This window comes from Phascolarctos cinereus, unplaced genomic scaffold, assembly GCF_003287225.1.
Source record: "Phascolarctos cinereus isolate Bilbo 61053 unplaced genomic scaffold, phaCin_HiC Scaffold_726;HRSCAF=1367, whole genome shotgun sequence".
Taxonomy (NCBI): domain Eukaryota; kingdom Metazoa; phylum Chordata; class Mammalia; order Diprotodontia; family Phascolarctidae; genus Phascolarctos; species Phascolarctos cinereus.
The window spans coordinates 345,973,502-346,045,590 of NW_027556098.1; positions in this window are offsets into that span (position 1 = coordinate 345,973,502).

Here is a 72,089-nt window from a genome sequence, read left to right on the forward strand (position 1 = left end):
ATTCATTGATCTTCAAATATGAACCATTTTATTCCTACCTTGTGTTATTATCCATAAATGTTTTGTCTACCCTAGGCAATGCCCTCCTTTGGATAAAAGACTGTAGTGAAAGATATTATCTGATCATTTGTCTGTAACATAAGCTCCAATAGCTCCTCCTACCAATCATATACATAACTATTACTTTGCCTTTTAGAGAGACCATTGAAAACGGTGTTAACATTTCCTTTAGGTCAAGTATTTTTGTAAGTTGGACTTTGATACATGTTTTCTGATCCCCATAGATCTTTTAGTAAAGTATATATGTCAAAAATATGACCTGTGGGAAAGTGTCCTGAATGAAAAGAATATTGAATGTAGGGCTTTGTCATCCCAACACTGCTGCTAACTGCTTAGAGTAATTTTGGGCTAATCATTTAATCTCTCTGGCTCTCAGTTTCCTCATCTGTAAAATGAGCGGGCTGGAAAACATGCCCTTTAATGTCCCTTCCAGATCTAAATTAGGATATGATAAGAATAGGGACTGGGCAGCTAGGTGGCACAGTGGATCCAGCACTGGGCTAGGAACCAGGAAGACTCACCCTCCTGAGTTCAAATCTGCATGACCCCGGGCAAGTCACTTAACCCTATTTGTTTCAGTTCCTCATCTGTAAAATGAGCTGGAGAAAGGAATGGCAAACCACTTCAGTATCTTTGCCAAGAAAAACCCACATGGGGTCATGGAGAGTTGGACATGACTGAACAGCAACCACAACAAAGAAATAGGGACTAGATATGTGGTTTTATCAAGGTCTCTGATAAAGCTGAAAAATTTAGACAATTGTATGGAATAGATTGGTTGAGAACTGTTGTGTGGATATTTGTGTGTGTATATGAAGAACACTTTACTGTCTCCCTCTTTTACTATAAGAAGGATGTACTATATCTCAACGTGTAGATGAGAACTAATCTAATCCAAGGCCTAGCAAGGAGATGTGGTGGGGTAGCAGCATCAGATTTAGAGCTGGAAAGTGTCTGTTCAATTTACAACTCGGCCACTTATTTGGTTTGTAAACATAATCAAGTCATTTGACTCTCTGGTCCTCAGTTACCTCAACTGGAAAATGAGAGGATTGGACTAAAAGATCTCTAACTTATCCCCTTCATCTCTAGTATTCTGTGGTCAGTCAGTCAACTAGCATGTAAGTGCCTACTATGTGCAAGACACTGTGAGGCACTAGGGAATATAAGCAAGGCAAAACACAGTCCCTGCTCTTAAGAAGCTCGCAGTTATATGGGGCTAATAATGTGCAAAAGCTATGCACAAACAAGGTGTATGGTAATACATAACATATTATATTCTAATGTTATATAATATATGATGCTTTATATATTTTATAGAATTATAGAATAGAATATTATATATTACATATATTATGTATAATTGGAGGTGGTTTCAGAGGGAAGGCAATAAAATTAAGGAAGACTGGGAAAGGATTCTTGCAGAAAGTGGGACTTTGAGACTTGAAGGAAGTCAGGGAAGCCAGGAGGTATAGGAGGTAAATATGAGGAGGGAGTTTCAGATATGGAAAATAGCCAGTGACAACGATCTGAGTTGGGAGATTGGAGTGTCCTGTGCAAGGAATAACAAAGCACTCAGTATCATTGAATTGCAGGGTACATGGAGGGGAATAAAGTATAAGAAGCCTGAAAAGGCAGGAACGGGCAGATTATTAAGAGCTTTGAAAATCAAAGAGAGAATTTTACATTTGATCCTGGAGATAATAGGGTGCCACTGGAATTTATTGAATATAGGAATGATATGGCCAGATCTGCACTTTACTTGAGAAAGTTCAATGTGAAAGCTTAATGGAGAATAGACTGGAGTAAGGAGAGACTTGAGGCAAGAAGACCAAGAGGCAGGCTATTGCAATAGTCCATGCCTGAGTTGATGAGATCCTATACCAAGACGGTAGCAGTGTCTGAGGATAAAAGGGGAATGTATATGAGAAATTTTACAAAGATAGAAACATCAGTACTTGACCAATGATTGTATATGGAAGGGGTGGGGTGACAGTGAGGAGTCAATGATAACATCTAAATTCTGAGCCTGAGTGACTGGGACACTGGTGGTACCCTCAACAGCAATAGGAAAGTTAGGAAGAGGGGAGGGTTTGGGGGCAAAAATGAAGACTTTAGTTTTAGCATTTAAGTTTAAGATTATGCAATTTAAAAGGCAGTTGGAGATATAAGACTAGAGGTCAGTAGAGTAGGTAAGGTTGGAAAAATTGGTCAGAGAGCCATGTGCATAGAGAAGATAATTAAAACCATGGGAGCTGACAAGATCACCAAGTAAAATAGAATAGAGGAATAAGAAAAGATGATTTGCAATTGTTTTGTTTTAATTTGGCCTCATGTAAAAAATATTCTGATCTTTGACTATATTTCACATATTTCATACAAATGTGTTTCATCCAGTTATTGTTTAGGCATATCTGTACAATAATTTAGCCAGGCATATATATAAATTTATTATAAATTTTACTGATAAGAATATGAAGCACATAATTTATAAATAATAAAATATGCAGTGCTCCATTATAAATTCCGCGTATTCAATTGATTCTCACAGAATTTTTCTTACCAGTTTTGCCAAACTCTTGTATCTGTATCCAACCTATTGTTACAAATAAACCACATAAGAAGTTGTGATCCAAACTGTTAACTTTTTTCCTAATACATTCATTGTTATTCAATCTGATACATAATGTACTATAAAACTATTTCTCATCCTCATACAAATTATGTTGATTAAACTGAAACCTTTGTCAGCTTAATACTATTGGTAGCCATAGTGTTAACTATCTTTTCAACTTCTTGTATAGGGATTGGAACACTGTCTGATTCTGTTATTATGTACAAAATCCTCAAAATTGATCAAATCAATTTCAAGTTTTAGAATTTCACTTAAATGATAAAATTTTTCACCAGCTATCTATGGTGAAGTTAATTCTTCATAATGCCAAATTGATGGTCCTAATAAATCAAAATAATTAAAAATACTTTCATTAATGTTTCTGTCTGGTAAGATATAAGTTCACATGTTGGATTATATTTTCTAGTTATATATTCCTAGAATGAGCATGAAATATAATATTTTATTGAGTGAAATGTCTATAAAGATCTTTCCTAACCAAATCTTCAACTTGAGATTCATATTTCCCAATACCAGTATTTAAATTATTCATAGAATATGTGGTGCATTTGATTAATTTTTGTGCTTTCTAAAAATTAGCTGATCTTGACTGCAATGCAGTTTAAAGTAATGAAAATGTTTGAATCAATCAAGAATTTCAACCATGAAAGCAAGGTCTTACAAAAAATTAAAGATAGCTAACTTTGCTAAACCAAAATATATACCTACCTACACACACACACACACACACACACACACACACACACACACACACACACGACATGTGCACTGTATAGTAACAGCTCCTTATAAACTACATGCTGCCCGCCTCAGTCCTAGCCCTCAATAATTTTAATAATTTCAATTTCATGTTCTTTAGCTAGTTTCTACCTCAATTTGATTTCATTAAATTGGGGATAAATAAGATACATTTTAGCCAGAAATATTTTAAATGATTGTTATTTCATTTCAGATATTGAATCATCAAGTTATAATTGTGATGATTGTGATTTAATTTATTTGTGATTTAATTATAATTGTGATTTAAACAGTGCTAAATGATAATTTTAGGAAAATTTTCAACTCTATAGCTATCCCATACTTCTCAGCATTATATCAGCATCATCAAAATAAAATGCAATTAAGTTCATTTTCAAGTAATAATTATTAAAGCCACAAATCATTTAAAGTAGATGATAATGTATTAGGAATATACCCTGCTGTGCTTAACACCAATTCTTTTAAAGCAACCGAGAACTAAACTGGTGTGGGAGCTGATTGAACTATGCACTGGCTACATTTAACAACTGGCTAACAAAATTCCTGCAAATTTAACGATCAACTTTGCAAGGTTGTACAAACTGGTTCCAGCAAACCACAAAAGGAAAACAGCTGCTGCATAACCGAACTAGAGTAACATAGCATTGTCCTCATTATCCAGGGAAAGTTGCTTCGGTGTTTACTACATTCCTAGTAACTAGGGATACAATGAGATGACAGACAGTACCTAAAAAGCCATCAGGTAAAAGAGATGTGAGACTTATTCTGTTTGGCTGCAAAAAGCAGAACCCAGACCAATGGGCAATGGGAACAAAGAAGCACTTTTAGATTTGAAAAATTTCCTAACAGTGAGAGTTTTCCCAAAGTACAACAGGCTGACTCAGAAAGCAATAGAGACATGAAATGGAGGAGGAATAACCACCTGTCAGGCATACAAAGTCCCTTCAAGCTCAAAATCTATCATCCTCTGAGTACTTATTCACAAGTGATTACTTTTCAAATATAGGTTGGACTAGGTTTATAGATTTCAGGGGGGCTTTGAATTTAGATGGCAAATGAATGAATTCTTCTCTGTTATGATGATGTTTCAATGATTTAAAGACAGCTAGAATAGTTCCCATAAATCCCCTTTTATAATATTATCCCTATATGTCATCCTTCTTTGATAACACTTCATATGCTTTTCAGACCCTTTACTTGATGCTGTTGTCCTCTGGATACTCTCTAAATTTTCAATATCCCACTAAAGTATATCATCCAAAGAGGAGGAATGCAATACTCTAGCTAGAGTGATACTACATTATCTCCCCTAGACACCAAATTTCTTTTAGTAGAACCTAAGACTACATTATTTTATTTTTAGCAATCATATTATATTATTGGCTCATCTTAGTCCTATAGCAAACTAATAATTTGAATCTTGAGTTTCCTAATACCTATATGACCATACACAGAGTATTTAATTCTTCTAGATCTCTGTTTCTTCATCTGTCAAATGAGTGAATTGGACTAGACAAATTCTTAGACCTTTCCAGTTCCATAAATCTGGGTTATTTAATTCTTAATACTCTCCCTTTTGTTCACATCAACTGCCATTAAGCCACAGCTCCCATTTATTGCATTGCTATATTTTATTTTAAAATCAAATGTAAAAAAATGACAATTCTACCTAAATTGATCTATTTATTAAGTGCCACACCAGTCAAACTATCAAAATTTATTTTATAAAGCTAGAAAAATAATAACAAAATTCATCTGGAAGAACAAAACTCAAGAATATCAGGGAATCCATGAAAAAAAAATGTGAAGGAAGGTGGTCTAGCTGTACCAGATTTCAAGCTGTATTATAAAGTCGTAATTATCAAAACAATCTGGTACTGGCTAAGAAATAGAGTGGTAGATCAGTGGAATAGATTAAGTACAAATTACATTATGGTAAATGACCATAGTAATCTAATATATGACAAGCTCAAAGATATAAGCTTTTAGAACAAAACTCATTATTTGACAAAAACTGCTGGGAAAACTAGCAAACAGTATGGCAGAAACTAGGTATAAACCAATATGTCACTCTGTGTACCAAGATAAGGTCAAAATGGGTACATGATTTACACAAAAAGGATGATCCGATAAGCAAATTAAGAGAGCATGCAATAGTTTATCTGCCAGATTTTTGGATAAGGGAAGAGTTTGGGACCAAAGAAGATATAAAGAGCATTACAAAATGTAAAATAGATATTTGTCATTATATAAAATTAAAAAGATTTGCACAAATAAAACCAACACAACCAAAATTATAAGGAAAGCAGACAACTAGAGGAAATTTTTTGCAACAAGTATCTCTGATAAAGGCCTCATTTATCAAATATATAGAGAATATAAAAATACGAGTCATTCCCAATGGTCAAAAGATATGTTTTCAGGCAAAGAAATCAAAGCTATCTATAGGCATATTAAAAAAGCCCTAAATCACTATTGATCAGAGAAATGGAAATTAAAACACCTAGAAAAGTGATTATGACAAAAAAAAAGGAAAATGTTGGATGTTGGAGGACATGTGGGCAAACTGGAACACTAATGTACTGTTGGTGGAGTTGTGAACTGATCCAACCATTCTGAAGTGCAATATGGAACTATGCCCAAACAGCTATGAAATTGTACATACCCTTTGATCCAGCAATACTACTGCTACATCTGTATACCAAAGACATCTGAAAAAAAGGAAAAGGACCTATTTGTACAAAAAAATATTTATAGCAGATGTTTTTGTGGTGGCTAAGAATTGGAAATCAAAGGTCTGCCCATCAGTTGGGGAATGGTTAAACAAGCTGTGTTATAGGATTTTAATGAAAATTTTAATGAAACAGTATTATGTTAGAAGAAATGGCAAGCAGGGTGATTTCAGAAAAACCTAGAAAGACTTACATGAACTGATGCATAGTGAAGTGAACAGAACCAGGAAAATGTTGTACACAGTAACAGCAACATTATACATTGAAGAACTGTGAATGACTTTGCTATTTTTAACAATACAATGATCCAAGACAATCCCAAAGGACTAATGATGAAGCATACTGCCTCTAGAGAAAGAACTAACATTGATTGAATACAGACTGAAACATGCTATTTTCACTTTCATTTTTTTTTCTTTTATTTGAGTTTTCTTATACAAAATGACGGATAGGGAAATGTTTTACATAATTGCAAAAAAAAGTAGGAATTTATTTTTTCTGTCAAATTCTCTCTTTCAGATTATTCTTTTAAGCCAATCACTAAAAAATTTTTTGAACCTTGAATTTATAATTAGCTATTTTTTTTCCAGATTTGTCATCTATACATTTAATGTTGTTCCATCATGTTGACTCTTTGAGATCCCTTGAGTCATCATCACTTAACCTTGTCTGCCTCAGTTTCCTCATATGTAAAATGACTTAGAGAAGTAAGTGGCAAACCACTCCAGTTACACCAAAAAAACACCAAATAGGGTCACAGAGTTGAACATGACTGAAGTGACAGAACAACACAAGGTGCTTCATTTATCTCTTTAGCAAAGAAGTAGAAATAAAATGGATTCTCATCAATTGCAGAGTGGCTAAACAAATTGTAGTGCATGAAAAATTTTGGAGAGGCAAAGAAGACTGATACAAAATAGACTAAGCGGACCAAGAAAACAATAAATACAATGACATAAATGGAAATAAAAGCAATGCAACAGTTAGTAATTTTAATAATCTATTCTACTACCCCAAAGAAGAGAAAATGCACTTCCCTTCCTATTTTACAAAAGAAAGGGACTCTGGGTGTGGAACATAGTATATACTGTCAGATTCTTTTGATGTTTTCAATTTTGCTGAACTACATTTTCTCTTTTCTTTCTTTTTTTTATTTTTTGTTACAAAAGATGGCTTTCAGTGCTGGGAATGGGAGAGGTATATTTAGAAATGAAAATGATATAAAAACCAAAGATGTTAATAAAAACTTTTAAAGTTAAAAATAGGTATTTCTCTCCTATCATCTATCAACACTTACCCATTACCCTTTGACAGTAGGCCTGTCACTTCCTGGTTCATCTTCTTCCCCTCCAGATAGGTTTTACAAACCCTTTTTGCTTTCCTTAGCATTTTTTTTTCACAAGCCTCAGCTCATTCTGGTCTCTAGTATTCTAGACATTAGATGATTCATGATTCAGTGATCAAAACCATTATAAGCCAAATGGATCAGTAGTGGTTTCACTTCTAAGTCTGTAAGTTGGCACTAATTATAGAAATGAGTAGAATCTTGTCATTCTTTTCAGTCACTCTTGATCAAATAACACCAAACGAGCATGAATAGCCTTTGAATATCTAAAGTAATATCAAATAAAGAAGATTGGGTCTTTTTGTGAAGAGAAAGGTTACCAAAAGGATTCATTCAAAAGTGGGCATTGCAGTCAGTGGGCCATTTAATTTAGGGGGAGGGTGTGTGGAGAAAACTGCTTAAAGTGACTTTTAGAGGCAGGGTGATATATTGGATAGCAGCATGGCCCTGAAGTCAGGAAGTTCTTGGGGTCAGGAAATCTCCTTACATAACTTAGCAGGTTGACCCTAGGCAAGTCATTTAACTTTTCAGGACCCTGAGCAAATCCTAAGACTGTAAGTGACAAAGAAGTTGCCGATATTATTTGGTGCAGGAAGTTTCCATACTGGGCATTCCTTATACTGATGACTTCGTTCTTCTTGACCATCTACCAAGTAAAATACTTTTACAATTTTAATTATAATTGTTCCCATTTAAAAGTACTTCAAGTCTTACAAATTCTTTCTAAAATAAAAAAAACCGGTAAGGTAAGTAGTGTAGCATTATTACCCCTATTTTATATATGAGCAATTAGGGCTCAAGAAGGTTAAGTGAATTGCCCATGATCACATAGATAGTTAAGTATCAGAATTAGGACTCAAACCCAGTTCCCCAGTTCCAATTCCAGGGATATCTTCCTCACAATAACCCTGCAAAGTAGGTAGTAGAAATATTATAATCCCTGGTTTACTCATTAGGAAACAGTCTCAGAGGGGTTTAGTGGCTTGCACATAGCCACTCAGCTAAGAAAGAATCAGAACCAGGCTGAAACACCAGGTCACCTGGTTCAAAGCCCAGAAATTTTCCCTTTCTCATTTCAAGTTGGCTAATGCAGTTAAAGCTCAGTCCTTTCACCTGGCCTTTCCTCCACATCAGAGATTTCTTGGTTGAATTACATTTTTGAGTCCAAGAGCCTAAAAGAATATAATTTAAAGGTTAAGTTAAATCCATGTCTATGAAAGTAAGTCATAAAAATAATAGTTTGTCCCCAGAATTTTGAGACATGTATTTTGACTAGTACGAAGAGCACAATTAATTTCAGAAGCTCCATGGTTTGGGGAGGGGAGTACTTCCCAAAATAATGTTGCGGCATTGCTATCAGTCAGTGTTTGCTAGACCAGTGGAGAGTGTATCTTGGGAAATACGGGAATATATGGGTGGAAACATTAATGCTTTCATATCTCTGGAATGTAGGGCACTAACTAAATTCTACAAAATCTAAAGCATTTTCCTTTAGTAGTCACTCTACATGTCCCCAAGAAACATTTCCAGAAAAGTTTGGGTTTTTTGTTTGTTTTTTCAAAGAAGTTAGCAGAAAAACTGGCTATTTTAAGTCCATCAGATCAAATAAATCACACTTCTGGCCTGACCCCAAATGCTGAGCAGGGATCATTTGTTCCATTGGCTGTTGGAAAAGACTGGCTAGCTCAGTTGATTAGAGAATCCTGAGGCTAAAGTCATGTGTTCAGTTCCCTTGTGGTCCAGTTAGCTTTGCTCTATCCCATGGCCACAGGCTGCACCCTTAACTTTGGATAGGCATCTTGCAAATGTATCTGCTGGCCACACAAGAAACCATATAAGAGTGTGTGGAGAGCTCTAAGAAAGTCCATCAAAGTTACTGTAAAAACAATAACTGATGAGTGATAATTTTCTATTCTGAGCAACAATACCTAAAAGGCAGGTTTGATACTGAATTAACAAAATACAGAAACAGTATATTATCCAATATATTAGAAGCCTAGAGGGTCCAGTTAGTCAAGCCTTCCAGTTAGGTAAAAGTTAACCACTGACTCTGAACGTGGGCAAAGAATCTAAGTCATCCTTTTATCCTGCTTTTTGACAGATCTATGAACTAATCCTTTTAGGACAGTGAGCCACTCACGAAAATTAGGCCCAATGTTATCCCAGAGAAAGGGGGAAGGGACAACCAAAGAGCAATCAGGAATTCACTGGGCAGTCTGTGGCAGAGTTTTCAGTCTTTGCATTTTTCGAGAGATGGAGAGAGAAAGAGGCAATGATCAAACTCTGCATCTAACCACATCTGGCTGGCATAGAGAGTGCCAATTCGGAAATCACTCTCCCCCTCACTTCCCCTGTATTTGTCTGACTTGATGTTTTGTTTTGCTTTGGTTTTTTGCTCATACTGTTCTCTCTGCTTGAAAACCCCTCCCATCTGCAGTGATCTCCCCTACCATGTCTACCTAGAGACATCTTTTCCACCCTTCAAATTTCAATTCAAATGCTTACCTTCTCCATGAAGTCTTTGAACACTAATCACCCCCTTCCTTTTTGAACTTCTATGGCACTTTTTGTCTTTTTATGACAATTATCCCTTTCTAAAGTTTACTTATTTGCAAGAATTTTTTTTAGCTTCCTTCTAAATTATAAACTATTCATAGGTTGTAAACTCCTTGAGGGCAGGGACTATCTAATTCTTATCTTTTTGCTGTCAGTGATTAACATATAGTATAGTAATAAGGACTAGACCAGTAATTTCATTGGTCTAGGTGAAAAAAATTCCTCCACTAATGCAGTTATTCATTTTCTCTACAATTTACAGTTTTGAGGACTTGTCTAGTAGGATGTGGAGGATTTGATTTGCCCAGGGCCATATAGCCAGTATATAGATATCAATATCGGGGGCAGCTAAGTGGCGCAGTGGATAGAGCACCGGCCCTGGATTCAGGAGGACCTGAGTTCAAATCCGGCCAAACACTTGACACTTACTAGCTGGGCAAATCACTTAACCCCAATTGCCTAAAAATTAAAAAAAAATAGATACCAATATCTCAATCAATTAGTATATGTGTATATCTTTATATAGCCAAAGGTGGAACTGAAGCACAGGTCCTTCTAGTTTCAAAGCTGGCTTCCTATCCACTATGTCACACTACCTAACACATAATAGGTACTTAATAATTGCCTGCTTTTTAAAATTAGTTTCATGTATTTAGTTAAAAGAAACCTACTTCTTTCCCTCCTACACCACTGGAAAAGAAGAAAGAGGAGAAGGGGGAGGAGAAGAGGAAAAAGAAGAGGAAGCAGAAGGAAGAGAAGAAAAAGAAGGAAAAGAAGACCCTATAACAAATATGCATATTTGAGCCAAGCAAATTCTTTCATTGACCATGTTCAAAGAATATATGTCTCTTTCTGCACACTGAATTCATCATCTCCATGTTAGGAAATGGATAACATGCCTCATAATCAGTCCTCTAGAACTGTGCTTGTTAAACTAAATGGCTTGGAACAGGAATTTTCTTATTTGTGTTTGTAGATTCACCCGCAGTGACTGTCATGGTGCCCTAGCCATGGTAGGTGCCCAATAAATATTTGTTACAGAATTTATCTCCCAGTTACCTGGCAAGGATTTCCCAATCCACTGAGGCTCTGATAAAGCATAACATGTTATTCCTGGCCTCATCACTAAACACTGATTGAATACTTAAATATTCAGGTTATAGTTCTGGATGCAGGGCTGTCCCATGCGATTCATGCCAGTAAGTAATCCTTCCAAGTAACAGAGGATCAAACTCAGCCCCAGAGCATCTGGTTCTTTTCAGAATGGAAGAGTAAATGGTTGTCACTCAAGGCTCTTCTTTGATTATACTGTCTCAGATATAGGGCCTGGACATACCTTCCATATACAGGCACCCTTGGGAACACACAAATGTTACACGAGATGCTGCCTGACTTCGACTTCCTCAAAGAATTAGAAGCCAGAGTGTGCACACACACACACACACACACACACACACACACACACACACACACAAAATAGTACCATGAGAAGGATTACCAGACCACCAGAGGAAAACCCATACAAAATTCTCAGAGCCTTACCTAAATACCCACTCTCTCCCACCCATACACTCTATTGTGAATTTACCAAAAGATTAAACATCTTAACAATTAGGATTAGGAGGTAGGACTTTATTTGTTAGGTAATGTGGAGATTTTTCTAACTCATTGCAAGCCTAGTCTCTGAAGCTCACTTCCATTGTATACATCCAGCTGGATTCCTCTCTCCCAGTATTTGTGCTGAGATGGATCATGCCATGACTCTGGGAGCAATCACCTTCAATGATCCCTACCAAAACTACAGAATAAAGTCCAAATTCCTTCAGCTTAATATCCAAGGCAATCTATAAACTTTTCCCACCCAATCTTTCTATCCTTGAAAACTTCACTCCAGTGAAAATGAAATCAACCCAATAAACTTTTGTTACTCTAATTCTATAATGTGTTCTAGGCTACTTTCTATCAAAAACAGTTTTAAAAAGTCTCAGATCCAAACTTCTGCATAAAATCTTCCAAAATGACCCAGTACTTAGTAATGGTTCTCTCTTCTAAACTCTTGGAGCACTAATTGTTTTTACCTTTATTTGGCATTTAGTGTTTTATGACCTATCATGCATTGTTATATTGAAATACATCTTCCCTTTCTGTATTATTTCACTTTTCACATATTTATTTCTTATTGCCCAAATTAGACATAATGCTCTTGAGGATAGTGAGCATACTACGTCATGTGGTACCTCCTTGTATGCCCAAGAGTATCTACAGCAATGATTTTATATTATTAAATCATAATAACTATATAATTTAGTGCATATTAATGAATAAATACAAGGTACTTCAGCTCTCAAAAATGTCGAGAAGAGTATATAAGCAAAAAGTCTTAATTGTGTTTAAAATTAATTGAGAAAAAATAAAGGTCAGAAATTATATTCTTTCTTGTCTCCATGCCTTTAATATCTTTTTTTCAGACCTTAAGTTATTCATTAGTCTTTACCCTCCTTTCTCTTACCATCTTACCAATATTTATTAACATATTCCATGAGCAAAGCCTTATAGAGAGTGCAAAGAAGAATGAAACATACCCTACACCATGCATAAGCTTAAAATATAATAGAAGAGATAAGTAAGACAAGAATGAAAATGCCTAAAATAAAAAGCTAATATACTAAGAGGTAGTACATGAGCTCAGGGGACAGAGTTCACTTCTGTCTGATGAGTAGAACAGAGAAAGCATTATGGTGAAGAAGGCATTTAAGCAGACCTTGAAGAATAAATAGGACTTCAAAAAAATAAATATTGGGTCAGTATTGTTCCAGAAGGGAGTATTATGAGCAAAGGCATGCAGGTGGGAAATCAGGAAGCATGCTCCAGACACACACATTAGTTGCCTTTGATTGAAATCTGGGAAGTATGAGGGGAATTAACATGATATAATATTGGGAAGGCAAATTGGGGTAAGATTGTGGAGGGCCCTGAATGACAGGGTTAGGAGCTAGGACTTTATTTGTTAGGTAATATGGAGACTTTGAAGATTTTTGAGCATGACAGACATAACAAAATTGGTGAAGGAAGATTAACCTGGCAGCTATATGGAGAATGGATTTGCAGGGGAAATACTGTTGAGGGCTGATCTTAAGAGTCTGTTATGGGTTTAAGATCTGGGACAGAGTTTGACCTTTGCCCAGGCTTTTACCCAAAGGGCTCAATAAACATGGCTCTCCAAATCTCTCCCTGTTAGGGGGTTCCTGAGACATTCCTTCTCACACCTTGAACCTTAGATTTACATATTCACTCCTCTATACAGGCACCAGGAAGAAGCCTTGGAATTTACAACTCTATCTAGGAACTCTGATAAGGAGGAAATGTATGGTATCACATCCTTAGCAGATGTTTCCGGAGTGTCTCATGCGGAGGACTCTTTGAAGTTAGGATGGATTTTCTCTATATATCCTGTACCCTCAGAAAAATAAACTGAGTCAGTTCTGCTGCTCTACCTGGCCCACTTTATTTCACACCTTTCCGTTCAGTGCACTATCTGGTTGTGGGCAACAAAATACTATAGTCAGGGAAGCTAGTTGAAAGTCTATTTTAATTGTCAAGGTGATAAAAGGTCCTGAGTCACCATGTTACCTAGAGCACAATTTGAATGACCATTTAAATTGAATTGACCAATCAGTTCAATCCAATATTCTTTTCTGACTTCTTCACTATGTTGACTGACTTATTGACTGCATTGGTCAAATGTAATGGATAATTGGGTTTATGATATAGCCTTAAACTGTAACCTTTCAGAAACTGAGTTAGCAGCATTATTAGAGAAGCCAAATGGGAGCTACCTTCCAACTAATTCAGTAGAAACAATTGCTGAGCTAAGCCCTAGCTGGACCTCTCTGCAGGCAGATCACTTGAAACGGCCAGAACATCTGTCCAATTTCACTTTCCAGTAATTTTATTACCTTCTGAACTAGCTGTGAATGCTTTGTTTTCTGGGCTGCAATGGATGGTAGCCTTGTTCAAATCAGACTCAAATAACAGAAGTCTGGCTGGCAAACCAACATCTCCTAATTTCACTGTTCCACAAAAAATGACACAAGTAAAGAGAGAATAATAGAAAATAATTGGTCAGTCTCTAAGAAGTTGAGGGTAGTCCACATCTTAAAAAGGTCACTGCTATTTTTTAAACTATTAAATTGGCTTTGAGATTCTTCTTTCATTTGTGGGACATGCCCTGTGTCACTCTCTATGTCCACATTCAGAATTTTGTGCTCATCCTGCCCTGTGGGTTTATGAAGTTTCTTATACAATTTTGTGAGTTATATGACCACACTTTGCAAACAGTAAAGAAATTCGCTATGAATTTATTTCCAGTTTTGTCTTGCTGATTTTAATTTGACATGTTCTATTTTGTCTGAACATGGACCCAGTCATGTTATGGATGCTAACAACTCCAAAACTTTGGAATGCTTCAAAAGCATTCAACTTATTACTTCCATACTTTAAGGATTGATGATTATATCATTTTGGATGGAATTTAAACCCCTCAGTCAGTCCACAGGCATTAAGTGCTCACTATGTTGAAGGTTCTATCCTAGGTCTTAGTAGATCATTTGAATTCTCTGAGAACAGGGACTAACTTTTGCCTTTCTTTTTATCTCCAGCATTTACAACAGTACCTGGTGTACACTAGGTGCTTAACAAATACTTATTGACTAAGTGGCTGCTATGGCTATCGAAAAAAAATATGGTGACCAACTTTGAACAATGATGATAATAAAAAAAAAATAATAGCTCTCCTAATACTTCAAGTAAATTGGGATTCACAAAAACCCTGAATGCGTCTATTTGACCACCTAGTAAACTACACTGTCAAATTAAGGATATATTATAGTGGAAGTCAACTGAAAGACATATATACTAAAATTAAGAGGCAGTTGAATAATGAGTTAAGGAAGACATTTTGAGATGTTTCCTCTCTTTAAGAAAAGAGCCCAAACATCTTCAAATGACTCTTGAAAATTCTGGGATTTAATTATTGGGGGAAATGTTTTACTAATATGAACACATAATCATCTATTTTGAGAGATGCTGGGAGGATCCCAGGTACAAAATGGTTATCCTATTTATCTATCATTTATGCCTGAAGTGTGTATGTGTGTGTGTGTGTGTAATGTGTATTGGGTGAAGATGATTTTACCTTCTTAGAATGAATGGAGGGAGGGGCAAGGATAAGAATAAGCATTTATACAGTGCCTACTATATGCCAGGCCCTGTGCTGGGCACTTTACAAATATTATCTTCTTTGATCCTCACACTAACCCTGTAAGATAGATGCTGTTATTATCTTATTTTTACAATTGAGAAAACTGAACAAACAGAAGTTGTGTCTTGCTTAGGTTTACAAAGCTAATAACTGTCTGAGGCCAGATTTAAGCTCAGGTCTTTTTAACTCTAGGACTTTCTAACTTCGCTGTACCACCTAGCTGCTTCACTGAATGAATGAATGAATGCATGCATGAATGAATGCATGAAAAAAAACATTTATTAAGCACTTACTATGTACCAGTAACTGTGCAGATTGATTATTACCTCTAAGGGAAAATACTGGTTTCCCTCCATGTGGTACTTATCTCTTTACACGTTTGGCCTGTATATTGCTTTTGTTCTATGATTAGTGTCATTCTGCTTGAGCAATTCAATTCAATTCCACAAGCATTTACTAATCACCTTACATATAAGGTACAGATGAAACTTGTAATGGAATATTATCTGAAGTTGAATTTCTGTTGCTGAGGATGAGAGATATTACTTCTTTGTTTTTTCAGGTCTCCAGGACGTTATAGAATCACGTGTCGAAAGCCAAACTGTCCCACGATTCAAGGCATTCTGAGAGTCAGAATGAAAGAGGATCTAGTTGAAAAACCCCATTCTTCCACTTACTACCTTTGATCTTGGACAAGTCATTTTAATTCTTCAAGTGTCGGTTTCCTATAAAATGAGAAGACTCGACAAACTAGAAACATCAAGATTGATACCAGCTATAATTTACATTTTGTGTAAAATCCTTACTATTTCAGCTTACGTAATCTTATAATTACTATTGTTGTTTAGTTGTTTTCAGTTGGGTCCAACTCTCCTTGACCTTCTTTGGGGTTTTCTTGGTAATGTTACTGGAGTGGTTTGCCATTTCCTGTTCCAGCTCATTTCACAGATAAGGAATTGATGCGAACAGGGTTAAGTAACTTGCCCGGGGTCATATAGCTAGTAAGTATCTGAGACTGGATTTGAACTTACGAAGATGAGTCTTCCCGACTTCCAGCCTAGCATTCTATCTGCTGTGCCATCTAGCTGCCCGTAATAACCATACAAGAATTAAATAGTAAAAAGCAAATAACTACCTAGAAAGAACTTGATTGTTAGTGGCAGGACTTTAAATTGATTTAGCTTTTTTTCAATCAAGAGTCACATTTTGAGTTATTTTCATAAGGTATGGTACAAGAAGTCACTGATATTTTTAAGAGTATAATTGACTCAATCTTGGTCAGTAGTGACTGGTTTTACACACACACACACACACACACACACACACACACACGCACATACACCACACACACTAATATCTGGTAGTGTGTGATAGGGAAAGGTCAAACAAGAGAGGAGATGAATTTATTTTTGAATAATCTCAATTAGTGATCCTTTAGTAACTTTATTTTACTAAATACAATTTTCTTCAGGTCCTTTTGCTTGTTGTATAAGCACTTATTTCATTTAGACTACATCCTCCAAACACTTTAAAAGAAGAAAAAAAGAGTGCAATGTGTGATTCTGTGGCAATAAAACCTGCCCAATTCTTTTAATTCTCCAACCTTTGTTCAAGTTGCAGCCTCCCTCCACCACAGTAAATAAAAGGGTGAAGTCAAAGGGGTGTGTTCAGAAGAAGAACGTTATTGTGCATCCTTAGAAACTTTATTACATATACTGACTTAGCAAAGTGGAAGGAAACAGGGCACACAGGGCTATATAGGCAAGTTTGTTTTTTGTTCTTTTTAATAGATATTGGATAAGATTATCTGTGATCCCATCGAACCCCCAGCTTGATGTAGCCTTTCCAGAAATGGCTTCTCACAGCCATCCTCCCACCCTCTCAAAACAACCAGCTTATAATAGTTGCTTTTACCTTTTGACCTTCACATGTAGATCATCCCATCATTTCTTTGGGAGAGAGTATTAGTACTTGTCAAGAACTTGGTTGCCCAAAGCTTATACGCTTATCACGTGCCATTGGTCATTGGGAGTCCATTCATAAAGTTTTTCAATCATCTTGTGTCCAATCTCCAAGACACTGGTTTTTGGTGTAAGAGCAGATGTTATCTTGTAAACTTACCACTTTAATATAATTTTTTCCTGATGATTATGAAAATTGTATTGACCCATGATAAATTCCCTTTAAGCTCTTAAAGAAGCAGACTTAAGCTGAACAAATACTGTCTCTGCTCTGTCTACTCCCTTGTATCCCCATAACACTATTTTCCCTATTGCTTGAGTTCATTTACACTTGAGAAATTGGGCTGTGGTTTTAGGGAGCCTAAAATTCTTGACACTACAAAAATCCATCTTTTTACCACAACTCTTTTTTTTTCTAGTGACACTGTATATTATATGAGAAGGGGTATAAAAGACATCAGCAAGAAGTATAGAATATAGACAATGGCAAAGAAGAGTGTCTGGCATTCAAGAAATCAGGAGTAATTCAATCATAGGTTCAGAGTCATAAAAGCATGTTGCATTATTAGAAGACAGTGGGTGGATAAGTTAGACTGACCCAAAGATTGACTGAAGGGTATTGGTTTAGAGACAAAAGTAGTGGCCAAATTATAAAGGTTCTTAAATACCAGACTAAGAAGTTTGGACTTTATGTTCTATAAGCACTGGGGAGTCATTGGAAATTAGTGCTGTTTTTTTTGGGGGGGGTCCACAGGTAAAAAGAGCAGAGAAGGACAATCAAAGTGGTATGTTAGGAAGCAATGATAGACTGAAAGAAGAAGATACTGGAGGCAGGTAGATCCTTTAAGATATTCTTGTAACAGTTCAGGGGGTTGGAGTGTTGGGTGTTGGAGTCATGAAGTAGGCTGATGATGGTGGGAATGAAGGAACATAGAGAAAGACAAAACATGTTATGGTAAAAAAAATTAAAAGATGTTGGTATCTGAGTAAACGTGAGAGGAAAGAGTCAAAATGATTGCAAGATGTTGAGTCTGTATGATGAGAAAATGACAGCAGGTTTGCCAGAAATGCGATAGATAAGTACCTAGTTGAGAGTCAAAAGTGGTGTTTGGTTTTGATATCTCAAAAAGAGATTTCCATTAGCTGAACCAAGTAGGAGCCAAATATTGATAATCATAAAGATATAAGAAGGGAGAGAAATGTGGTTTAAGCTTGTCAATTCTGTTTAAAATGTACCTGTGGTGATACAAAATGATGTCTTCCTGTTGAATTACAAGGATAACTAGAGTCTGCTCATAGCATTTTTTTCCCTCAGGATTACAAATAGCATCTCAAGGCATTTACATATCGGTTGTGGCAACGGTTTGGATGAGTAGATATCATATGTCAAAATCCTATTATTCCACTACAGATTTATTTTCCTGGTTTCCTGTAAAACTAGTGGAGCATATATTTCAAAAACTTGGGGGTATTTTTAACCAACAGTACAAATTGACAAACAGTGACTTCATTTCATAACCATCATTTCCCATAAACTATCTCAATATCTTCAACCAGAAGTAACATTTTCCTTTATCTTATTTCTTGGATCAGTGGATCTTGTCAGAAATCTTAAACTACACTTGGCTGATTCTCTTTTTCCACATGAAAAACTCAGCTGTTTAATTAAGACTATGAGAAGAGATGATGCAGACTGGATAGTAGAGGTAGGTATCCTTATTTACAGAAAGTTCTTGTCTTTATTTTTAACCCTTTCATTTGAAATAAAATAATTTGAGAAGTATTATGGAGTATTAGAAAAAGCCTTAAAATGAAAGTTGGCCTAGACCTGCATTTGAATCCCACTTCTGACTATTATTAGGTCCTGGTAGGAAACTCAAAACTCTCAGCATCTCAATTTTCTCATCTGTAAAATATTGTATTCCCTAATGTTACATACACATGCACAATTTACCTTACAGACTTACTGTGAGGAAAGTAATTCCTACACATACTTGAAAATACTATATAAAATTGAGTCATGTTGATGTGGTACCTGGGACAAAGTAAGTTGGGTAGCCTGCCCCTTTGATTGCTAGTACCAATTCTCATGCCTGAGTTCTTGGTCATCTAAAGTGAAACAACAAGCAATTATTTATCTGGTTTTGTTATTATGTGGTAACCACTTACTCTATCACTACATGTAAGTTCAGGACAAAAGGTAAAGATTATTTCAATCACAAGAGTAATTCACGTTCACCCCAGTTTCAAAAAATTATGATTAAAATTATCTGGAGGTTTTCGCTTAAATTTCAGAAAAGCATGTGATTGAAATGAACTTATAAGTAGTTTGATGAAAGGCACTTCTAGATTGCAGCAATCTTTCTGTCTGTTTCTTTTCTAAATGTTTCATAAGAGCTTTTCTATGCCTCAATAAAGCTAATTCCTCTCCCTCTCCATTCATCTTTCAACCTATTCTCTCCCTCCTCCACCAGGATGTTTCTCCAACTGTCCTTTCCTTCATATTTCCAATCTCTCCCTCTCCACTACTTCATGTCTATCTTCCTTTAACCATGCTCATGTTCTCCTTTTCAAGGTTTTCCTTTGACCCTTCTAGTGAATAATAATAATAACAACAGCAACTAATATTTATGTACTAATTTAAGATTTATAAAACATTTTACATATAATTCATTATATCTTTACAACACCTTGTGAGGTAGTTACTATTATAATGCCCATTTTACAGAAGAGGAAACAAATTGGCAGCCCATCCAGACTCATGCCTTTCTTCCCCTTCAATTATTGGGTTTTTTTCTTACCCTACAATCTCTCTTCAATCCCTTGCAATCTAGTTTCCACTACCACCATTACACTGAAACTTCTACCATCATGTAGATCTTTTAATTGCTGAATCTGAAGGCCTGTTTTCAGTACTTACTCCCCTTGGTCTTTCTGCAGCATTTAACAGTGTTAATCATATGCTGCTTTTGTATAGCCTCTGCTACCCTGGCTTCAGAGGCACTCCATTCTCTGAGTTCTCTTACTTGTCTAATCATTACCAATGGATAATTCTGATTGCATGAAATTAAAAAGGTTTTGAAAAAAACAAAACTAATGAAGCCAAAATTAGAAGGAAACTCAGAAACTTTGCAGGGGGGTGGGGATTTCTCTGATAAAGGCCTCATAACTCAGATATACAGAGAACAGGGCCAAATTCTTAAAAATGCAAGCCATTCCCTAATTGATAAAAGGTCAAAGGATATGAAAGGCAGTTTTTGGAGAAAGAAATCAATGCTATCAACAGTCACACAAAAATTATCTAAGTCACTACTGATTAGAGAAATGTGAATTAAAACATCTCTGAGGTACCACTTCATGCCTGTCAAATTGGCTAGCATGATAAAAAAATGGAAATGACAGATTATGGCGAATCTGAAAAATTGGGACATAGGCACTTTTGCAATGTTGGTAGAGTTGTGAACTGGTCCAACCACTCTGGAAAACAATTTGGAACTAGGCCGAAAGGGCTATAAAACTGTCCCTACCCTTTGACCCAGCAGTACTACTACTACTAGTTCTGTGTCCCAAAGAGATCAACAAAAAGGGAAAAGGACATAGTTGTAGAGAAGTATTTATAGCAACTCTTCTAGTGGTGGCAAAGAATTGGAAATGGAGGTCATGTCCATCAATTGGGGAATGGCAGAATAAGTTGTGGTACATAATTGTAGTAGAATACTATTGTACTATAATAAATGATGGGGCAAATGGTTTCAGAAAAACCTGGAAAGTCCTCAATGAACTGATACAAAGTGAGCAGGACCAGGAGAACATTGTACACAGTAACAGGAAAATTGTAACAATGATCAACTATGAAAGATTTAGGTTATTCTGATCAAGACAATAATCCAGAAAAAAGTCCAATGGACTCATGATGAAAAATGCTATTCACCTCCAAAGAGAAAACTGATGAACTCTGAGTACAGATTGAAACATGTTTTTTCCACTTTATTTTTCTTGGGTATTTACATGGGCATGTGGGTGTGTTTTCTTTTGCAACATAGCTAATATTGAAATACATTTTGTATGACTTCACATATATAATCAATATCATACTGTTTGCCTTCTCCAGAAATGAGAAAAGAGTGAGAGGGAAGATAATTTGGAACTCAAAATTTTAAAAGACGAATGCTGAAAAAAATTTAATGTAATTAGGAAATATTTAATAAAATAAAAATACATTTAAAAAAAAAGAAGTACACGGTAAATGGTATTAGGAAGCATTTGCTTACATGAAAGGCCTCAGAAGGAAGTTCATCAATCAATCAATTAATAAATAAACTATGTGCCAAGAACTGTGCTCAGCACTGGGATACAGAGTCAAAAGACAGGCTCTGCCCTCAAGAAGATTACAATCTAATAGATTTATGTATCATGTTTTGAGCTTCAACTTCCTCTGCAGCTATCATCATCCTGGGGAACAAATTCTGTGAAAATAGGGGCCTGAAAAATATGCCTGCCTGTGTTGGATTCCATGATTCCCAATTATCATAGCTACTGAAGACCCAGAAAAGAGTTTTTAATACCAAAGTCTTTGACACAAGCAAAAGGTTCAATATCAGAAATGGATATGATTTTACCAATAAAAATGACACTAACAGTGATGTATTACCATCTGCCCTGTTTTTGCACCATTAGAACTACTGGACCTTTCCATCTATCCTGGTGAAAACTTCTATATGCATTGCCTCCCCCTGTTAGAATGTGGGAGGCAGCTAGACGACTTAATCGATAGAGCAGTGGGCCTGGAGTCAGGAAGTCCTGAGTTCAAATGTGACCTCAGACGATTACTAGCTGTGTTAGCCTGGGCAAACCTCTGCTTGCCTTAATCCACTTGAGAAAGAAATGGCAAACCACCCCAAAAAAACCTCATAGATACTGTTGGTGTGCTGTGGTACACAGGGGTCACAAAGAGTCAGACATGGCTGCACATCCACAAAATTAGAATGTGAGCCCGTAAAGAGCAAAGATCACCTTGCTTTTCTATGTGTATTGTCAGCACTCAACATGCAGCTTTTTAAATAATTAATGCTTAATAAAGATTTTTATTCATTCATCGAAATGGATCAACTTAGCTATTCATACTGAGGTGAAAATAGATCATAAATATATGCTGTCCAGACTAGAGGGAAGCCTATCAGCATACATACTTTGCTAAATGGACAATGAGCTAGACTCTGAAGTGAACAGGAAGAAATCAATCTGGACTATATTTAAGAAATGTTACTGATCTTTCAATGTTCTCAAAATGATCACTGACATGTAAACCATCGTTTAACATATCCCCCCTTAGGGATGCTATAAGGCTGTGAATCCTGGAATAATATTATCTCAGAAATATGCAAGTTGAAAGTAACTCGAAGGGGAATGGAAAAGTCAAATGATGGGTGCAGATAGGTTCTAGCATCTAGTCAATGATGACTTGTTTAGTAGAAGTGTGATGGAAAAGACATCACCAGATGTATATGGCTAGGAAAGGAACTGAGCCAGCCACGTATTCATGGTTAAGAATAACAGGTAGGAAACCTGAGTGATTCTTTAATTCCAGTGAAATATTTCAAGATAAGATGAAGAGGGACATTTTCCATAGTAGTAAGAATGTAGAACATACCCTCCAGTGTCACTAAGTTACTCTTTGAAGCCTATCAAAATTTCAAGGTAAATTATATGATCTGGACACTTCCTTCCCAGGGCCTGATAGAAGATGAAAGGAAATTTCTTGCCTAAATTCAGCTAGGAAAGGGGGTTGAGAAGTTTCCTGGGGGTCAGTGTGCAAGTGGCATTTAAAAATATATTGACAGTCATCTGAGGGGTCCTTTTGTTTCTCCACAAGGTGCGATTGCAAACTTGAGCAGCGAAAGAATTGAAAATGCGTTGAACAACTCCCAGAAATGTTAGTTGGGGCAATGTCATAGCAGCACTTCCCTCTAGGAAGCAGCTGATGACAGTTCCAGCAGATGTCAGGAAGAATTTAGCCAAAAAAAATAAAAATAGTAGCTTCAGTGTCAGAAAAGAATTACTTCTGTGGAGACAAAGTGAAGCAGCAATGAGACACAACTAGTGGCAGAAGATGGCACCATAAGAGACGTCACAGTTGGGACACAACTCTTAAGTCGATAATTTATCCAGGGAGTGTTTCCCCTCCCACCAAGCTGGAAGCTTACAGGGGATCTTACCATATGAGGAGGAGAGCAAAGGAGAGGATAAAGAGTTAATCTATTAGACAGGTTGCATGATGTATTAGATGGGCCATTAGATTTGGAGTCAGGAAGACCTGGGATCAAATTGAACTCAAGTACTTACTAGCTGTGTGAATCAAATCAACTTACCTCATCCTCTGTTCCTTCATGTGTAAAAAATGGGATAAAAATAGAACCTACCTCACAGAGATTTTGTGAGGATCACGTGTATGTAAAGTGGGCTGCAAACTATGAAGCATTACAGAGATTTTAGTTATTATTATTACTACTACTACTACTACTACTACTACTACTTGCTTATTTTCCTAGTCATTTAATCATTAAATGCTTTGTGATTTGAGAGCTATCCAGTCTATTGATAGAAAAGGCACAAATGGGGGTATAAACTCTATTTACAAAATTACGATAATAATTCACAATTGAACTTGAGATAACAAAGGATTACAGGATCATGTGGGATTCTTGTTATAGAAAGAACAAGGAGAAGCCTTTAGTACTTTGGATATATTCTTCATGAAAGAACTACATAAAGAAATGGACAGAAGGAGGCATGGATGATCTACACCAGTCAATATGCTGTTCATATCTATAAAATCTTGAAGTCTATAAAAGTATCAAAGTAAATGTTTGTTCTATGCTGTACCTTATAATTTATAAAAGTACACAAAGAGTAGCTAAATTAATATTATATACTTAAATATTCTGAAGTAGGAATGGGTACCGAATTCTCTACCTTTGCAGGGAAAGCTTCAGCTGTGCAATGATAAAACATCTAGGAACACTAGATGGTATTCCTATCTGAGAGATGAGGCACCACACATTCTATGATATCCCAGAAAGGGTTTTCTAACAAAACAATCACCAGCAATAAATCATTTTCTTTAATAAAATCCTAATTGTGAAAGTGTAGAATTTGTAAACAAGTTGATATATTTATGACAAATGGAAGTATTTCATTTAACTCTGAAATAAAACATTCACTTCATAGAAAAATTTTTGCAGTTATTTTTACAAGCTAGCTTCCCTTCATAAACTCATTATGTGCCATTCCATTACCAAGGATGCTTTGTGATACTGCCATATATTTTAGTTTGTTTTATAATTTCCGAGACTATGGCAGCTCAGGTTTTTTCAAAACCATTTTCTTTTTAAATATGACAATGGTTAAAACATTTTCCTTCAAAAACATTTGTACATCTGCACAATGTTCTTGTACAACAAATGCTTTACATTCTTAAGTTTTATGCTCTGGGCTTTACTTGCTGGCTGGCCAGTTATCATATCGAGGTTGTAAAAGAAGGTAAATTACACTAAGTTTCAGAATTCAAGTGTCAATACTACTGGCATATATTTATGTACACACACACACACACAAACACACAGGAGTGTGCGTGTGCACACACACACACTAACTTCTATTGGCAGCCAAGATTTCCTGCCTGACCCAATACAGAAAAACACCAAATTCTCTTCAAACGACAATAATTTAGGTCACCAAGAACTATTAAAATTTTGCAATGACAAGGAACCTTTAGAGCTCATGAAAGCCAATCCCCATGCAAATACAGATTCCAAGCCTAGAAATAATTCTCAAATACACATATGACTTCATGCAATATAAAATTTTATTTTAAAAATGAGCTATGTTTTGAAAATGAAGCAGTCATTGTTTATCACAGATTTGCCCATAGTATAAATCCCTAGGCATCACTGACTCATGCAGTATTTATATTTTTAGATAGAAAAACTAGTTTTTTCCTTCACCCAATTTTCCAATAAACTGTTAAAAAAAATCTTTCTTCATGGATTCTAGAAGCATAAAGCCTTTTCTGAGACATTAACCTAAGGTGTACAGATTATTCCATAACTCCAATCTGGGGGTCCTATCATATTTAAGTGAAATTTCCAAGCATACTTTTTTTTAAGTTTTAGGGAAAACTTAATTAATTTGCTGAATACTTTCAGCTCTCTTTATTGTCATTTTCATACTCATCCTCAAATGGTACTTACCCTTATGTACAGACAGTAAATGATTGGTGTTGCAATTTGAGAATCATTCTCTATTTCTCCCTTTACAACAAACATTTTTGTTGCATGAAATTGAAAAGTACTTAAACAAAGAAAATCAATACAGCTAGGATAAAAAGGGAAACAATTCCCAATTTTGGGGAAAACTTTTTCACCAAATATTTCTGATAACTGCTCTGATATTGAAGGTATATAGGAAATTAACACACATATAGGACCAAGATTTATTCCTTAATCAATGATCAATTGCAAACTGTGAATAATCTCCAAATCTCTTAATAAGAGAAATGCATATTAACATAGTTCTAAGATTTCACTTCACCCAAGGTCAATTGAGAAAGACAACAGAAGAGAAAGTAAATGTTAGAGGAAAGGAAAGAAAAGAGGTATGCTAATATACTGTTAGTGGAACTGTGAATTGGTTCAACTATTCTAGAAGATCATTTGGAACTAAGTTAGAAAGCAACTAAAATGCTAAAATGCCTATTCACCTTCATCCCAAGATCCTGTTTCTTGGCACACACTCCAAGAAAGTTAAGAATAAAAAGAAAGGTACTATATGTACCAAAATATTCATAGTAATGGCAGCTCATTTTGTGGAAACAAAAAATTGAAAATGAAATAGATGCCTATAGATTGTGAAATGGCTAAACAAATTGTGACACATGGATACACTGAATTATGACAGTGCCATAAGAAATGATGAATGTGAGGATTTCAGAGATACATGAGAAGACCTGTCTCTGATGCAGAACCAAGAAAATACCATATACATTTATATTAATTTTAACAAAATTAAAAAACAAAACAATGTTGCCTATGTATAGTGATCAATCTTGAACTCACACAAGACATGAATAAATGTATCTTCCCCCTTTCTTTGGAGAAGTAAAGAATTACATGTGAGATCTTACAGATACTGTGACATGTGGCTGATCAGTTTTTTTTTTCTTAATTTTTCCTATTTTGTTCTAAAGTATGATTCACTGGATAAAGGAAGAGCAAGCCACTCAGTAATGACTGTGATGGAAAACAAAAGACATAAATAAAACTTAAAATATCAATTGGGATGTGACATGTGATTTTATTGTTATAGGGAATTCCCAGATGAACAATGAGCTATCAATATAAATCCTGCTACCAATACAGATCAAGACCTTTGTAACTTATAGTCTCAGAGACTTTCCTGGTACATAAAGAAGTTAAATGCTTTGCCAAAAGTTACACAGTCATTAGGTGTCAGAGGTAGGACATCAGGTCTTCCTAGGTCTGAGAGTTGCTTTGTATCCATTATGTCATGATGTTTCTCAAAATATCTGTCTACAGCTAGATGGCACAGTGGCTAGAGTACTGGGTCTGGAATCAGGAATGCCTGAACTCTAATCTTACCTCAGAAAGTTACTAGATATATGGCCATGGGTATATCATATAACCTCTACTCATCTCAGTTTCCTCAATTGTAAAATGATGATAAGGATTGCACTTACCTGTCAGGGTGGTTGTGAGGATCAAATGATATAATATTTGTAAATCACTTAGCACAGTGCCTGGCACATTAATAAATATTTGTTCCTTCCTTTGAATATCTTCCCTGTCCAATACCATCATATGACCATGAATCCATCATGTCACATATGTTTTAATTACTTTGAAATTCTACCATTAATAATTCATTCCTTTGGATGACACATTGATATTGTTTTTCTCCATGATCGGGGAGATTCAGAACAACAGGATAGCACTAAGTTCTGGGGGAAAGGGACATTTAAAGGGAGGAGAGATGTACAGAAAAAGAAAGGGAAAGGACACTAAGAACAAATGAATTTCCTTCACAAATTTACCTACAGTGGATCCTGCACAGAATGAAAATAGTCCCTTATCCCAAGCTGCCCATAACAAAATTCAGAAAATACATTTTTATCAAACAAATGTCTTTAAGTATAATGCATACATAACACTGAAGAGATCTTTATATGATGGTAGAAAAATGGTTCAAGACTTTAGGAAATTACATCTAAAACTAATAAAAAACAAAATGAATAATATATACAAGGAAAGAAAGACATAGAGGCAACTTTCAAACAATATTGAACACATACAAATAAAAGGAATTTTACATCTTTTTTTTTTAATTAGTCCTTTATGCTCATCAAGATGGGATCTTCTAAAGGTCAGAAAAAATGTCTTGTGAGTACAAATTCTTTGCCTCTTCAAGTGTGACATGAGTGAATGCTTAACAATGTTTCAATGTTCTTAATAAGGAGATACAATTTCAGATTTCTTTCCTTTCTAAAACCAAACTAACAATGAATTTAAGTCTGATGTAAGAATAGCATCTTCTTGAATGCTCTAGACCTATTGCAAATGCAATAAATACTGTTAACTAAAAGCCTGATAAGATTGTAAAGTCTTCTAAAAGCTATTCATTTTCATCTTTTGAGGACTTGCTAAACATAGTTTAACTTTCAGATAGAAGCTTATCTAAAGACTTCTTAAAATTTCTCACAATTTAGCAATCCTATATTTTGTCCCACCAAAGAAAAATATATAGTCAGAATCTAAATAGTGCCAAAATGTCTATCAATTTTAAAAAGTCATCACCCCTAGATGTTTTGTCTATATAAAGAAAGCCTGAATAATTGAGTTTTTCTTTTATTTTGACTGTTTAAGAATCAAGTTCATGCAGTCTTAATTTCCTTTTAAGAACTGAGTATGAAAGAAAATTAGAAATCTTAGTCTAATGTTTCCCTTTTACAGATGAAGTAATCAAGGATAGAGCCATCAAGTGACAGTTCTAAGATCACACTCCTAGTTAAGGTCATAGTTGGTCTCCTATCTCCGTCTTCATGGATCTTTTCATGACAGCTTTTATCTGTTAGGTCTCATTCTCCCTCTAGTCATAGACCTCAGGACACAATGTAATTTAGTCAACAAGAAAATGAAAAGAATTAGGTAGCTTTAATATTCTGGGTAAGGCAGCAAGACCTAGGAAAAGTGTGTATAGCACAAGATGGCACAGTAAGCAGTAAGTCATTGCAATTTTCCCATACTCACCTCCAAAAAACCATAAAATAGAAGCCCAAAACAAATCCTGGAACAGCAAAACCGGTAAAAAGATGGGGCAAAACAATCTTTTAGCCCAGGAAACTTGAAGAATCAGCAAGAAAGATCCATCTCACTCAGGTGAAAGGGGAGCACAGCCTAGGATGGAAAGCATCTCAGCGCAAGCACAAGCCCCATCTCAGCAAACTAGTGGGAGATCTCCAAGAACCACCACATGCTTCAGTGTAGCCCTAGGCAGGTAGGTATTCTGCAGTGGCCAGACCTCCACATGCTCAGCATAGTCTCAGGCAAATAAGCAGCTGCCAGCCAGCACCCATCCACCATGCTTCAGCAAAGCAGTGGGCAAACAGGAAGCCTCCAAAGATCTGAATGCACATGCTTCAGTGTAGCCACTAGGAAATGCAGAAACACATTCCCTGCCCTCAGAACTCAGCACATGCCAGATACCACCATTGGACTCCAGGTCAGCAACAGGTAAACTCCCAGCCCCCACCCCATTCCTGCAATGCAGCACCAGAAATGACTCTGTCTCATGGGCCTCAGGGCAACAATAGTGTGGCACCAGGTAAACAGCCAGGGCTTGCAGCCACTAGCACAAGAAGGCAAGACAGTGCCCCTTCCACCCTGACAGCACAGCTCAAATTTCAATGAAAGAGGAAATGCCAAAGGGGGCAGGGATGAGCAGAAAACAAAACAAAAAAAAAAGAATCTGACCATAGAAAGTTATTATGGTGATAGGGAAGACCAAGATACACACTCAGAAAAGGACAACAATTTCAAAACACCTAGGGCAAAACCCCCAGAAGAAAAATGGGAAGTGGTCTTAATCCCAGAAAGATTTCATAGAACAGCTCAAAAAGGAGCTTAAAATCAAATGAGAGAGAAAGAAGAAAAAATTGGGAAAAGAAATGAGTGATGCAAGAGAATTATGGGGGGGGGGGAAGAGTCAACAACCTAGAAAACTGCTTAAAAAGCAGAATTGACCAAATGGAAAAGGAGATACAAAAATCCACTGAAAAAAATAATTCCTTAAAGAGTACAATTGGCCAAATGGAAAAGAAAGTACAAAAGCTAATCGAGGAAAACCATACCATAAAAGTTAGAATTGAGCAAGCGGAAGCTAATGGCTCTATGAGACATCATGAATCAATCAAATTAAACAAATTTAAAAGAATGAAAAATTGAAAGAAAATGTAAAATGCCTCATGGGAAAAACAACTGACCTGGAAAATAGATCCAGGAGACACAACATCAGAATCATTGGACTGCCTGAAAGCCATAATCAAAAGGAGGACCTGGACGGCATCTTTCAAGAAATTATCAAGGAAAACTGCCTTGATGTCCTGGAACCAGAGGACAAAATAGACATTGAAAGAATCCACTAATCACCTCAGGAAAGAGATCCCAAAATAAAAACCCCAAGGAACATTATAGCCAAATTTCAGAAGTATCAGGTTAAGGAAAAAATGCTTCAAGTGGCCATAAAGAAGCAATTCAAATATTGGGGAGTCACAACCAGTATCACATAGGACTGATAGCTGCAGTATCAAAGGATCCAACTTCATGGAACATGAATCACTTAATTAAGCATAATACATCAAGGGAAAAAATAGACATTCAATGAAATATAAGGTTTCAAGCTTTCATGTGGTGAAAACCATAAATAAACCAAAAATTTGACCTCCAATATCAAAACCCACAAGAAGCATAAACAGGTAAAAAGAAAAGAAAAGAAAAGGAAGGAAAAATAAGGGATTCAATAGAGCTAAACTGTTTACATCCCTATATGGGAAGATGCTACTTGTAACTCTTAAAAATTGCATCACTAATAGTATAGATAAAAGGATAGGATATGAGTGTGAGGTGAATTTGAGGGAATGACATAAAAAAATTAAGAGATGAATTAAAATTAAGAAAGAGGAGTACAAAGGAAGGGAGAGGTAGAATAGGGTAAATTATCTCACATGAAGAGGCAACCTATTACAATGGAGGGGAAGATGGGAGGGTTGGCAACAGGCATTGCTTGAAACTCACTGTCATCAGTATTGGCTCAAAGAGAGAATAATATATACAAATAGATGATTGAAATCTATCTTACTCTACAGGGAAATGGGAGGGGAGCAGCTTAAGTAAAGGGGGGAGGGGCACTGACAAGACAGAGAGTAGATCAGGGAAGTGGTTCACAGAAGCAAAACACTGGTGAGGTGGGAAAGGGTAAAAGGAGAGAGAGGACAAAGAGGAAGAAGAATAGCATGGAGAAAAATGCACAGATAGTAATCATAACTGTGAATATGAAGGGGATGAACTCTCCCATAAAACCGAAGCAGATAGCAGATTGGATCAAAAACTAGAATCCTACAATATATTGCTTACAAGAAAAACACCTGAAGTAGAGAGACACATACAGAGTAAATGTAAGGGCTGGAGCAGAATCTGCTATGTTTCAGCTGAAGTTAAAAAAAAAACAGGGGTAGCAATCCTGATTTTAGACAAAGTAAAGTCAAAAATAGACCTAATTAAAGGAGATCAGGGAGGAAACTATATCTTGCTAAAAGGTACGATAGACAATGAAGCAATCAAACTAGAAGAGCAAAGAATAGTCTACCTATCAGATCTATACGGAGAGGAAGAATTCATGACCAAACAAGAGATAGAGAGCATTGTAAAATATAGGATGAATAATTTTGATCCTATTAAATTGAAAAGCTTTTGTACAAACAAAACCAATGCAACCAAGATTAGAAGGAAAGCAGAAAGCTGGGAAACAAACTTTACAGCAAGTGTCACTGATAAAGGCCTTATTTCTCAAATATATAAAGAACTGGGTCAAATTTATGAGAATACAAGCCATCCCCCAGCTGATAAATGGTCAGAGGATATGAACAGGCAGTTTTCAAATGAAGAAATCAAACATATCTACAGGCATATGAAGAAGTACTCTAAATCACTTTTGATTAGAGAAATGCAAATTAAAACAATTCTGAAATACCACCTCACATCGATCAGATTGGCTAATATGACAAAGAAGGAAAATGATACATGCTGGGGGGGGAGGGATGTGGGAAAACTAGGACACTAATGCACTGTCAGTGGAGTTGTGAGTTGATCCAACCATTCTGGAAAAATACTTTGGAACTATGTCCAAAAGGCAACCAAACTGTGCATACCCTTTGATCCAACAATACCACTATTAGATCTGTATCCCAAAGAGATCATAAAACAGGGGAAAGGACCTACATGTACAAAAATGTTTATAGCAGCCATTTTTGTGGTGGCAAAATATTGGGAACTGAGGGGATGTCCATCAATTGGGGAATGGCTGAACAAGCTATGGAATATGAATGTAGTGAAATACAATGCAATAGTGCAATGAAAATAATGAACAGTCAGATTTCAGAAAAACCTGGAAAGACATACAAACTGATGCAAAGTGAAATGAGCAGAACCAGGAAAACATTGTACACAGTATCAGCAACTTTGTATGATGATCAGCTATGAATGTCTCAGCTCTTCTCACCAACACAATTATCCAAAACAAGTACAAAGAACTCAGGAAGAAAAATGTTATCCATATCCAGATAAAGAACTGATGGATTTAGAATGCATATAGAAGCATATTTTTTTTCTCTTCTTTAATTCTCTCTCATGGTTGCATTTCCTTTTAATCTCTTTCTTCTTCCACAACTGTGACAAATAAGGAAATATGCTTTGCATGATAGCACATGCATAAATTATATCAAACTGCCTGCCATTTTCAGAAGAGGGGAGGAGAAAGAGAGAGAGAGAAATTGAGAACTCAAAATCTTGTAAAAATGAATGCTAAAAAATTTTCTTAATATGTAATTGGGGAAAAAATAAAATACTACTTTAAAAATTTATTTAATTTTTTAAAAGACCAAGGAAAAGTGTCCTACATGCCCAAGAATACCTCAACCTTCTTAGATTTCTTTGAATTTCACTTTTCTCTGTATCCATCTCTATTTGCATTTGGAATATTCCAGAAGAGTCTAGAATAATACTTTTTAGTAGCAACTATGGTCACCAAAGTACAGTGAAACATAATATCACATAATTTTAAAATTCCCTGATGTTAATGTTGTACCTCAAAACTCCCATACCTTTTACATAAATTATATTGATTGTAGAGAGCAACATTTTATACTTTATAACAAAATAATTTCCAAATGGTTACCTGACTTAGATATAAAAGGTACCATCATAAATAAATTAGAGGAGCAAGGAAGACATTATGATCTATGGAGAGAGGAAGAGTTTGTACCAAACAAGAAATACAAAGGATCACAGAACATAAAATAGGTAATTTTCACTAGACAATAAATTTTTGCACAAACAAAACCAATGCACCTAAAATTAAAAATCATGTAAGTAGAAAAATCTTTATATAAAGTTTCTCTGATTAAGATCTCATTTCTAAGATATAGAGGGAACTGGTTCAAATTTATAAGAATAAGAACCATTCTCCAATTGATAAATGGACAAAGGAAATGAGTAGGCAATTTTCACAGGCAATAGTCATATGAAGAAATTATCTGAATCACTAATTAGAGAAATCAAAGTTAAAACAACTCTGAGGTTTCACCTCACATATATCACATTGGCAAAGTTGATGAAAAAGGAAAATGACAAATACTAAAGGGCTATGGGAAAATAGGTGCATCAATGTCTGATTGGAAGGATTGTAAACTGGTCTAGAGGTTCTGGAAGGCAATTTAGAACTATGCATGCACTTTGACTCACTACTTAGAGATAAAAAAGATAAAAATAGATTTAAAGGACATATATACATATATTCAAAATAATTATTGCAGCTCTTGTGTGAATTAGAAACTAAGGGAATGTCCATCCCTTGGGATGGCTGAAGAAATCAGCTATCTATAGTCATATGAAAAAAGAATGTTCTAAATCTCTATTGATTACAGAAAGGCAAATTAAAAAATTCTGAGGTACCACTTCATACCTATCAGAAATGACAAATGCTGGAGGTGAAAAGGAAAAAAATCTGGTATATTAATGATCTGTTGTTGGGGTAGTGAACTGGCCCAACCATTCTGGAGAGCAATCTGGAACTAGACCCAAAGGGCTTTAGAACTGTGCATATCTTTTGACTCAGCAATACCACTGCTAGGTCTGTATTCCAAAGAGATCAAAGAAAAAGAAAAAAGACCTATATGTATAAAAATATTTATGGCAGCTCTTTTTGTGGTAGAAATGAATTGGAAATTGAGGGGATGCTCATCAATTGGAGGAATGGCTTAATGAGTTGTGACATATGATTATGATACAGTACTATTGCGCTGTGAGAAATGATGAAGGAAGTAATTTAAGGAAAAAAATGGCAAGATCTAAATGAATTGATGCAATGTGAAGTGAGAAGAACCAGAAGATCATCGCACAAGGTAAAGGCAATGTTCTAATAATGATCAACTATGAGAGGCTTAGCTGCTCTGATCAATACAATGATCCAAGACATTTCCAAAGGACTCATGATGAAAAAAGTGCTATCACCCTCCAGAGAAAGAACTGATGAACACTGACTGCACATTGAAGTATAACTTTCTCACTCTATTTTTTTTCCTTTTTTGACATATGACTAATATGGAAATACATTTTACATGATTTCACATATAATTGATATCATTTGCTTGTCTTCTCAGTTGCTGTGGGAAGGAATGGAAGAGAGGGAGAGAATTTGAAACTCAAAAAATTTTAAGAAGTATGTTTAAAATAAATAATAATTAAAAAAACACAATGACCAACCACAATCCCAGAAGACTCATGATGAAATAGTCTATCAATCCACCTCCTGACAGAGTGCTGATGTTCTGAGAATACAACTTGAGACTTCTCCTTTGCACGTGGCCTTGGCAACACTTTGTTTTGTTAGTCTATAAAAGTTTGTAACAAAGGTTTTGTTCTTGCTTTCTCAGTGTGGGGATTCATGGTGAGGGAGACGAGGTAGGAGGGACAGAAGGTGCATCTTCATAAAAATAAATTTTAAAAATAAAATTTAAATTCAAAATAAACATTGAAGAAAAAATAAATCATATAGAGCTTTATTTTTGCTACTAATGATAATATGTAATTTAATACAATATTCACTTTGTGATTGGTCATATCCTTTTTATCCTCTTTGTTTCAGCCTCCTCATTTTTGCATATACAGGAAACTATAGTCACTCAATGCATTTTATAGTCAATATCATTCTGAACCACCTTGAAACTTCCCGTTTCCATAAGGATCAAAGTCCAACACCCCTACACCTTTTATTCATTTCAGATAGATGGAAAGTAGACTATATTTCTGCATCCTCTTCCTAACAATTAATGGAGATAAATTTTTTCCAACTTTTTATGAGACACATAAAACACTTTAAAAAAAAAAAAACCTCAACATGTCTCACTGCCAAACATAATGTTTGCAGATTTCATTAGCATGATGGAGTCATGTACCTACATCTATGTCCCTTACAAACCCAAAGCCCCTATTCCTAGCTGACACATGATAATATGGAGTCTTTCCCACTTGGGTTTAAGGGAGGGAGTTTGTTCAATTTGGTTATACTTAACCCACTATCCCTCCAAATTAAACTTGATGCGGACAATTGTCACGAAACTGCTCGTGCACCAATTCTGTTTTGTTCCATCATGTGCTTAGCTTGCCTACGTTACATTTTCTGGTAGGCCATATGAAGTGACCAGTAGATTTCCAGGATCTTCAAATTGCTTTTCCATCATCTTCTTTTTGTTCAATGATCCAAGAAACACTCCACCAACAATTTAAATCCATCAGGGCTTGGAAAGCCTCCTAATGTATCTGAGGGTTGAGGGCTAAATTGGGCACATTTCTGAATAGTTTTCCAAATCTACCCACCAAAATGTTCCAAGTGATCCCTTCAAAATAATAGAGTATTCTTTCCCAGTTAGTTTCAAGGTCATTCTCATGTTACCTCACTTGACCCAAGGCCAATCTCTAATACATCAGTAGTTGATGCCAGCCCTACATCCCATCCCTTCAGTATAATAGCCTTTAAGAAAAATGTATTTATAGTCATGGTCAAGAGGCCTCGATCCATGATTCTAAGGTCATACCTGATCTTAACCTACCATATCCATCTGTATTCCATATCCAAGGCTTTGCCTATAATACCTGACCCATTCAAAATATTATTTGGGCACTAGGCTACTTAGTTTAGCCTCAGTTTCCTCATCTGTGAAATGAGTGGATTTAGATCTAAGATAAGGGGATTTGATTAGATGATCTCCAAAATGCTGTGAAATATGTCTTGACACCTACAATAGTGATTCTTTAGTAGCCAATTAAGAAAATAGACATAATTTTATGATATACTCTATTTTTACAACTAATTCAGGCTGTTCATTCTCATATTACCTTCTTGTCGTCCCTTGATTTCCACATTAGTCTTATTTGTGCATGTCTCAAACTTTAGGTGGCCATGGTAAACAATGGGTAATCACTTAGAGCAGTAGGAAGCTCAGACATTGGCTCCCCTAAGCTATGGACTGCTGTACTGATCTCTGGTCCAACATTCTCAATTACTGTCAGAGGTAAAGACTTCACTACATTGTATCTTAAATAATAATAATAACATCATTTTGATCAATAGTATTTTTCTCTCTTCTTTTACTTTTAATTAGTCTGTCTATTATAAAGTTGCTCAGTCTCCTTGTATTACTCAGTCTGTCTGGTGGGATATTTTTCAACCTGGTCTCCCATTTCCCCAAATCATTTCTCCAGATGCTTGGCAAGTTTTCCCCCCACTTAATATAAACTCCAGCTTCTCTATGTTTTCCATCAGCTCTCCTGGGTCTTTTCTTCAGACACCTGGATTACAGTTTTTCAAAACTAGAAATGGATATTTTCCCAGTAAGTAAATATTTTTTCCTTAATGAAGAGAACATTATTTCTTCTTAATGAATAATCTTATTTTGCCAGGAAATTTAAGTAAGTGAAATCAAAAACCATATTTAGTCTGAAATTTCTCATCCTATAGTCTTCTCATCTGGACAAGTCATAACAGAAAAAAGGGCTAAAATAAAGCTCTTCTAGCATTGTATTCACCTGAGTCAATATAGATGGTTGGCTATATAGCATGTGTCATCTTTATTCAAGGACGGGTCAGGCACATCTATGTAAATGGAAAAAAACCCCAACATCCATCTTCCCCTAAAAAGTTTACATTTTTCACTGGCTAGCCAAATGAGCTAAAACAAAGAAGTGTATACACATAGGCAACTTCATTCAATCTGCCAGTGGAGTCAGTCTGACAGCTATTCTGATATATTCTTCCATTGAATTGGTGTATTATTATGGAAAAGTACATGTTCCAAAAAAATAATGTTTGGATCAGGCCTCAGCATGAGGTCCAAAGTGGATGAAGTTCATTAGAAGATTAAAGGAGTGAAAAGTTTTGATTGCTCAGACTCAAGAACAGTGACCTAGAATCAGCAGCATAAATCACTGTATTTTTTAAAGTAAATACTTAACAACTACTAAATGCACAATAATGGATGAGACCAAATGGTATTTTCATACTACTCATTGAGAAAAACACAATCCTAAAATGGTACATTGATATTATTACACATTAGAAATAGAGAAGAATGATAAAACAGTTTGAAGTTTATCATAAATTTCTACAGATAAAGAGTCATTACATTATCTATCACATTTATTCCAAGTCAATGATAAATGAGATATACTAGTTAAAACACTGACCTCAAAATCCCAAGAAAACTATTCCCAAAACCTAACAGTGCTTCTGGCACATAGTAGGCAGCCAGGCAACAAACATTTATTAAGCACCTACTATATTCCAAAAAAAAACTTTGCTAAATTCTGAGGATACAAAGAAAGACAAAAGTCAGTTTCTACCCTCAATTTCGCAATGTAATAAGGAAAATAGTACATAAAAAGAAGCTGAAAAGTAGGTGGAAGTGGAGAGAGGGTACCTAGTACAGGTTATGATGAAGTACATAGGAATATAATTGGGTGGAAAATGAAGACGTGGCTGGCCTAGGTGCCTTCCTTAAATGAATGATTTGGGAGTTCTCCATTATCTTATCTGAGGTTAGGAGTGGCCTGAGGGGAAGAAGATAATAGAGAGATACAAGCTTCAGGATTGATGTGATCTTACAAAATGATGAGGTTCCTGGAGTAGGGGCAGAGGGAGGGTGATTATGAAGATCATAGGAGTACAACCTGGTAGGAAATGAAATATTTAAATAAGTATTTATTAATTGATTCATTAATTGTGACATATTTGAAATGAAGTACCATACTATAATTTCTAAAGATTATGGAATAGTCCAGATGGAAATCATACCAGAACAGTGTACTTAGATGGCCAAATTAAACTGAAATCAGTTTCCTATTTGGTTGCCAACATTATTTTGTTTTCAAAAGATGAAAGCCATAATGAACTAGTATCACTGAACTTTAGCTAACAGACACATATTTTATTGGGTGCTCCCAGTGTGCTAACACAAATGTTTATTTTTTCTCCTTTGCAATGAGAACAAGAGCTTTAAGCATCAGGCCAATTATCTGGAAATGGCTATTGTTAGGTGCATATGAAGACAATATTATAAGAAACATTTGGAAGCTATGTTCTACATTTCAAAGGTTTTAAAAAAGTATCTCCAGCTGATAAATATAAAATACAAATAAAAAATGTTATTTAAAACATTTTAAATTATTTAAATTATTAAATTTTTAAATTATTTAAATTGTTGAATTTTTAAATTATTTTAAAAATAAATAATGCTATTACATGAAGTAAAAATTGTCCCATTAACTAGAATTTACGTGAGAAAAGTTTACTCAATTTGGTAAAAAAAAAATGAGGCTTAATTTAAGTGCAAAATTTTAGGTTTTAGAAGTTAGTATTCATTGAAAAAGCATTTCAATAGCTCATAACCCTTTACTCTTTGGACCAGATACCCTAATATTATATACTTTTTTCTGTATACCTTCAACTGGTATAAATAAGTAGCTGCTAACTACAAAGGCAAAATGCACTAAGGGTGGAGCAAATGATATCAATAAGGAAATGGAGCCAATAACATTAGGAGAAATAACCTGGAAAGTCTACATGCTACACTGTCACAAGGTAATGACAAGAGATCTTGAGATAGGCTCCCTAGCTCTTTGAGTAAATCTCCTGTGAATTTAGGGGAAGTTGGGGACAAAAGCTATATAAGATATGAGGGTGTGGAGAGTCTGTGTTTTTCATCGTTGAAAGAATGAGATCATAATTCCATCCATGTATTAAAGCACAACTTCTGTTGTTGCTCAAAAAACATTTGACTGACAAAGTCATGACTGGCCTAGTAGGCAGTGTCCAAGCAACCCCTTTGTTTCTTGGTTTACTTTAGAAATGGCTGGTTTTAAGGATGGTTGCTTTTTAGTACAAGTTAACCAATCAAATCAATCCAAGCAAAAAAAAAAGTGTCTAAATATAGTCAACTTCATTCAAAGAAACAGTGAATTCAGTTGTGATGGATTCTACCATTAAATTGACTATTTTGCTAGTGTATAAATGTTAGCAACTCTGCTTTCTAGTCCTTCACAAGTTTATTGAAAAACAGCTTTATTTTTTCAAAAACCATTTTTATACTTGGTTCTATAGAGTTTTAGAGGATTCTTATCCCTTGAATCAATTAAAAAAACAACATTCTATTTCTAGCAGTTTTATAATGTTTTCCCAGAACTTTACTATTATGTCCAGCATATGACTAAATAGCTAAGTGATTTAGTTGTCCAAAATAAAACTATCCAAACCACTGGGGATTATGCCACTTTCTGACAAGGGTTTGAAAACTACTGGCATCTAATATTTTAGAACTTGAATCAAACAGTAAAATATGTGTTTTATTATAAGTTAAGAAATTTTTGTTATAAAAATACTAAGAAAAGTTTATTCTAATCAACCTACCTTCTAAAGAATGTTGACAAATAAAAATATTTATCTAGTGAACAAAACATTTTCATCATTGCTAAAGCAGCCAGATTATTCCCAGTTACTCTAGTTACGTATTTTACCCAGAATTCATAAGGTTCTCATTTCTATCATATAAAATACATTGGATCATTTGATAATTGGTATATGTACTTTTTGAAGGGAGCTAGGTGAAGAAACATTAGGTCTGCTGCTTCTTCCTTTCGGAGGAAAATGATATAGTAAAATGTCAGCTTTCCTGGAGCTGTGCTTAAGAACAGAGATGTACTTGTGCTTTGCTTAAAGTCAAATTCATTTCTTTGATTTGTTTCCAAATCTACTTATATGTTGTTGTTTAATCATTTCAGTCATGTCTAACTCTTTGCAACTCCATTTGAGAGCTTTCTTGGCAAAGATACTAGAGCGGTTTATGGTTTTCTTCTCCAGTTCATTTTCATAGATGAGGAACTTAGGTAACAGGGTACAGTGATTTGTCCAGGGTCACACAGCTAGTAAGTGTCTGAGGCTGGATTTCAACTCAGGAAGATGAGTTATCCTGACTTCAGACCCATCACTCTATCCATTGCACCATCTAGCTGCCCCCTAGAACAATCTATTTATATAACATTCATATATTTATTTATTTATTCATTCAGCCAGCAAATTCTGATTAATCACAACTATGCATAAGATATAGTTCTGGGTACCAGGGGAAAGAGAAAAATAAATCATACATTTCCCTCTGCTCTCAGAGAGTTTGTAGACTACTAAGGGAAGACAACCTCTCTTTCACTCTCTTGCTTTGTCCCTAAAATAGAAATGAGAATAGTCTGAGCTCTGGAAGCCACTGAGGAAAATAAGTACCTTACACACAGTAGGCATTCAAGTCTCATTTACTTTATCTCATGATAATTTGTCCAGTTAGAAATGTTTGTTCAGTCATTCATTCATTTAACAAACAGGACTTATGATTTTATCGGTTACTCTGCCAGTTTCAATGGGGAATGCAAATAAGCATATGAAATATTCACTATCATCATAGAACTTAGAATATCATTATTCTAAATAGTAAAAGGATACATACATAATAGTGATCCAAGGTAAAATGCTGTAAATAGCAAAACAAAGGTAAGATGTTCTCTATTAATAGTTCAGAAGAAAGAGTGATTACTTTGGAGAAAGAATCTGGGAGACCTCAATGCAGTGATAACATCTGAGCTGGACCTGGAAGGAAGGGTAGAAATCAGACAAGCAGAGCCATCAAGGAAAAGATTTTTAACCAGAAAAAAAAAATAGGAACAATGATACCAGGGTAAAGAAGAATGGGTCTTATTCAATAAGCAATGCAGTGAATAAATGTCTTCAGCTAGTATATAATAACAGAATTTTATAAATTACTTTAACATTTGGAAAGTGATTAACATGCATTTTTACATTTGATCCTCACAAGAACACTTGTGTGTTATTATTGTCTTCATTTTCCAGATAAAAATTCTAAGGATGACATTAAACTCCTTTTACATGGTTATTGGTTGCTGTCCTTCCTTCCTTAGGAGAAACAAAATGACATCAGTATGTTAGAGTCCAGTTATATTGCATTTGAACCATGGCTGATCAGACCAGTATGAACTTGGAATGCTTTACCACAGGTTGGGCACAAGTAATCCTTGTGAACATTTGGGGTGGATTCTCTAAATTTTCACATCTCACATTTCTCTTGAGCTACTTCAATTCTGCTTTGCTCATAGAGCACAGCCTCTTCTCTGATGAGGGCATGTTATGCAGGGTGGTTCTGTGCCACTGTCTCCCATGTCACACAATCAATTCCAAAGTTCTCCAGAGAGACATTTAGAGAGTCCTTGTATTGCTTTTTCTGACCGCATGTGAGCACTTGCCCTGTGTGAGTTCTCCATAATATAGTCTTCTTGGCAAGCCTATGCTTGGCATTCAGACAACTAGCCAGTCCATCAGAGTTGTGGTCTCTGCAACAGAGTTTGAATGTTTGGCTGTTTAGTTTGAAAAAGGACCTCAATGTCTGGTATCTTATCCTGCCACATCATCTTCAGAATCTTCCTAAGACAATTCTAATGGAAGGGATTCAGTTTCCTGGCAGGTGCTGGTATACTGGCCAAGTTTCACAGGCATACAGCAATGAGTCAGCACAACAGCTCTGTAGACCTTCAGTTTGGTTTGCAGTCTAATACTTCTTCTCTCCCACACTTTTCTTTGGAGCCTCCCAAACACTGAGCTAGTTCTGGCAATGCATGTGTCAACCTCATTATCGGTGTGTATATCCCTGGAAAGCACACTACCAAAGTAAGTGAACTCCTCCACAGTATTCAAAACTTCTCCATCTGCTGTAACATGGTTCCACAAATGGATGGTGCGGTGCTGGCTACTAGAGCACCTGTGTTTTCTTGGTGTTAATTGTTAGGCCAAAATGAGTCCAAGCAGCAGAGAATTGATCCATACTTTGTTGTATCTCACCTTCAGAGGCTGCATTGAATGACAATCATCTGCAAACAAAAAATCATGCACCAACACTCCCTCCACTTTAACATTGGCTTGGAAGCCTTTTCAGGTTGAAGAATTTACCATCGCTGTAGTAGCTGACTTTGATGCCATATGGGTCCTCATTGAAAACATTTGACAACATGGCTGTAAACATCATGTTAAAAAGCATGGGAGCAAGCACGCAGCCTTGTTTAGCTTCGCTGGTGACTGGGAAAACAGGAGAGCATTGTCCATTATCCAGAACCCGGGCAAGCATGCCATGGTGAAATTGATGTACAATACTGATAGACTTCTCTGGGCAACCAAATTTTGACATAATTTTCCATGTGCCTTCATGACTAACTGCATCAAAGGCCTTGGTCTGATCTAAAAATGTTGTGCTCCTGGCATTTCTCTTGGAGTTGTCGAGCAGCAAATACCATATCAACCATTCATTGGCTCTTTCTGAATCCATACTGGCTCTCAGGTGGATGACCATCTTCCAGGGGAAAAATCAGCCTATCAGGAGGATTCTGACAAGAATAATGCCAGTAATGACCAAGAGAGAGACACTCCCCATGATAGTCACAGGAAAAGATATTTTCTTTATCTTTATAGAGATGGACAGTGAAGGCATCCTTGAACTCCTAGGGATAACTTCCTCTTGCTATATAATCTGGAAAATTTCAGTCAGTTTTGTAAGCAATAGACCTCCCCCCCTTGTAAATCTCAATGGAGTAGAATCAGCACCAGTTGCTTTGCCACATAAAAGGAGCCTAATGGCATGCAAAACCTCTTCTTCAATTGGAACTTCACCTAAGGTGAGATTGATTTCAACCTGAGATAAATGGTTAATGACTTCAGCATTGATTGATGACAGTCTATTGGAAATACTATGGAAGCCCTTCTCTCTAGGATCATGTTCTTACCACCAATCAATGTGGCTCCATCAGCACTGAGTAGTTGAAATGCACCAAAAGTCTCTAGCCCATAAATAGCCTTCTTGGCATCATAAAAGTGCATTCAATTGTTACTATCAGCATAAACCTAAATTTCATCTGTCTTCTTACTGAGCCAAGAATCCTGCATCTGTCTAAGCTTCACTTATACTTTACTTTTGATGGAATTAAAAGCTGCCTTCTTAAAGATGGATAAACTATCCTGGGGGCAAACCCTGTAAAGTTTTCTTTTCTCATTTAGCAGCTTCTGAATTTCCCCATCATTTTTGTCAAACCAGTCTTGATGTTTATGAGTGTTTTGACCCAGATGCATAAATGCAATGCTGTGCACCAAATCTCTAAGAACTGGCCACTTTTTTTCTGCTCCACTATTGTCAACTGTGTTTTGGTTCAACTTTCTCTTCAAGTTAGCAACAAACCATTCTGCTCAAAGAAGTGCTGTAATCTGTTAACATAAACTCTTCTGGTGGTTGTTTTGCCCTGGAGCCGCTGCTTTTGTTGAATGTGAATATTTACCTTGAAGAGGCTAAGGCTATGATCCATCTGGCACTCTGTGCCACATATTATCTTGGTCACTCTCACATTATGTCTGTTTCTTCTTATAATCACATAGTCTATTAAATGACAATGTTTGCTGTAGAGGTGCATTCACAAGTTCTATTGCATTTGGGTAAACAGAAGGCAGTGTTGGTGAAGGTCATGAGTGAGGTCAGTAGTAAGTGACCATTGCTGTTGCTGTTTCCAACTCCATTCCTCCCAAAGACTCCCTGCCATGTCTGGAAGTCTGAGCCTATGTAGCATTCAAGTCACCCAGAATTATAAGCTTGTCCTCTTTTGGCACATTGATGGTAAGGATCTCCAGATCTTCAGAAAATTTTTATTTGATCTCATCAGGGTTTGTCATGGTGGGAGCATAGGCACTGATGATGGTGGCATAGTGTTTTACTGCAAGTGGCAATTGTATTGTCATGACCCTGTTGTTCACTCCTTTTGGTAGGTATACAAGCTTGTTGACTAGATTAATTTGATTGCAAAAACCTACACCAGCTTCATAGCACTCCCCTTCACTGTGGCCATGCCAGAAAAACAAGTATCGAGCTCCAACTTCAGTAAGCTGGCTTTCATTTGCCAGCCTTGTTTCACTTAGGGCTGCTACTTGGATGTAATACCTGCTGAGTTCTCTCCCAACAAGAACTGTTTGTCTTTCAGGACTACTGGATTTTGTGTTGTCTGTAGGTGTGCACATATTCCATGTACCAATGGTGAATGGAATCATCATTGCAGAAGTTTTTATACATTTTTCCGTATTTTGACTGCAGGGTGGGATTCCCAGGAGGCTGCCAAATCCCACCACCGCTTCTAGTGAAAAGATGACCCTATGGCCTGGGCTGCCTGTGTGAAGGGCTGTGACTACAGCTCCCAATGTATCTCACCTGCTGCTTCCTCACTGCCTGAAATAGGTAAAAATAGTAAAATGGAATGAGTACTATCTTTTGATTCATGCGTAAATTGGATTTAAGTGAGGCAGAGTTGCACAAAGTTGTCAGCCTCACTCTCTCCTCCAGAGTTATCACAGTCCAATGGCAGGAAAAAGTCAAGATAACTAGTGATGGCTATAGATGTAGTGGATGACCTTGGTATCTTTGATATCTAACCAAACTCTAAGCTTCAGCTGCCTTCATGGCCTTTGGAACAAATTGTTCTCATCTACCCATTCCACCAAGGGAAATCTTCACCTGCTTGGAGTAGACATCCCCCTACCTCACCAATGGTTTTGAGACCCCTTGGTTACCTGGGTTAGTCTATCTGCTTAAATGGTTTACCAGATTGTGGCCACTGTGCATGCTGCAGCTTCTTGGAGCCACAGGTGAGAGTTAGGTGGATCAGGTAGACACCAAAGGGGGAAAGCAGCCCTGAAAAGGGCTCAGCAGCCCTCACACCAGAGATACTAGTCTGCCCTGAACATACCCTACACTCCTTGACATGGTCACATAGCTAGTAAATATCTGTGGTGAGATTTGAATCCATGTCTTCCTGACTCTTTGGTCTAGCACTCTTCCACCTCCCATAGATAGGTATACCCTGAGATAAGGTTGAAAATAAATGGAGTGAGGACCTTTAATGCCTGGCAAAGGAGCTTAGATTTCACTTGATAGTCAATAGGGAATCACTGAGTGAATGAGTGTGATCAATGTAGTAATGATGTTTTAGAAGTCGTGCTTTGAGAAAATTAACTGGAAAGCTGCATATGCTTAATACTAGCTGGAAGGTCAAGACTATAGGCAGGGAGATCAGTCAGCTGGTTGTAATAGTAACAGCAGCAGAAATGAATAGAAGGCTAAATATTTGATGTGGTACATTAGATGGATCATATCTAGAGCTGAAGGCACCTCAGAGGATAACCCTTTCATTTTATAAAGGAGGAAACAGAGAACCACCAAGGAGGTAAAGTGACTTGCCCAAGGTCACCTAAATGGCAGGGGTATGATTTGAACCCAGATCCTCTGACTCCAGAGACAGTGCTTTTTTCCATTATGCTATGTGACCTTGAGGTATGATGATAGGCAACATGGCTTAAGGGATAGACTACTGGTTTTGGAGTCAGAAAAATTTGGGTCAAGTCCCACCTCTTCAAACTAACGCAAGTTACTTGATCTCATGGTCTCAGTTTCTTCATCTATAAAATGAAGGGGTTGAATAAAAAGGAAGGATGAAGGGATAATTTCTGAGAAATCTAGGAATACTTGAATGAACTGACGTAGAGTGAAATGAGTATAACCAGAAGCACAATTTACACAATAACCATAGCATTGTGAAGACAAAGAACGTAAGAACTCTATGATAATAAAAATACCTAGTGCTTATATAGTGCTCTGAGGCTTGTAAAATGCTTCACAAATATCTCATCTTATTCCCACAATAATCCCAGGAAGGAGATGTTATTATTTATCCACATAAATGAGGATAGAAGGGAAACTGAGGCAGAGGGAGGTTAAACGACCCAGGATCATACAGGTAGGATCTAAGACTGGATTTGACCTCAGAGACTCCTGACCCAAAATCCAGCATTCACTCCATCAGGGCACCTACCTGCCCCAACAAACCATGATTCCAGAGAACCCGTGATGGACCATGCTAACCTACCTATCTTCTAACAAGAGGGAGACAGGTTCAGGAAACAGATTGATAAGATAAATAGATAATGTATAGACAGATGATAAATTGATATTTGTGTATATGTAAACATACATATGTAGTACATATTTGCATTGTGGGCATGTGTATTATATATGTATGCAAGTACATATATATATGTATATATATATAATACACATGCACACACATACACACATATATGATACACATATTTTGTATATGTGTGTATACACTATATGTACATATATACATATACATGTCTGTATATGGCCAATTCGGGGGTTTGTTTAACATGAAAATGAAAATTTATTACACAGGTTTGATTTTTATATTTTTATCCAATGGGAAGAGAGAATAGAAAGGGGGGGGAATGAATTTTTGTTCATTGAAGACATTAAATAAAAATAACCACTAAAATAATTAAAATGAGGACATCTGATTGGAAGGCTAAGGTCCCTCCCAGCTCTAGATCTATGATCCTGTGAATTCAGTGACTTACGGCATGTGTTGGATGAGTTAGAGGAAAGAGTCAAAGCTGATCTTAAGGTTTTGAGCCTGGAGGAGTGAAAGGACAATGGCATTGCCAGAAACAGCAAAGTTCAGAGGATGAAGGTTTTTGAAGGAGTATGTTGAATATTCATGGGCAAATATCCAGGAAACCAGTGGAAATTCTGGTTTGGGTTTGGGGAGAGAGATAATGGGTAAATATACGTTTGGGTATTATCCACTTATTCATTATTTAAGAAATTCGGAACTCAATTTTTTTAATGAATTTCTTAAATAAATGAATAATAATTTTCTTAAAAAAGAAAAGAAATATAACTGAGCAACAGCTGCTACCCTCAGGAATTTATATTCTAATAGATGGAAGACAACCCATAAAGGGGAGCTGCATACGGTAGCATAGTTTGGCTTGAAATTGACATAGAAGCTTGACTGTGGACAAAATAAGCTGAAATTTCAGAAGTCCCAGGTTCTCATAGGAGAAAGGGGGAAGGAAGGAGATGAACATAGTTCAGGCAGCATGATTTGGAAAATTGGACCTATTTATTTTGAGAGGAAGATATCCAAGCTATCAATAGTCATATAAAAATACTCTATATCACTAATAGATAAAAACAGGTTAAAACACTATGAGGGATCACCTCATACTTATCACATTGGCAAAGTTAACAAAAAGAAAAAATATTAAATGCTAAAGATGTTATGGGAAAACAGATTCATTGATGCAATAGTGAGGGAACCTTAAACTCATCCAGCAATTATGGAAAGCAACTTGGAACTATACCCCCAAAGTTATTTAACTGTGCATACCATTTGATCCAATGATACTGTTACTAGGTTTACGCCCCCAAAGAGATCAAAGAAAGATGAAAAGGACCCATATGTACATAATATTTCCAGTTGTTCTTTTTGTGGTGTTAAAGAATTGGAAACTAAGGAGGCACCCAGAAATTAGGAAATGAATAAACAAGTTATGCTATAAAAATTTGATGAAACACATTGGGCTTGTTATAACAAGGTGAGAAATTTTGTATTATGAAAAGAAAGCTTTTAGAGAAACCTGGGAAGATTTGTATTAACTGACACAAAATGAAGTGAGGAGAGCCAAGACAATAATTTATACAATAACAACAATACTATGAACACAAACAACTTTGAAAGACTGAGGAATTCTAATCAACACAATGGAATCAGCTGTAATTCTAGAGGACTCAAGATGAAACATGCTACACACTCTAGGTAGAGAGGTAATAGACTCAGAGTACAGACTGAAGTGTAGACAAACAGACAGATGGATGATTGATAGATAGATAGATATAGAGTAACATGGCCAATGCAGGAATACATTTCGTTTGACTATGCATATTTGTAATACTTTATTTTCTACTTTTTCAATGGCAATGGGGATTAGGGAGGGAAGAAGGAGGAAGAAAATGTGTACCTCAAAATAAAATAAAATTGAATTTTAAAAGTAAGGAGATGGTAACCTGGAAGTGGAGCCACTAAAAGAGGAAGAAGCATACTAGTAGATAAAAGAAAATACTTTCTTAGAAGCCAAAGAAGGAAAGCATTAGAAGAAGGCTATAGTCAAAACATCAAAGACAACATTAAAAAAAAAAAAGATAACGTGAAAATTGGCCATTTAATTGAGAGATATTTGATTTTTTGAGAGCAAGTTTAGTGAAGTGCTGGGAGCAAATGTCAGATTTTTAAAAGGCTGAGAAGTGAATTCAATGGTGATGAAGTTTAGGTAGTAGGTAAAAATTTGTCTTTTGAGAAGTTTGGCTTTCCAAGGGAGGGAAGAGATAGGGCGGTAGTTCATGGTTCTGAGAATGTGTGCTGATAATTGTTGTTTAGGACAGGAAAGTATATTTTAAGTTGGGGGAGAATGAACTAGTGCAGATGAGAAGTTAGAAAGTGGTTGACTGATGGAATAAGACTATGGAATAAGTCTGGAAGGGATGGCTACATGAATACAAGTGAAGAGTTTAGCCTTGGAAAGGAGGCCTTCTTCAGAGACCAAAGGGACAGTGACAAAATACAAGTGAAGATAAGGGAAAATTGTAAGGTGAGAAGAGGAAGATTAGTGAAACTTATGTTCTTAGCAAAGTAGGGGGTGAGTTCAGCAAATTAGTAGTTAGTTTTAATGTACTAGTAACTCCCATTAACTATCAACAAAGGGATCATTAACTACTAGAATACATCTGAATTTAGTCTTTCCTGGGGCTCCTGTTAGCCTTACTACTGTACTGCTTTTTTGCACTTGATTTGTTTTAACATTCATTTCTTAAAACTGAGTTTCAAACTCTTTCCTTCCTTCTAGTCACTCTCCAACCCACAGAGAAAGCAAGCAATATGATATTAATTATACATTGAAGTCATGCAAAACATATTCCATATTAAATGCAAAAAAGCAAAAAAAAAGTGAAAAAGTATGCTTCAATCTGCACTCAGAGTGCATCAGTTCCCTAGAGGTAGACAGCAATTTTCATCATGAGTTCTTTGGCATTATCTTGGATCATTGTCTTGATTAGAGTAGCTAAGTCTTTCTTAGCTGGTTATCATTACAGGATTGGTATTACTGTGTACAATGTTGGTCCTGGTCATTTCACATTGCATCAATTCATATAAGTTTTCCTGGGTTTTTCTGAAATCATTTCCACTTATAATTTCTTATAGTGCAAGAGCATTCCATCACAAGCATATACCACAATTTGTTCAGTCATTCCCCAATTGATGTGCATCCCCCCTATTTCCAATTCTTTGCCACTACAAAAGGAGCTCCTATAAATATGTTTATACATATAGGTTCTTTTTCTTCTTTTGATACTTTGGGGTCTAGATCTTATAGTAGAATTGCTAAGTCAAAGGGTATGCACAGATTTATAACACTTTTGGCATAGTTTTAAATTGTTCTCCAGAATGGTGGGACCAATCCACAACTCCACCAACAACATATTAGTGTACCTATATTTCCACATCCCCTCTAGCATTACTTATTACTGTATTCTTAATCACCTAGAGGCTTGAGAAAGATAATCTTTTAATTGCCATGATCAGTTCCTTTTGTAAGTATCTTGTGTTATCTCACTGTATTTTAATTTGCTCAAATATGAACATCATTATCATCCTACTTCAAACTATGAAACAGTGAAGCAATCCCCACACTTAGAGATGAGTAAGTAAAAATTCAAAAAATTTCTCATCTTGTTATCTTAACATGTCACATTAAGTCTTTGAAAAATGCTATGTTTTCTTTTTCAATTATGGAAATAAGATTTTAGAGGAAGTAAAATTCCAATCCTTTATCATCTTTTGGCTGATGTTATGTCTACCTCCCTGTGGATTTATGTTCTCATATTGTGAAACTGTGAAGTATTCAAAGCAAATGTGAACTGTGGATTGTCAGACTACCCAGAATACTGGCTGATTTTGTTATTTACTTATTGGAACAGGAACATAGAAGGAGGTGGATCAAATGAAATGTCACACATGGACTGAAATCACTAAAACAATTTAATAATACACATGGCTTTAGTATCATTCTGATTGATCTTAGGGCCCATAAATTGCCTACTTTAAAAAAAATCTAGGTGAACTAAAGTAAAATACATTTCTTCAAAAATTATCGAGTATTTTCTTTTTTAAAGTTTTTTAAATTAATGTATTTATTTTTAGTTTTCAACGTTCATTTTGATAAGATTTTGAGTTTTAAATTTTCTCCACCTCCCTCCCTTCCCCCTCCCCAAGATGGCATGCAATCTGATATAGGCTCTACACTTACATTCTTATTAAATATATTTTCACATTAGTCATGTTGTAAAGAAGAATTAGAATCAATGGAAGTAACCATGAGAAAAAAAGAAACAAAAAAAGGAGAGAGAGAAAGAGCAAACAGTATGCCATGATCTGCATTCAAACTCCATAGTTCTTTCTCTGGATGTGGATTGCATTTTCCATCATGAGTCTTTTGGAATTGTCTTGGATCTTTATATTACTGAGAAGATCCAAGTCTATCAGTTAGTCATCGCACAATGTGGCTGTTGGTATGTACAATGTTCTCCTGGTTCTGCTCACTTCATTCAGCATCAGTTCATATGTCTTTCTAGGTTTTTCTGAAATCCACCTGCTCATCATTTCTTATAGCACAATAGTATCCCATTACATTCATATACCACAACTTGTTCAACCATTCCCCAATTGATGGTCATCCTCTCAATTTCTAATTCTTGGCCACCACAGAAAGAGCTGCTATAAATATTTTTGTACATATGGGTCCTTTTCCCATGTTTATGATCTCTTTGGGATACAGCCTTAGAAGTGGTATTGCTAGGTCAAAGGGTATGCACAGTTTTATAGCTGTTTGGGCATAGTTCCAAGTTGCTCTTCAGAATGGTTGGATCAGTTCACAACTCCACCAGCAATGCATTAGTGTTGCAATGTCCCCACATCCTCTCCAGCATTTATAATTTTCCTGTTTTATCATGTTAGCCAATCGATAGATGTGATGTGGTACCTCAGAGTCGTTTTGCTTTGCATTTCTCTAATCAATAGTGATTTAGAGCATTTTTCATATGACTATGGATAGCTTTAATTTCTTCATCTGAAAAATGCCTGTTCATATCCTTTGATCATTTGTCAACTGGGGAGAGTATTTTCAAAATATAATGCAAACATTAACAGCTGAATGGTAGCCAGAATTTTATGAATCCTAATGGTCAATAGATATACAGTAAGACTGCTTTCTTTTCACTAACATTATTTATTATAAACATAGTCATAGTGACGTGATTGGATAATGAATTTAAGTTTACAAAATTCTTTATGATAATTCTATGGCATAGATATTACTACACTTATTGTTTAGGGGCAGCTAGATGGCACAATGGATAAATTGCTGGCCCTGGAGTTGGGAGGTCCTGAGTTGAAGTCCAGCCTTAGACACTTACTAGCTATGTGACTCTAGACAAGTCACTTAACCCTATTTGCCTCAGTTTCTCATCTGTAAAATGAGCTGAATAAGAAATTGGCAAGCCATTCCAATGTCTTTACCATGAAAGTCCTAAATAGGACCACAAAAAGTAGGACATGATTAACTGATTTTACAGTACCATATAAAATTCCATTTTACAGATAAGGAAAATTGAGGCTCTGGAATGTCACAGAATCTCCAAGTCAGAGAGACATCAGAAGTGACCTAGTCCAGCCCATACCTGAAGAGAATCTTCTCTAAAATATCTTTGACAAGTATTCCACTTGAAAATACATAGTAGAAACTTAATAAAAGTTTATTGAATTGAATTAATATGTCACTCATTACCTCCCGAGTCAGCCCATTCTACTGCAGAATAGCACTAAGTATTCGAAAGTTTTTTTCTTATATGGACCCAGTTCCCTCTAATGTGAAACCTTTGCTACTAGTTCTGTCCTCTTGGTCTAAACAAGATAAATATGGCCCTCTTTCAAAAAACCTGAAGACAGCTATTCTGCCCTTCTCCAGCATTCTCTTTTGCAAGCTAAACATTCTCAGGTGTTTCAGCCAATATGACATGATCTCCAAGGCAAGCTCTAAAAATGAATATTTTCTTAGTCTTTCTTCGTGTCTCAGAAAATCAAAATCCTAAACTATTTGTTATTTTCCTCTCTAATCTAATCTAGCTATTTTTCTTATCATGAAGCTCTGAGGTCCATGCAAGAGGGCTCTTCAGGATATTCCCTCTTCAAAAATTATTCAATCCTTCTATCTGCACATTCCTCCTAATAACCACGTACAAGTTCTTGGAGGTCAAATGTAACTTAGGAATCTGAAAATCAGAATTTTTCTAAACTCTTAATAACATATTTATATGTGAAACTCACTTTGACATCTATAAGCATTCTAGTACCCCTGAATTCAACTTCCTAAGTGGTGGAGAATCTTGCACCAGGTTTATAATTTTAATAAATAATAAGTCACAAGTGATGTACATAAAAATGATATAAGTGAGATACCAAAAATGGGATTCCTGGACTTGGAATGTAAGACTATGCTTGCCTTCGCTATAGCTGTTAGCCTCTCTAACAGTTATCCTATAGAGTAAAATTAGAAATCAGTGCTGACGTTAGCTGGCAGAAAGCAGATACCTGAAGCAGTCCGTTCAAGATTCACTAAATCTTATATAACTTGAAGATCATGTTTGAAGTTCCAGAAACCTATTAACAAAATAAATGAACATTGGGAACTCTGGTCTCGTTACCATAGGAAGGGCACTGGGTTTGGTGCCCTGCCAAGCTAACTGGCTTTGAGTCACCAATAGTTCAGCCACCAACAATTGAATCTAACAATTAACAATTGAATCTATTTGAACTCTAGTCATTATGTCACTTAAATATAATTCAATGTGCAAGTGAAGACATTATCCTCATGATGTCATTAGTCCTCTTCAAGAAGGAAAGAAGAACAATACAACAATATCTGTAAAAGGTAGAAAATAGTACTTTCATTACCTTGCTCACATAGATATGCTCTGTGAAAACACTTTGGAAACAGTAACGTCAAATAGCCTGAACTACAGTTAAGTGAATGTTATCAGTCAGTCAATAAAGTTAATAAGTACCTGCTATGTGTGTGTCACTGTGCTAAGTGCTAGGGATAGTAATACAAAAAAGAAAGACAACACCTAACCTGGAGGAGTTTACAATCTAACAAAGACCAGACACAAAATGAAGCGGGAAAAGGTAAGGGCAATAGGAAAGACAGGTGCTTGGTAGCATGATGGAATGCAACTGGGTGAGATATGAAGAGATTACTAGCCTGGGCACTTTACTTACATGTAGGTTCTGGGAAGAGCGCTCCACTCTACCCTCCAATCAGATAATAATAATGTGAATTATTTCCAATGGAATATAAATTCCTTGAGAACAGGGATGGTTTTGTTTTTGTCTTTGTATTCAACACATAGCACCTGAGAGGCAGCACAGTATACTTGGTAGGAAGTTGGCCTTGGAGATATGGGGCCTAGGTTTAAGTCCCACTTCTTACATACATTAGTTCTATTTGGGCAAATCACTTAAGCTGTCTGTTCTCTAGGCAATTCTTTAAGACTATAAATTGCAGAGCAGCTGCTAACATGGATTGGAAGAGGAAGTCCCTCACAAAGACTCCCTAAACCACTGAAATTACAGGTCCATTCCCTATCTTGTCCCTATACAATCACTAGAATCAAGCACAGAGACTAGCATATAGTAGATATTTAGTAAATATTTGTTGAATGAATAAATAGTAAATAACTGAACCAAGATGGTAGGTAATAGGTTCTTTGGTTGACAGATGATATATAATTGAAGCAATTTTATTTTACTTTAAGGAAATCCCACCATTGTTAAAAAACTCTTCTGCCTATTTGAAGGAGGCTAAGGCCCAGAGCCTGCTACCATTTGCTGCCAATGGCAACAGCTGCTTTCTCTGTTTCTCACGTAAGCCCTTGCCTTCTGTTTATTCCCTAGAGGCAACTGAATCAGCCCAACTGAACAATTCATCATATTCTCTACACGTTTTATTAATTTATGACTAACTTGGCATTTTTTATCCATGGGTTTCATTCAACTTCTGATGCTCTATGTTTTATGAAAGTAATTTTTCATTGATGATTTGTAGCTCTTACTTTTTTCCAGATGACCTCTTATCCCTTTATAATATCTCATCCTTCAAAGATATGATTGAGTTCCATGGGTCTGCTTATGTAATTTCTCTCATATGAACCAGAAAGAAGGACTGACATGTTCAAATCCTAGAATCTATATCATCCATGAGGCTTATAACATATTAGTTATTTTCTGCTATTCCACTTCTTAGGAACTGGAAATAGTTTTCAAATATTAAGCTTGACTTCACCCTTGACTTTTGTTTAAATAGAGGGAGAGAAGTATACTAGCAGTAGTCTCTTAGTTGTGAAGGAAAGGACTCCATCCCCATTTGCCCTTTCTGCAAGCTTTGTCTCCAGGTTTCCAGTTATTTGGTAGCATATAAAAAGTGATTTTTACCTTGTGTGACCAATCCCTCACACATTTTATTTTTGTTAGCTTATCTTGGGATAAAGAGGCAGAAACTTCTCCTTCTAAATGATTTACTCTTTCACTAGGTTCAGGAAGCTTGGGCCAAGAATTCCTCAAAACTCTTCTGCTACTTCTATCTACTGCTGTCTCTAGGGACTGGGGGTTTCCCTTCTTTCCTGAGGCTACATGGTTATCTGAAAGAGCCACACATGTTCAGGCTTCTTTTTCTCCTTTGATAAGTGAGTGTTTTGCTATTTTGTTTGCTACAGAGTCAAAGAATTAGAGTCATAAGGGAACAAGGTGTCTGCCTCATCCAAAGAGCACATCTATAATAGTCCTTTCTGGATGACAAGGATTATCTCCCCATGTGGGAGAAACATGAAGTTTAAGTGATTTTCATAGTAAATTTCACTTGTGGAGTTTCAACTCAGATCCTCCTGATTCCAAATCCAGGATTCTATCCATTACACTATTTTATCTGTACAAATATGGCCACATCCTTCAAAACAAAGAATCTAGTTATAAGTGAAGTAAAATTATGTGAGTATGCTTGGTCAACTTCTCCTTATTCCTTCCCAGCTGGCCACAGTTCCTTTGGGGGTTAGGTATGTGACCTTGTCTTCCTAACATTCCATCAAAATTGAGAAATGACAAGGGAGTTATCTTCATTTCTGAATGAAGAATGCTTCAAACTTATGGGGACCTTGATAAGTTGAAAATCATCTGAAAGAGGGAAAGCAGGAACACTAAAAGGCCTTAAGGTCATGGTCAACAAACACTGCTTGAAAGAATGGGGGCTAAAGCCTGGAGAAATGAAGACTCAGGATATATTATATCTATGTTCAAGCATTGAAAGGGTTGTCAAGAAGAAACTTAACTTATTCTGTTTGACCCCAAAAAGTACAACCAGAAAAATGGAACAAATTTACAAAGAGGCAAATTTAGGTCCTAATAATCAAAGCTATCCCTATTTTTATTTTTTATTTTTGAATTTATTTCATTTTTATCTACAAAATAAAACAAGCATTTCCATAATATAGTATATTTTAAAAGTTGATTGCACATGAAACTTCAAATCAATTGTGTACAACTTGCTATTCCTTTTAAATGTATAATAAAGTTAGACAAATTTCTATCTTTTTTTTGCCTCAGCCTCCCTGCCCCACCCTAGTGTTCCCCCTCCTTGCAAATCTTCAAGCAGAGGCTTGTCAGGTACATGGTAGTGGAGATTCCTTTTTAGTTATGAGTTTACTAGATAGCTACCGAGGTCCCTTCCAATTCTAAAATTTTGTGATTCTTCAAGACAGTCACAAGTGGTCCAATTTACAAATAGGCCAATGAACAACATCTTCAAAAGTGGCTCTCAGATCTGTGGCCGATTCCCTTATCACCATCCTTTTTTCATTTTGTTGTCAGAATCCAGGCAGATGTTAACTAATGTCCAATCACCACAAAATCTCAGGGTTTTGAGGACTAGGACTCAAGTCCTTAGTTAACTTTCCCCGGAAAAGACAAGCAGCCAGGAGAAACCATGGATTTCTTGAAGGCTTTTAAGTCTAGCACGAAGTCAGTAAAATGGTTCTCTGGGGAGAATAGTATAAATGGTCACATTTTTATTAAGCACTTATATTGCAAGAATATTTAAGAGTTGAGCCAAGGGACACCCCAAGGGAAAGCAAGCCCTTATCTAAACCATTTTAAAGACAAAGAGGCAGAGATAGTACTGGGAGGAATATGACCCTATGACACTACATAAATATTTGGTTGATAGTGACTTCTCACATTAAGCCACAAACTTGTTGAATAAATTATAAGTCCAAGGGTTAGGGCTTACTTAGTCCATTGAGCCAGTCAAATGAAGAAGCAGCTGGTGGCACTGCACTTGGAGTCAGGAGTCCTTAGTTCAAATCTGGCCTCAGATACTTAGCAGCTATGTGACCCTGAGCAAGCAATTTAACACATCTACCTCAGTTTCCTCAACTATAAAATGAGGATAATAATAGCATCTATTTTCCAGGGTTATGAGGATCAAATCAGATAGTATTTTTCAAAAGTGCCTAAAATAGTAACTGGAACATAATAGGTATTATATAATACTTAATTCCTTTCCTCCCCCTTTCATAATAGGTGGGCATAAATATATACACATAAACATATATGAATAGAAATGTATCTATATATACATACATACATACATACATACATATATAAGAGAGAGAGAAATGCATGTGTGTGTATGTGTGTGTCCCAAAAGTCTCAAGGTGGTTTTAAGCTATGAAACCTTTAATATTAAACTTGAGCTATTAAACCCAATGAGACTTTTTGGGACACACTGTATATTCACATGCACAAATCTGTGTATTATATGTATGTATATGTGTATGTATGTATGCATATATATATACATATGTACACACATCTGCATGTATATATGTATGGGGTGTGTGTGTGTGTGTGTGTGTGTGTGTGTGTGTGTGTGTGTAATCTTACTTCCTTTTTGCTGTCAGAAAATGTGATTTGCCACTAAGGCATCATAGACTATAATTTCAAGAATTTGGGAAACCACAAGAGAATCTAAGAAATGACTTGGGTGAAACGGTAGCGTTTGCCCTCATTCAGGAATCAGTGTGAGCCCTCCTCCCCTCTAAAGGTCAGAGAGCATGGAGCTGCAGGAGCTGAGTCTTTCCAAGGAACTGGAGACTAGATGTTGATGGCTCCCAGGGAACTCAGGGAATAAGTCGAGTGTAAGCCAGAAAGAATCCTGAACACATTCCCCTTTGTATGTTCTGCCTATCAAGCAATTTCCCTGCCAACATAAGGGGCTGCAATAGTCCTTTTTGATATTTCCAAGAACATTTTTGCGGGGTTTTGGCACAGAATAGAATATGGAGTTTTCTCAGTAGCGGCTGCATTTCTGTGATGGGGAATGTGATCTCTCCACAGAATAAGAGCTGTATAATTTTTTTAAGGCATAGGTCTTTTTTCTGGGTAGAACCCACTAAAAATAAACAATTTTAGTGAACAATAATTCTTTCTTTTTGTTAGATAGGGTTTTTTTTTTGTTAACTATCACAGCCCCCACTATTTGGTCAGAAATCAAGATCTTTAAGATACGTAAATATGACCCTGTTAATCTTCTAATCCTGGAGCCATCTTCCACTGCTTGGGTTTCACTATTACATAGTCTAAGGAAAAAGTTACAGAACATTGTACAATTTATATGAGTCAGAGTACTTATTAACTCCATATGACAGAAATGATTTCTTAAAATATAAGGGTCAAGAAAATAGAAAAGTAAGTAACCAATTTCTTTATCTTCTGATGTCAAAATAGTCTTTTCCTACAAAACAGCATTGCATCCAAGTGTCATTGGCTACAGAGCCAATGTATAGCATGCAAATTAACTATAAGATAGGCATAGTATTAGTTCTTTGATCTCCAATCAAATAAATAGGTAAATTCAAATAGATTCAAAGCTTTCTTGCATGTCCTTTTACTCTTCCTGTTCATGTAGAAGATTGTTATTAAACCAAAATAAACCTGGGCATTTTCAACATGAAGAAATTGTTTAACAATTGATAAAGGACTTCATAGTATGAACACACAAAAGTGGTGGAAGTGCCTCTAAATATGCTGCCCTCTAGCATCGCAACCCCAAACCTAAGTGATTGTGCCTGAACTCAATAACCCTGAAAAATATTATATGATGTGACCTAATAGGACTTGAATCTTTAAGATTAGCTTAATAAAACTTCAATACTTCTTATAATTTCTTCCCCTTCTTTTCTCCCCAAAGCTATAATAGGTGAACCACTAAGAACCCAGTTACATCAGATAGATAATGATATATACACATATTATAGATATAGATGTGTCCATTTCTATATATCCAGACAATTTAATCAATAAATAAACATTTATTGTTTATTTATGTATCTAATTATTTGTTTGTTTGCTTGCTTGCCTATATATTTATAGTACTTAGTATGTGCCAGAACTCCTGCTAGGAGCCAGGGATACAAATACAGAAGTGAGATAGTCCCTGGCCCTGACAAGCTCTTATTCCATTGAGTGAAAAGCATTCTCAGATAAATACAATATAATTTGGAAATAGTAATTGCATTGTGAAGTGGAGCAGTAATATCTAGGGGAATCAGGAAAGAGTTCCTCAAGAAAATGGCATAGTAGTTGAGCCTTTCAGGAAGCCACAGGTTCTAAATGGCTGAAGTTAGAAGGAACAGAGTACTCCAGGTATGGAATACATGGCCTAGGAAGATGTACAGAAGGAGATGGAATACCATGTACAAGGAACAATAAACAAGCTAATTTGACTGAAATTTAATAGTACAGGGACAGGTAATAATGTATAAGTAGCTTAGAAAGGTAAGCTGGCACCATGTTGTGAAGGACTCTGAACTCCAAACAAATGAGTTTGAATTCAAAACTAAAGAGAGTGATCAGCCATTGAAGTTTACTGAGCAAAGGATTAGCATAGTCAGACCTATGCTTTAAAAAAAGCAATTAGTCAGCTATTTGGAAAAAAGGATTAGAATCTATGAGATGTAGCCAAAGAACTTCTTAGAGGAAAATTTATATCTCTAAATGCCTACAATCAATAAAATGCAATAAGAAAAAATCAATGAATTCAGCATGCAATTAAGAAAACTAGAAAAAGAACAAATTAAAATTTACCAGTTAAATACCAAATTGGAAATCCTGAAAATCAAAGGAGAAATTAGTAAAATTGAAAGTGAGAAAACCATTGGACTAATAAATTAAAGTACAAGCTGGGTTAGGTCCAGGGTTAGAGTTGGAGGGTTAGAGTCGGAGGCATTTAGGGCTGGAGTGTGAAAAGAACAATGAAATAGACAAACCATTGGACTAATAAATTAAAGTACAAGCTGGGTTAGGTCCAGGGTTAGAGTTGGAGGGTTAGAGTCGGAGGCATTTAGGGCTGGAGTGTGAAAAGAACAATGAAATAGACAAACCATGGACTAATTTTATTTTTAAAAAAGAAAGAAGAAAATCAAATTTCCAGTATCAAAAATTAAAAGGTTGAATTCACTCCCAAGGAAGAATAAATTAAAGGAATTATTAGGAGCCATCTTGCTCAGGTATAGGCCAATAATTCTGACAATCTAAGTGAAATAGAAGAACGTTTACAAAAATATAAACTGCCCAGATTAACAGAAAAGAAAATGGAATACTTAAATAACTGCACTTTTAGAAAAAAGGTAATGAACTAGCATCCCTAATGAACTACCTAAAAAAATCCCCAGGGCCTGAAAGATTCACAAGTGAATTCTAATCAAACATTTAAAGAACAATTAATTCCAATATGATATAAAGTATTTGGGAAAATAGGCAAGGAAGGAGTTCTACCAAGTTCTTTTTATGACACAAATATGGTGCTGACACCTAACACAGGAAAAGCAAAAACAGAGAAAGAAAAACTATAGATCAAGTTCCCTAATGAATATTGATGCAAAAAAAATTTAAATAAAATACTATCACAGTAATTATAGCAATATGTCACAAAGATCATACAATACGACCAGGTAGGATTTATAGCTGCTATAAATGCAAGGCTGGTTCAATATTAGGAAAACTATCAACATAATTGACCATATCAAATTTTCTCAATGAATGCAAAAAAAGGTTTTGACAAAATACAACATTCATTACCATTTAAAAAAAATACTAAGGAACATGGGAATAAATGATAAGTAATAGCTATGTAAAACCATCAGCAAGCATTATCTGTAATGGAGATAAACCAGTAATCTTTCCAATACAATCAGGAGTGAAGCAAGAATGCCCATTATGACCTCTATTATTCAATATTTTACTAGAAATGTCAGTTCTAGCCATAAAAGAAGAAAAAGAAGTTGAAAAGAATTAGAATAGGGAATAAGGAAACAAAACTGTCCCTCTCTGTAGATGATACAAGGGTATCCTTAAAGAATCAACTAAAAAACTAATTGAAATAATTATTAACATTGGATAAGTTGCAGGATGTAAAATAAATCCACATAAATCATCAGCACTTCTATATATTGCCAACAAAGTCCAGCAGCAAGAGATAGAAGGAGAAATTCCATTTAAAATAACTGTAGACAGTATAAAATACTTGCGAGTCTACTTACTAAGATAAACCCAGGAACTATATGACCACAATTACAAAACACTTTTCACACGAATAAATTCAGATCTAAATAATTGGAAAAACATGAATTGTTCATACTTAGTCTAAGTCAATACAACAAAAATGTCAATTTTATCTGAATTAATTTACTTATCCAGTGCCATATCAATCAAACTGCCAAAAATTGTTTTAAAGAGATAGAAAAAATAATAACAAAATTCATCTGAAAGAATAAAAGGTCAAGAATACCAAGGGAATTCATGAAAAAAAAATGTGAAGGAATATGGCCTAGGCATACCAGATCTCAAACTAAAATATATAATAAATTATAAAGCAGTAATCATCAAACTAATCTGATTCCAGCTAAGAAATAGAGTGGTAGATAATGGAATAGATTAGGTACCTAACACATAGTAGTAAATGATCATAGTAATCTAGCATGTGATAAACCCAAAGACTCATACTTTTCAGACAAGAACTCATTATTTGACAAAAACTGCGGGGAAAACTGAAAATCAATATGGCAGAAACTAGTTATAGACCAACATCTCACACCATATACCAAGATAAGGTCAAAATAAAATCTTAATTTAAACATAAGGGGTGATACCATAAGCCAATTAGCAGAGTATGGAATAATTTACTTGTCAGATCTATAAATAAAAGAACAATTTATGACCAAATAAGAGATAGAGAGAATAACAAAATGTAAAATGGATAATTTTGATTATATTGAATTTAAAAATTTCTGCATAAACAAAACTAATGCAACCAAGATTGGAAAGCAGAAAATTGGGGAAAAGTTTTACAGCAAGTGTCTCTGATGAAGGCCTCATTTCTAAAATATATAAAGAACTGAGTCAAATTTATAAGAATACAAGTCACTCCCCAATTGACAAATGGTCAAAGGATATGAACAGGCAGGTTTCAGGAGAAGAAAGCAAAGCGATCTATAGTCATATGAAAAAAATACTCTAAATCACTATTGATTAGAGAAATGCAAATTAAAACAAGTCTGAGGTGCCAACTCATACCTATTAGTTTGGCTAATGTGACAGAAAAGGAAAATGATAAATGTTGGAGAAGATATGAGAAAATTGGGACACTAATAAACGGTTGGTAGAATTGTGAACTGATACCAACCATTCTTTTTTTCTTTTTTTATTTTCATTTAAAATTTATTTATTTTTAGTTTGCAACATTTACTTCCACAAGATTTTGAGTTCCAAATTTTCACCCCATCTTGCCCCTTCCCCCCATCCCAAGATGGCATGCATTCTGAATATCTTTTCCCCTAGTCTTCCCTCCCTTTTATCTCTCACCCCCTTCTCTTATCCCCTTCCCCTTCTATTTTCCTGTAGGGCAGGATACATTTCCATACCCCAATTCCTGTATTTCTTATTTCCCAGCTGCATGTGAAAACATTTTTTTAGACATGTGTTTTTAAAACTTTGGGTTCCAAATTTTCTCCCTTCCTCCTTCCCCACCCAGCCTCATTGAAAAGGCAAGCAACTCAATATAGGTGGTACATGTGCAGTTATGCAAAACACTTCCATAGTAGTCATGTTGTGAAAAACTAACTCTACTTCCTGTAATCCTATCCTGCCTACCCCCATTTATTCTATTCTTTCTTTTGATCCTGCCCCTCCTCAGAAGTGTTTGCTTCTGATTATCCCCTTTCCCAATCTGCCCTCCTCTCTATCATCCCCTGCTCTCTTGTCCCCTTCTCCCCTATTTTCCTGTAGGGTAAGAGATTTCCATGCTCAATTGAGTGTATATGTTATTCCCTCCTTAAGCCAAATCCTATGAGAGTAATATTCACTCATTTCCTCTTGCCTTCCCCTGGTTCCCCTCCACTATAAGAGCCTTTTTTTCTGGGTTTTTTTTTGTGAGATAATTTACCCCATTCTACCTCTCCCTTTCTTCTCCAGTATAATCCTCTTCACCCTTAATTTTATTCTCCAGATATGACCCCTTCATCTTCAACTCACCCTGTGCCCTCTATCTATCTATCTATATCTATCTATCTATATCTATATATATATATATACTATACATATTAATTTCCCTCCAACTACCCTAATACTGGCAAAGGTCTCATGAGTTATAAATATTGTCTTTCCATACAGGAAAGAAAACTATTCAACCTTAATAAGTCTCTTATGATTTCTCTTTCCTACTTACGTCTTCATGTTCCACTTGAATCTTGTATTTGAAAGTCAAATTTTCTATTCAGCTCTGGTCTTTTCATTAAGAATGCTTGAAAGTCCTCTATTTCACTGAATGACCATTTTTTCCCCTGAAGGATTATACTCAGTTTTGCTGGATAGGTGATTCTTGGTTGTAATGCTCTCTTCTTTACCCTCCAGAATATTATATTCCATGCCTTGTGTTCCCTTAATGTAGAAGCTGCTAAATCTTGTGTTATCCTGATTGTGTTTCCACAGCACTTGAATTGTTTCTTTCTGGCAGCTTGTAATATTTTCTTTTTGGCCTGGGAATTCTGGAATTTGGCTATAATATTCCTAGGAGTTTTCCTTTGGGGATCTCTTTCAGAAGGAGATTGGTGGATTCTTTCCATTTCTATTTTGCCCTCAGGTTTTAAAATATCAGGGCAGTTTTCCTTGATAATTTCTTGAAAGATGATGTCTAGGTTCTTTTTTTGATCATGGCTTTCAGATAGTCCAATAATTTTTAAATTCTCTCTCCTCAATCTATTTTCCAGGTCAGTTGTTTTTCCAATGAGATATTTCACATTGTTTTCTAATTTTTCATTCTTTTGGTTTTATTTTATAGTGTCTTGATTTCTCATAAAGTCACTAGCTTCCAATTGCTCTATTCTAATTTTAAGGAAGTATTTTCTTCAGTAAGCTTTTGGACTTCTTTTTCCGTTTGGGCAATTTTGCTTTTTAGGGCATTCTTCTCCTCATTGGCTTTTTGGACCTTTTTTGCCATTTGAGTTAGGCTATTTTTAAGGTGTTATTTTCTTCAGTATTTTTGGTCTCCTTTAGCAGCTGTTGACTTGTTTTTCATGATTTTCTTGCATCACTCTCATTTCTCTTCCCAGTTTTTCCTCTACTTCTCTTACTTTCTTCTCAAAATCCTTTTGAGCTCTTCCAAGGCCTGGGACTGATTCATATTTTTGTTGGAGGCTTTGGATGCATGAGTTTTGACTTTGTTGTCTTCTTCTGGTTGTATGTTTTGATCTCCTTTGTTACCAAAAAAGATTCTATGGTCTGACATTTCTTGTGAGTTTTGCTCATGATCTCAGCCAATTACTTGAGTTATAAACTCTTTATTAAGGTAGAGGTCTGCTTCCAATGTGGAGAATGTACTGTCCCAAGCTTCAGGGCTTTGTGCAGCTGTTTTCAGAGACACTTCTAGGAACCTGTAAATTTTCAGTTCTTCCAAGATGGTATGATAAGGGGCGAGGTGTTTACTCCCTTTCTGGCCTGTGCTCTGGTCTATGAGTGACTACAAGCCTTCTTTTCTTGTCTTGGAACTGTGAGGAGGATTTTCTCTTTACACCACTACAAGCTCTACCATGCCAGTGCTCCTTCTTGCCCCAGGACCACCCCTCAGAATTCTGACCCAGATCCAAACACGGGCAAAGTGAGAGATTCCTGACTCAGCACTGGCAAAGAGATCCCTGAAATCCCCCTCTGATCAGCCACCTGATTCCCCATAGTCTGTGAGCAGGAAGCTCAGGAAGCAGCTGCCGCCCCTGGCAGCACTCAGGATCTGGGGGGCTGAAACCTAGCTTCTCTGTCACCACAGAAACACCTTTTCCCACTGACCTTCTAAGTTATCTTTGTGTTTGTGGGTTGAGAAGTCTGGAAACCACCACAGCTGCCCAAGATTCAATCCTCTGAAGCCTGCTCCATGTTCACTGCAGCCTGTACGCCCAAGCTGAACTGTGCGCCCACGCTGAACTGCGTTCCTCTACCAGCCCAGCACAATATACCTTTCTGATCAATCATCCAAGTTATCTTGGGCTGGAAATTTGTTTCACTCTGTCTTTTTGTGGGGTCTTCTGTTTAGAATTTATTTAGAGCCATTTTTATAGGTATTTGAAGGGGTTCAGGGGAGAGCTTAAGCAAGTCACTGCTTTCACTCTGCCCTTTTGGCTCTGCCCATCTGATACCAACCATTCTAAAGAGCAATTTGGAATTATGCCACAGGGCTATAAAACTGTGCATACTCTTTGATCCAGCAATACTACTATTAGGTCTGTACCCCAAAGAGATCAAAAAGGGGGAATAACCTATTTGTACAAAATATTTATAGCAGCTCTTTCTGTGGTAGCAAAGAATTAGAAACTGAGGGGATGCCCAGCCACTGGGGAATGGCTGAACAAGTTGTGGTATATAAATGTAATGGAATAATATTGAGCTCCTAAGTGCCTTATATCATGAATCAATTTTTTCACCTTCCTCACAATTACACAAAACGCATTCACATATATACACATTGAAGAAGGTTTTTTTTTTTCCTGGACTAGCAAAAATGTGTGGTGGTAGAGCAACTCTCTGTTCACCTATTTACTGTTCATCCTTTATTCAGCCTTCATACTCTAAGAGGACCAATGATATCAGAAAAGTGATGTCTTAGCCTGTATGTGAATTGGATTTAAGTGAGACAGGGCTGTGCAAAGTCATCAACCTCACTCTCTCCTGCAGATTCATCTGAATCCAGTGGTAAGATATAGGTCAGGACAGCTGGAGATGGCTGCAGTTGCAGTGGGTGATCTTGGACTTTTTAAGCTAAGGTCTTTCCCAGGTCTCAGTTTCTCTGAGGCAATACCTATTCGATAATTAAAGGCTTGGTAAGAATTGGAGCAAAAGATGGCCTAGTTTGCCTGCTCAAAAGACTCAATTTGGGAGAAAGACTCTCTGAGTTTCTGGCCAGAATAGAAACAATTGCTATTTACACTCACTCTGAGCCATCAAAACCCAAACAATTGAGCTGGGACCTATTGGGCCAATCAGAGAGAGCCAGAGTGATTTGAGTTTAAAGATATAGTCAAGCATCTCCATCTGAATCCCAATGGGCTTTGTCAATGCCTGGTTTTTCAGTGCTCAGTTTCGAGAAATCATTAATGAAACTACATGAGACAAAAGAGTTAATTGTCCCAGTTTTTAAAAAAGCAATGATAGAATAAATAATTAGGGAAAAAAATAATCTAGCTTCCAAATCCCAGGATATCTTACAAGGTTTAATGATTAAAATTTATATTCCTTTGGACAGAGCACCCCAGAGCACCTGTTCATCGATACAGAACCCAGACCTTTGCAGGTACTGCCCATGGTCACAGTTAGCATAGTCAGAGCCATGGATGTGATGCTGGTAAAAGTGTTATAGAGTGAGAAGGGAAAATTGGCCCTAAAGACAAATCTCTGCAGGCATTCTCTTAGACTCATGGTCTCATTCCCTGTTTTTCTAGAGATGGATTTCCCATAATATATGCAAGAGATGTGCAAAAGACCCTCTTTCTTGTTACTAGTGTTGGGTAGCCAAACTGAAATTATTTTGAATAGTCAATGATTCCAAGGTTTTCCCCAGGAATAAACCTAGGAAAGGGGAAAAATCTTGGAGTAGTATTCAGAAGTCTGTCCTGGTAGGAGAATCATACATTAGACTAGGCAAAAAGGAAGACATAACTGAAGAGGCATGTGTACTATAAAGGACATGGTATCTGGAGTCATGAATCATTCAATCTGTGAGCAAGTATTTTACTGTTTCTATTATGTTCCAGGTACCATGCCAGGTTCTGCATATTGAAAAAGAAAGAACGAAAAATGCATGTGTACAGAAATACATATAAAAATGTATATGTACCAACTATAAAGTTAATAAATAAAAAATACAGACAATATAGTTAAATACACGATAATTTGGGAAAGAAGGAACTTCTTTTGGAGTATCAAGAAAAATTTCAGTATATGATTTTTTAATGTATCTTTAAGAAGAAAAGGAATTTAGTGAGGTGGAGGCAAAGCGTAAGTGCATTGCAAGCATGGGGGCTGGTCAGTACAAAGATGTGGAGATAAAAGAGGCAGTGTCATGTGTAAGGAACAGAGAGATGTTATGCATATACATGTGTGCATATATGCATGTATATGTATGCATTTTAGCCACAATAATTGTGAATATCACCTATTCAGGCATATGGAAATGCTTGTTGGGGAAAGCAGGTTTAGACAGCAATTTCTGTGAAAAAGATCTGGAAGTTTTATCGGACTATAAATTCAATGGAAAGCAGCATTGTGTTGTGGCATATGAGAAAGCTAATGTCATATTGAGCCGCATAAACAGAGATATAGCTACCAAGAGGGAGGCAATGAAGTTCCTCTGTACTATGCCCTAGTCAATCCACATCTGGAACACCTTGTTCAGTTCTGGCTGCCATAATTTAAGAAGATCGTTGACTTTTTTTAAAGCATCCAGAGGAAGATAAACAAGATAGTGATAAGCCTTGAATTAATGCCATATAAAGATTGGCTGGAAGAACTTGGGCTATTTAGGCTGAAGAAGAGAAGACTCAAGGAGCACATGATAGCTGTCTTCAAGAATTTGAAGAACTGTCATCAAGAAGATGATGTTCAGGGCAGCTAGGTGGGACAGTGGATAGAGCACCGGCCCTGAAGTCAAGAGGATCTGAGTTCATCTGGCCTCAGATCAAACACTTGACACATACTAGCTGTGTGACCCTGGGCAAGTCACTTAACCCCAATTGCCTAAAAAAAAAAAACATGATGTTCTATTTATCCCAGAGGCAAAACTAGAAATCATGGGCAGCCATTTCAAAGACACTGATTTAGATATTATAGAAGGAAAATCTTTTTTTTTTAACAATTACAGCCATCCAAAAATGTAATGGTCTGCCTCTAAAGAAGATGGCTTTCTCCCAACTGGAGGTCTTCAAGCAAAGGTGACCACTCATGCGATTTATAGAAGTGATGGTGCCCTTTCAGGCATGGGTTGGACTAGATGCTAAGGTCCTTTCAGCTCTCAAATTTTGTGGTTCTGGTTGCAATCTATATCACTGCAGGAATTATTCACACCAAGAAAACCATAAATCTTTGAAATACTGAAATTGCATACATATGTAAACACCAAAGTCTTACTCTGTTTCCTGAACAGGCATGTGGGAAAACTTGTATACTTGAAAACAATGTAAAATAGTTACCACAAAACATAGGCCAAAAGATCCCAGAAACCACCTCAGCTAGCAAACATTTGATATTCCTGCCAAGCTAAGAGGCATGGCAGCCAAGAGTGATACTGGCTTCATGTAGAAGCTCATTTGCAAAAAAAAAATATCTGGAGAAAGATGACAAAAGATTATATAGTATCACCTCATAAAATGGAAGAAGTCCCAGAGGATAAATGTGCCTTCAAAAATTTTGGCTTAGGACCCAAGCAAGCCAGACCATCCCAAGGGCATTTACAGATAAAACAAGGAAAACAAAAAAAGGTTCAAAGTGGAAAAGGTTTAACAGTATTTCTATAATAATGCATCTTCATCGTTCATGACAGTAGAACCACTATATTTAGATTCTTCAGTACTCAATGTTCCATATGAAGAATTAGAAAAGGCATTAAAAGGTTAATTTGGGAAGTGATTATAATACCAGAAAAAGTAAATTCATAAGAATCCATTCTGGAAGTGATATAATTTTGAAGTCACTAAGATTGACTCAAAGAAAGAACTATAGGAACATGTAGTAGGTAGAGTAATGGCCAGGAGTGCCAGCACACCCTGAGACAAGGATTTCCCTTTTGCTGAGTGGTCTAGCTCATGCTGTATGCGCATATATGGGAAGGACACCAACAGAAATGAAGAAAAATCATAGATAATGCTCTTACTCAAAAACACCAAAAAGAATACCAGCGATTATCAACATATATTTCTACTTTCTATATAATCTTTATGTGCATAGTTTCTGTATGTATTGAGGTTATACTGTTTTTAAAAAAATCAGACAAGCTTCAGAGAAGATTTTCTAAACAGATTGTATGTTTACATCACATAATTTACTGGGAAGGATAGAGAACACAAGATTCTGCTAGAGTTTACTGGTTGTTGATTACAAAAAAGCATGTGATTCAGTAGAGCAACAGAGCTCTTCTCCCAGATTGCTTAGAAAGTATAAACACAATGATGTCATTTTATTTATTCTCTCATTTTAAATATAAAGCAAGGCATACAATAGAGAGATATACCCAAATTTGGTACTCAATATCCAAGGCATATTCCCCCATTACAGAGAATGCTTAGAGCAAAACCCAAATGAAAAAGGACTTCCCTGTTGATGATAAAGTTCTCCAAATGTTCTTGTATGCAGATGGCATTATGCTGAATGCATCAATCCTCAGAATACTAGAGGGACTCCTTAGTGAGACTCCCAATTACTTAGAAGAGTAATCCGTAATTCTAATAAGCACAATCCTAATAATGCGGAGTTTGAAAAATTCATAAAAATGGAACAACAGTCGTGTGCTCAATATGCAAGTTATGGTGTTGACAAAGCTATACCTACATATGCTATTGTTATTATTCATTTGTTTCCAGTCAGGTCCAACTCTTCATCACCCCATTTGGGGTTTTCTTGGCAAAGATGCTGGTATAGTTTTCCATTACCTTCTCCAGTTCATTTTACAGATGAGGAAACTGAAGCAAACAAGATTAAGTGGCAAGATTAAGTCAGGAAGATGAGTCTTTCTGCTTCCCAGCCCAGTGCTGTATCTATTGTGCCACCTAGCTGCCAAGTCCCCATTCCTATTATATCCTAATTTAGAGCTGGAAGAGACATTAGAGGGTATATTTCCAACCCTCTCATTTTGCAGATGAGGAAACTGAGATGACATAAGCCAAAATGAAACAGATTTGATGTGATTGAACATTATTTCTTTTCTCTTCTATCCATATAAAACCACTGAGGCTACCTAAAGATAGTTGTCACTGATTAATCTAACAATCACTAATAGTATTCATGTATTTAAATTCTATATATTTCATGGAACAAATGTTTTGGGCCCATTAATAGGTGATAATATTCAACAAATTAAAAACAAAATGAAAATTAGGGTCAATGTTTAAATAATCTCCTGGCTATTTTTACATTTTGGAAACCTATTATTTACAGAAATTCCTGTAACTGCATTTATACAAATAATCTATCTGCCAATGATGAAAAAGTCAGTGTTCTTGGGGGTTTTGCTAATGATACACTGAAACATAGCCACAATTGCCACTGTAGAGGAAATAAATTGGTTAAATAACTTTAAATAGACTCATACTGAATTTCAGATTTCTATCTTTCCCTTACACCGGATTTTCTTAGACTACTTTGAAAGGATCTTTTCTTTGCCCTCAGCACATCATATCTTGTATAATACTGATTTGAGCACATGTATTTTCACCATCAGCACCTTCATTAGACTACAAACTTCTGGAGGTATCATTTGTATCTTTCTGTGCCTGTGCACTGTGCCTGGTGCATGGGAGGTGCATAATAGACTCACTGTGATGCTATGGAAAATAAGATAGATTTTGAGAGAGAAGACCTGTGACTGAATCCTAACCAAGCTAGTGACTACTTATGCAAAATCTGAGCATTCACCTTATCTCTTTGGACCTCAGCTTCCACATTTGTCAAATGAGCTCTGAGCTTCCTTCCAATTTTAAATGTATGATCCTACAAAATGCTGATCGAACAAATAAACGTTAAAAATGCTAACATAGTGCCAACATTATAATTAAAAATACAGTAAATGTTTTGTGGTGGCTTTATGCTTTTTGTAGGGCTTTTTTTTATTCCTCATTCTATCTGATTCTCTGGACTAAAAATTCATTTCCAAATTAAATTGTTAAATTGTATTCCCAAAATTACTCTTAATAGTTGGACTTTTAAGTATCTGCATAAAGTATAATTCCAATGAATTTAAGGGAAGCTCTGCTGTCTGTCATTCCAAGTCCTTGATAAGGAAATCATAGTAATTCAATGCTGACAAACACGGAATTCTCAATGATAGAATCAGCCTGTGGCAAGCACACCATAAGGAAAAGTTGATATAACACATTCTATTACTACGCATTTATACTTCAGATCAATATTGCAAAGCGATTCCCCTGAAACATAAGCGCATAAAGAGAATTAGTTTAAAACACTTATCTGAAATTCAAGCAGAAGGAAAAATATCCTAGAGCTAACAAAAAATAAATGTATTCCAAATACATTTTTAGTGAAAACCATTGTTTTTGCCTCCACTTGTCCCTTGTGGGAGCTAGATTCACTTCTAGAAACATAGGAATGCAAAGCTGAATGTTAAATCAATTAATAGAAGAACATCATCAAGAGTAGAAGCTGTGGGTTAATCTGACCTGGTGCTGATAGCAAAAGGATAGACAAATAGAGCAGATGTCACATCTCTATACAACCCCCACCACCACCACCAAAGTCAGTTACAAGATCCTTAAAGAACTATGTTTTTTATTATCTTTATAGCTTGTTTCCTGTACATCTTAGATGCTTAAATATTTTATTAATTTTTTCCACACAGGCAATTAAATATGAACCTTTTAGAAGTAAAGAAGCTGCAGGCTCTTAGCAACAACATATTGGGGGCAGGGGGAAGAGTGACTTCATTATATTCCATGGTCACAAATTCTACTCCTTAGACAAATAATCTGAAAAATAGCCTAAGACTACAATGATGTGAATTTATAGAATTTATTTCCTTAATTTTAGGCCTATTGTTTCATTATAACCCCATGAAGTAAGGAAGGTAGGAAAGGTAGGTATTATTATCAGTTTCACATATGTGTTAACTGAAAATCAGGGAGAGTATGTGAACTGGTCAGTGGTGGAGCCCCAAGCTCAAACCCAGATCTTCTGTAAGTACAATGCTCTTTATATTATATCACAAAAGGAAATCTGAAGAAATCTCAAATGGGTAGCTTGTGAGCTGTGCTGGCACACACCTGAAAGAAGAGATCCATAGGAAGGCCCCTAACTGACTGGTTTCTCCCTGTGAAGGATTTAAAGGGCATTGACAAGAGTCATGTTATTCATGAATGACTTTTGAACTATACCTTTGGAAGGAGAAAATTCTTTGATGAAATCACATATCTATTCACTCACATATCAAAGAAGAATTAATAGTTTCACTGGACCAC